We start from the raw sequence: 71,243 nt of genomic DNA on the forward strand, positions 1-71,243 counted from the left end.
CAGCCCAGGATGGGACCCATGACCTTTTTAGTGTACAGGACAATGCTCCCACCAGTTGAGCCACCTGGCCAGGGCAGATGTTCGTGTTAATAAATGCCATCACAGCTGACATGACACAGGCTGGGCAAAAAGTAGGTTTATAGTTGTTCGTAGAGAAAATAATACAGTACTGAATAAATACTAGTGTAAGAATAAGCTCTGTATTTTGCATACTCAACTGTAAACCTACTTTTGCCGCAGGCTGTGTATGTGATATTCTGATTTTTCACCGTGAAATGTGTGCCCTTATCACTATACCTCCCTGTCCCTTCTAGAATGTGAAGCCCAGACTAGAGAGGAGATTCAGGAGCTGGTCACCAGGTACCCACTTTATAAAGGCTGATACCTGAGCCTACCTTCCAGACTCAGCCAGAAGCCTCAGCCAGCTGCTTAGTTTTCCAACACCTGTCACCCCGGGATCTTGGTGTGGGCCACGGAAAGACCTTGGACAGCTGGGGCCATCTCTCCCTCCCACAGGTACAGGAGGACGAGCTGGCCCCCTGCTCTTTCCTCCCACCTCCTCACCTGAGCCCCTGGAACCAGGTTCCCAGACCTGCCCCGAGGCCTCTCCTGAGCCCCAGCGTCTACGTTTTCTCCCCTCCAGTCCTGGCTCCTACCCAAGGCCCTTTCCTTACTGTGGCTCTTCCCCAGATGGGGGTTGTAGTGCGTGCCATCCTGCTCCCCTCCTGCCCAGAGGCACAAGCTGTACCCATCTCCCGTGGCCATAGAAGGAGGGGAAGGTAATGGATTTGAGGCCAAATTAGGCTCCTTTGTACTAAGCCCCAAGTTAGGTTGACATTTCCCCTGAAGGAGAACCGTGAAAGGGCATGAGATACAGGGAAAAGTCAAATCAAAAGAGAAACTGCCCCCCAAAAGGGTCCTGCACTCAGAGGTCGCTTCTTCAACCTCTTCTGCCAGCCTCAAACTTGAGTCCTGGCCCTGCTCAGCAGGGAGGGGGCCTGAGGGGCGTCGCCAGGCCCAGGCAAGACTTACTTTATCCCGGGGGCTGTGAGAGCCCATCCAGGCAGGAGAAAGGAGGCGTGTCAGTCACGTTTCCCCTCCCTGACAGTTTCTTCCCCAGGGCGGCTGGCCGGCCTCACTCCCACCCCTGCAGGAGAGACAGGTCTGGCTAACAAGTGCTACTGCCACTTTGACCTGCCTCAGTCCCAAGCTCCCTCTAGCAGCCTGGATGAACCCCCAAAACATTGCTCAGTATGCCTGGCTCTCACCCCAGAGACCCCGACCCACCCCCTCCTCCTCCATATCCAACCCGACTCAGCCTCCTGACTTAGCCCTGTTTGCCCCCCTTTAACCGTGCTCCAGACTGTCCAGCCTTGCACAGCCTGGAAGGCAGTGTTTTACTAAATGTGTCAAATGGAAGTCGGGCATAGAAGCAGCATAGCCCAACGTCTATAGGAAACACAATTGGATTGAAATGTCCCACCATGCAAAGCTGTAGGGAGACTCTAATCGTGTCTCCCTGGGGATCGGGTCCGGGGAGAGAAGCATGGGAGGCGCATTTGGGGTCAGATACGAGCTCTGAGTCACCATTTGCATTAGTTCCCGCCCTGCCGCCTGCCTGGCTTAGGAGCTCAGCCCATTGGACATGGCCGAAAGGGCACCCACTGTGGGAGGCCAGGACTAACAATAACGAGCTTCTTCACGGGCTGCCTCCCAGAGGCGTCTCCAGCACCCGGTCTCCAAAAGCTTTTCCTAGACTGAGTCCCCGTCTGTGAGCGCAGAGGGCTTTGCCTCGAGCCATTGCCCGCCGCCCCGGGCCATCACGCGGGCCCCGCCTTCCAGTCCGTAGCTCCAGTGTGAGCCCACTGCACTGCGGAGTGATGCGTACACGGTGGGAGGCTCCTGCAAGTCACCCCCAAACAGCAGTTCTCGACCAATACCCATGACTGCAGTCACAGCGGGTGCTTGTCCCATGCACTTCCCATCACAGCCTGCTGGGACGGAGGCCCGTCACACTGGAGAAGAGGCCCTGGAGGGTGTACTGCTCCCCAGATGTAGCTTCTGCCTGTTCCCACCCACCCAAGAAAGTGTATGAACAACGCCCGAGAGGTGTTACGTTGACTCTAAGTGTACACACCTTTGCTTTACAAGCGCAGTGGGAAGGTTGCAGGCTGGCACCACCAGTCATGATTTCCCCGGCCAAGACTGAACTAGGGGGGCGTCCACCAGGGCCACCCAATTAGAAAGCTGTGCGATGGGGCTGAGTTCAGAACATGAAACGCTTTGCTTTTCTACTTTCGCATGTGCTCAGACCTCCTAGCCAGTGTAGGTGTCAGAGACTTCAGCCGCCAGGAGCCACTCTCTGAGAAGGTCACGTGTCCTGAGGACAGTGGCCTGGGGCGCGCTGCTGAGGTGCTGGCATGGGATAAGGAAGAGCTTTGCAGTGCGGGGGCCAGTAGGAGTGTTGTGATAAAGGTTAAAGGTTAACCGCCACCAGGGCTAGATTTGGCTTGTGGGTAGGAGTGGGCAGGAAGACTGAGAACAGTGTCTTCCAAGATGACCTTTGCAGATGGGGGTTCGGGTTCAGAACAGACCAGTTTCCCACAGAGGAGTGGGCAGCACGTAAATGAAGTGAGCTCCGGCCCAGCGAGAGAGGGTTAGCTCTCCAAACCAGCGTCACCAAAGACGGGCGCAATACTCACAGCTAGTCTATGTCCCTAAAACCAACTCGACAAAAGTGTCATGGGGACGTTCTCCTTATAGCTCTTGCTCCACCTCCAGGCCTCCCTTCTCTTTGGGATCTTGTGGAAATCTCTGAGCGCCTTTCCAGATGCCAAACACTTAGGCACAAGTAGCTATCTTCTGGGAGAAGGCATAACGGGGCTGATTCCGAATTTTTAGAGAAGACTACTCCCAGACCAGGCCTGAGTGCTGGGTCAGTTCTGTCGCCCACCCCATCCCCCAGCCCAGCACCTGCCACCTTGCGCCTTTGCTTTCCCCAACGCCTGACCCTGAGTTCTCACACATCTTCCTATCTCGGGGAGAACAAAAACTCAGCTCTTCAACTCTTTCCGCAGTGAATGACTGGAAGACAGCATCCAAGTCAGAGGACGACCACATACAAAGGGTATAATCTGAAGTGCAGCAATTGGGGCATTTGTAATGGTGCCCAGGGCACCGGGCACCCCTCCCGGGCCTCACCTGGTGATGCAACCTCTGTGTTGTCCCCCTGCCTCTAGTTTCTTGACCTTTCCTTTCTGACAGAACCTTTTCTCTCAGATTAATGATATGCCTCTTCCCCACTGAAACCGAGGTGTAGCGAGCGTAGGTTAATGATAGCGTCTTCTCCTCTGCCTCCCTGGCAGCCAAAGGAAGACTCACCTGGCAATGATGCAGAGGACGGACTGGGCCAGGGGAGCTATAATGGACGGCAGAACAAGAATAAAGCATGATACTGTACAATATCTATAATGCAGTGAGTTACTATTACTTGGCAGACACTGTGCTAACATGGGTTTTTTCATTGAGTTCTCACAATGGCCATGTGAATAAAGTCAGATTGTCATCCCCATTTTAAGACTGAGAAAGCACAATCGAAGAGAGGCCACATAACTCTCCCCAGTCACAAAACTAGGGAATGGAGGAGTGAGAATTTGAGCCTAAATAATATGACCCTAGAGCTTACACTCTTACCTACTTAATGCCATGTCCTCCCGTATTACGAAATGTGTTACTGAAATAATCCAAGAATAAAGTAATTAGGGATGAACCAGTGATTAGTAGTAAAAGGAAATGGGAGATGAGACTGTATAAGGAAGCGAATTACAGAATTTAATGATTATGAGATACTGCATATAGGGATGAGGAAGGGTAAAAAATGATCATTTCTTAAGTATTGGAGAAATGATCCATTGATCAGAATACAGAAATCTCAAGGGTGAATCCAGAGGGAAAAGATGATTAATATTTCAGGTATGTTGCATTTGGGAAGATGAAAAGATATAGCCATGTAGAAATTCTAGTATGCAGCTAAGATGGATTTAAAAACTCAGAAGAAAGGATTTGAAATGAAGATTTTTGAAATTATCTCACTTGAAATGCTTATTGGAAACAACAAAACTATTAACCTCTCCAAGGGGAAGAATGAAAAGGACAAATCATGCCCTGGCAGGTATGGCTCAGTGGATTGAGTGCTGGCCTGTGAACCAAAAGGCCACTGGTTCGATTCTCAGTCAGGGCACATGCCTGGGTTGTGGGCCAGGTCCCCAGTTGGGGGCACATGAGAGGCAACTACACATTGATGTTTCTCTCCCTCTCTTTCTCCCTCCCTTACCCTCTTTCTAAATAAATGAAATCTTAGGAAAAAAAAAAAAAAAAAAGGACCAGTCCTTGGGCAGTGGAGTGGCAGAAGAGAAGAGGTGGGATGGGAACCAGGACAAGGTAGTCTCATAGAGCTCAACAGATGAGAGTTTCAAGAAGATAGTAAGCTGCCTTCTTTTTTGATTCTACGCTCCAGAAACACTGCATTCTCACCCATTACTTACACCACCATCCATCCATATTCCATACCTTTAATCTAACCTCTACTCTCAGATTTCCAACTGCCTAATTTAATCTCTACCTGGACTTCTCAAGGGCACCTCAAATTCACTATGCCCAAAAGTCTGACTCTGCCTCTCAAAACATGGTCTTCTTCTAGGATTCCTTATCCCAGAAAACAGTATCCATCTACACAAACCGGAAACCTACGAATAATCCATGACCTGTCTGTCTCTTACACATCAACCCCAGTCAATCCACATTCAACTCACTGTGGGTTTTACCCACTAAATGTCTCCATCTGCCTCCTTCTTGCTGATTCTTGCTGCTTAGAGGTCTAGCCCAAGCCACCACCGTCTTCCACCTGGAATGCTGCAGCTGCCTCCCATTTGGACTTCACGTATAACCTTGTCCTCCTCAAATCCATTCTGCTCAGTGCCGCCAAAATGAAATTTTAAATGCAAATCTGAGTGCGTCACATAACACAACCCAATTCTCCCTTCAACTTTCAGTTCTTAGGATAAAGATTCTACAGGATTTTGCCCTTGCCTACCTCTCCGGTCTCACCTGTACCCTCCGTCTCTTTGTTGGTCTTCTTTCAATTTCTTGACTCTTCAAGCTTCCGCCCCCATAGGCCTTTGCATATGCTTTTCCTTCTGCTTAGCAAACCTTCACCCCTATCTCTCCCCTCCATGTCCTTTCCCTACTTATCTTTTAGTTCTTGTTTCTGTGACACTATGTCAAATCTCCCTATTTTTAGGTGTTTTCATTGGACCATTGGCCTCTCCTTACAATAAACACAATTATAATTTTACAGTAATTTGTGATTGTCCAACCAATGTCAACTTCTCCTACCAGACTGGAAGCTTCAGAGGGCAGAGGTTTTGTCTTTATACTGATTATCAAATCACCAAGGCACAGTACCTAACATAGGTGTTCAATAAATATTTGCTGAATAAGTGATCAAATACCCTCAAAAAAGTAAAAGAGAACGAGACTGAGCAAAACAACTCAAGTTGACCACTAAGATCAGGGACACCTGAAGAGTACAGTTTGAATATGCTGTTAAAGGCAGAATCCAGAACTCAGGGACTTAAGGAACTGAGCAAGGGCAGAGAGAGACGGAAGAAAAAGGCTGACAGGAGGGGGCAGCAGTGTCAAGGAAGAGTTGTCTGTTTTCATTTTTGCTTTTCTTTAGGCCTTTGTTTTAACCCTGTTCGGAGAAGACATAAAGAAGGAAAAACTGAAAATGTTAGAGATAGGATTAGTTAGCTACAGTTGAAGAGGTTTGAAAATGTCAACAAAGAGGTGAGGTCAGCACAGATATCATAAAGGAGTGATTAACTTAAGCGTGACACAGCCAGTGGGAAGCAATATTTGAATGCGTAGATGCAGATGCCAATGGGTCAGTAAGCCAGCTAAACATAATTAGGGTGAACATCTGGAGGAGAGCTGTGTTATAAAAAGAAAGGTGAGGAAACAATGCTAAACTACATCACTTAGATATAATAAGAAAAATCCAAATCATGGGAAACTCCATAGGACCAGCAATATGATTCCCTTCAACAAGTAAATTGCAAGGGAAAAGATGGAGGAAGAACTTACATAATAAAAGAAACTTAAAAGACATGTCAAACAGTCACAACACATGGACTTGATTGGATCCTGATTCAAAGAAGCAAAGAAAAAAATTACAAGCAGAAAACTGAACACTGGATGATGTTAAAATATAGTAAATATTCTAGGTGTGGTAATTGTACTGTGGTTATGTTTTAAAGGGCCCATTTTAAAGAAATCGTGCTGAAATATCTATAGATTTCAGATGCCTGATATTTGCTTCAAAACAATACAAGAAGTACATAGATAGTGATATAGAAGCAACAAGACTGTTCGTGAGTTAATAATTATTGGAGCCTGGCATAAGTTCATGGGGCTTCATGGGCTTCATTATATACAATTTTTTATATGTTTGAAATTTTCCTTAATGATTTTTTAAAAAGCAATTTGGTATATAAGTATAGGATTTTCTTCCATATACGGTATTTTAGATGGCTTTCATTAAGGTTTCTTGACCTGGGTCAGAGGATTTCAGGGAACCATGAGGATTATTAAATCAGTTCTAGGTAAAGTCAGAGGAAGTAATCTACCAGAAACAATGATTCAGTAGAACACAAGACACCTCTTGAAATATGACAAGTGGTGATGATTAAAGGTTTTCAAAGGTCAAAACTTAACGTGAAACCTAACAGGACACTCCTGGGGCAAGTGGTAAGGATATGTGAACGATTAAAGCAGTAGGTAAGAAAATGGGCTGTTTCCTCTAGTTCCTAAGACAGACTGGGGATTCAATGCCAAAGAAAAATCATGCAGGTATAAGATGACCAAACCTGAACACGGGATATTTGTTCACGAGGAAAGAAAGGACTGTGTGCACTAGTGTTAGGATTTTGGTGATTTAGGGGCAGGGTCATTCCAATCTTCACAATCTGCTGCTGTCATTTTCTCGTTCCTTTTCCTTTCCCCCAAAACATCCAAAGTGCCCTAGAGGTAATGCAAAGGCCCTGGGACAAAGCGGGGGACTAAGGGGTAATGTGAAGTATTTGGGGGAAAGGATTAAACATTTCCTCTCTCATAATTCTGGGTTTAAGAAACAGTATAAGTCAGTCAACCAGCACCTGCCTATCTGCGCGAGGACTTGGAGGACTAGTTGTTCAGGGCAGCGACTAGGTTATTGAGTTAGGGGGTGGGAGGTTCTACTCCCCACGCCCCCACTCCCACGTCTCCTCTTCTCAGCAATCCCAAAGCACTAGACATTTGTTTTCTCGGGTTCATACGAAAAAGAATGTTTTAAGGTAAGACTAAGTGAAGAAGTAGAGGGGAGCATTCCTCAGGAACACCGCAGGTGAGTGGGCGTTTGAGCAAGGAGCTCAGTTAGGGGAACGCGGGTGGGACTGGGGACAGAGCACGCGGTCCGATCAGAGCCTGTGAGCCTCGGAAAGGCCTCCACGCGCGTCCGGGCCTTCCTACAGAGCCCGCCTGTCAGACTTGGGTGGGCGGGCTGCGGCGCAGAGGCGGGATCGGGGTCACGGCTCCGATCGCAGCCGCGCAGAGTGGGGAAAGGTGAAGACCCCTGAGGTGGGCGGAGCGCTAGAGCCGTCTCTCCGAAGACCCAGCTACTTCGCCCTTGACGGAGGCTTAGGAGTCCCCCTACTCAGCGTCGGGCCTACGGGGTAACAAGGCAACGGCTCCGCGTTCCCGCCCAGACGCCGCGGGGCTTGCACATTTCCCAATCCCCGCCTCAAATCCCTAACTTCTTCCTGCCTGAGGGGCGGGTCAAGAAAAACATACACCAATCAGACTGTAGAACTGGAAGAGCTTTACCCTCAGGACCTATAGAAGGGCTGCAGGGAGGGGCCGAGGGCGCCGGTTGGTTCTTGTGGTTTAAACCTCCGCGGCCTCTGCGCGTAGATGGGCAGTGCGCCTGCGCAAGATGCGGGACGACAACGGACACCTGCGGATCGGCAGGACCCGGCGGCGAGCCTACGTCGGCGGGGCGGGTAAGCAAGGCTGGGCGGGAGAAGGGCTCCGAGGGCTGCCCGGCTGATGGGCACAGGTCGGGGCTGAGTGCAACCTGCCGGGGTACCGATCCCGGGCGCGTAGACCGGAGCTGGGACGTACCTACCGCCGGGTGGGCGTTGCGGAGACGCGCCGGCCCTGGGCGGCCGAGCCCCCGAAGTCACCTTGGCCAGGTCTTAGCGAGGTGGAGGGGCCAGGGGTCGGGGTCGCATTCAGCGAGGGAGCTGGCCTTCCCTGGGGCCGCGAGTGCCGCAGACAGGCGACACCCGCCGTGGGCCGGGCGGTGCCGACTGCGGTCTTTCTGTAAAGAGCCCACCGGCTTCTCACCCTCTAGTCACGCCTTTAGTGAACTAATGGGTGTGACCTTGCGAGAAACACTTGCCTTGCTGTATTAGGATCGAGTGTGAAATTCAATCCCACGCTTCTACCGCAGTGAAACTAAATTTTTTCCCGATTATAAAAGTTACACAAGCTTATTGTTTTTATAAGTAAATTAAGTAATATTAGGTATGTATAATGAATGGAGGAAAGCACTAGAAATTCCATCAGCCAAAAAAATGCTCACATTTAGATTTACTGCAGCTCTAGTCAATGTGAGTATATATTTACATTATACTTATGAAATGTATTTTTAAGTAATTGCATATTTTGAATATAATAAAGCACATTCATTTAAAAAGCAGATGATGGATGCCTAAGAATATTTTAGGATCACGTCTGTCAAGTCCAGATATGCATTATCACTTTTAACCCATGCGTGGCCTTTCTTGCTCTGGCTGTACCGCACCATGTATTAGTATCTGACCAATTCCCTGATGACAGGCATTTGCTCTTCCAGTTTCGTCGTCATCAGAGAATAGCGGGTAGTGGTTATTAGTCCGTACACTCATCTGCCTTCTTATCCAGTTTGTCTCCTTAGAATAATTCCTGAAGTGAATGATGGCTTGAAATTATGGTACTATTTAAACTGATTCATAATGTCCAACTGCCCTCTAGAAAAATTGATATCCCCTCTCCACCCCGCCCAGCCCAGACAGAGTGCGAGGCTGCTTCCTTCTCCACGGGCTGACCAGCCCTGGGTATTGAAAATTTTTACCAGTCTAGAAGGATGCCTTAATGTTTTTATTTGTGTTAATGAGACTAAACATCTCTTTCTTCGTTTATTATTATTTCTTTGGTAAATCATCTGTCTTTTCCTTATTCCGTGGGTGTGTGTATGTTTTATTAGCTTTCTAAGAGGAATTTGAATTAGTATTTTGAACCTGGTACAAATACCTTCCCCACTTTATTGTCCCTTTTGATTAGGGTTCCTTTTCACGGTATTTTTTCCTGTTGTTTTGTTCTAATATTGTGGTTCTTTAAGCGGCATGTTTACCTCCCCAGAGGTAGAGGAACTTGTTTTACTGGGCAGTAGCCTCCCTGGAATGGTTGGATCTATAAGTACTGACCCCTCCTACCTCTTCCACACTCGAAATCCCTTCACTTGAAACTGAACATGGGACACCAAATTGCTTAGGATTTTGAAGAGAAGGTACTGTAGGGCTTTTAGTTAATACTGTCTATAATTATTTACAAAATAAAAGGTGTTCTAGTCTCTAGATGACAGTTTCTTCCTCAGTAAAGAGAAAGGATTATCAGGTCTTTATATTAGAAAGTGTTTCTTTTTAATATAAAGAACTGACAGTTGCCTATGGACTTTACTAAAGTTTAGATTTTATTGGCAAACACCTACTCCTGTATGTTCAAAAAAGAATGGGAGTGTGCTATAATTTAAATGTAAATAAATACTTTGATCACTGTATAGCAGTGATTTTCAACTCACGTGCCGCAGCACAATTTTTAAAAGATTGCCATACCTGACTGGTTTGGGGCACTGACCTCTTTTCCCTTAAGTGGTCAAATCCAAAAATGACAACAGCCAACACAATAGCCGTCTGGTGTGAACTAATCAGAATTATACTCTTTTTGGTCAGATCAGCACAAACTATATTTTTTGGTGTGCTGCCGAACTTTAGTAATTTTTTGTATGTGCCATGAGATGGAAAAGGTTGAAAATTGCTGCTCTGTATTATGGTACACAAAAGAGTCTCTTTGGCTTCAGTGTTGGAATTTCTCCTTGTCCACAGACCTATTTCATTTCTGCTCCTCTTTGTTCTCTGCTCATCTTTTTAGTAGGTAGGTTTATTCTGCATGAACATTGAAAAGCTCAGTTTTGTTTATATATATTTATTGATACATAAAATGTCATTTGAAGTTCAAAACCTATTGAATTCCTTCCATTCTACACTGAAGAAAGTAAGATCCAAGCCCTGCTTAACTTCTAACATGTATTTAGTGCCCACCATGGCTCAGAAACTGGAATTCATACAGATATTACCTCAGATAACTGAAGTAATTCTGAAAAGTTAAACTTTGGGGCTTCTCACTAGCTTCTTCTATGTTAACCACCAGAAGTAATGTCACTAAAAGCTTATTCTAAATTTGATAGTATAACCTAAACTTGAAAGGATTTACTTAAGACCTGAGACCCTGATCCTCTCTTCTTTGCTTCTACAGACTCTCCCAAGCATGACTTTTTAGTTAGTGCTTTTTGTTCCATGTACCATTTCTTTAAAGTTGATTTTTAAAAATCAGGAGTGATTTATTATGTTTCAATTACAGCTGACATTCAGTATTTTATATTTGTTCAGTTGTACAGGATAGTGGTGAGACAGTTGCGTTAACTTACAAAGCGACCCCCCTGATCATTCTAGTGCCCACCTGGTACCATACACAGTATTACACTTTTATTGTCTGCATTCCCTCTACATGCTTGTGACTGGTTTGTGGCTTCTTAATCCTTTGACCTTTTTCCCCAGCCCCACACCGTTCCATCTGGCAACCCTTAGTTTGTTCTCTGCATCTGTGAGTCTGATTTTGTTTGATTTTGTTCTTTAGATTCTGTGTATAAGTGAGATCACACAGCACTTCTTTATCTCTTTGGCTTACTGCACTTAGCAGAGTATTCCCCAGGTCCATGCATGCTGTCCTGTTCCAGACGTGCTTCAGATCTGAAACCTGGGAGTTCTTCTGAAAGCCTCCGTCCTTTTGAACCTCGCGTTCATTCACCCAGAGTCCTGTTGAGCCTTTCTTAATCTCAAATCCATGTGTTTGTCTCTATTCCCCTACTACAAACCTAGTCTAGGCCATCATTTCCCCAATGAATGCAGCAGCCTCCCCATTGGTCCCACTGTCTTGCCCTCTTCCGGTCCACAGCATACACACAGCAAGGCTGGCTTTTCGTTTGTTTTTGCAGAGGTGCCTCAAGATAAAAACCTAAGCCTTTTCAGGAAGGCCTAAAAGGCTCTACAGACATGACCCCTGCTTATCTTTCTAAACTATGCCATTGTCCCTCTCAAACCACACTCCTGTAATTAGTTACCTGAATGCAAATGTGGTCGCCTTGAACTCTATACAGACTGCATCTCTGCTCCCTCGTCTGCGCAGCAGCTGGCTCCCATCTGCTCTGCCAGACTGAGCTTGGATAGCTCTGGGAGGGCTGTCCTTAAACCACTGGGCCTGGGGCTGGTGAACTACATGGCTTGGGGGCTAACAATGAATGTGTTTTACATGTGTCAAAGGTTGGAGAAAAACGCAGCAGAGACGGGCAAGCTTTGTGAGGGCTGTTGTGCCCCAGGTCACTGTTGCGTAGTATTGCGCCTGGCACCACACCAAATGATCAAATAGTTAACCGACTAACTTTCATTTTTTTTAGTTTGTCTTAGAAAATAAGACCCTCACACAGCAATCTTCATGCAAACTCACCTGGGCAGTGAACATCTCATTTGCTTTGAAGGAGGACAGCGCAACAAATGACAGACACTGCAGGCGGGCTCGAATAATGCGGACACAGGCACAGGTTCCGGGGGGTGTGAACACATTCCGTTCCACATCTGCGTTTGCTTCTTCCCTCTTAATCCGTTTGGACAGGAACTAGAGAATGATCTGCTTTTCAAGCCAGAACTTCCTCAAATAGGGCCTGTGATCTTGGTTTTCTGTTTTATTAAGAGCTGATCATCTGAATCCTAGGACTTATTGCAGTAAATATTGATCTTCCTTTTTGTCCACCTGTTGTGAGCTGTTGCCTCCGAGATCCTGGTGAGTTTACTGTGGTTAAAGGATGCTTTTAATTTCTGCATCAACACAGACTCTCTTTGTCGGTTTCTCTAGAATGGTACTTTCTTCCTCTACTGGGTCATTACATTCCCTTTTGGCTTTTGTTTCTGTCTCATTGAATAAACATGGGTCCTCGATGCGTCCCCTGCTTACACAGTGCTGAATCCGGGATTCTAGTTGTTGGCACTTAGGACAATCGATTAGGGGCTTATATGTGCGCATTTTCACTCCTTCTACAAAGGCGCTGGTGTGCTTTATGGCAGGGGGCTTGACATCTCTCCATTCTATCACCCCTTCCATCTCTGTTCCTGTAACACATACAGCCAGGCATTACATGGATACTTCACCAGCACAGAGTCACCTCCAGACCTTATATACATCCACCTCCCCATAACCCTGTATAACTTTGGTTCTGGTAAGTAACTTTATCGGTGGATTTCCCTGTCATACCTGTCCCACAGGGTACTGGAACAGCGTCGAGTCCTTGCAGCATGCTATACAACATGTGGGTCTTAACAGCCTGGTTAGCCCGTTGTTGTTGCCGGTGGGTAATGTTGAACTCCTGAACCTCCCGATCATAGATCCACTTGACATTTTCAAACTTGTAGTCATATAAGACTAGAGGAAATTCTACAGCCATACTAGAGAGAAAGAGACAAAACAGTATGAATACACAGCAGCCATCCAACAGTTCTTGAAAAACAGGGTTAAAAGGAAGGGGGAAACTTTGTCAATATTAAGTATCTAATAGGTAAGAAAATACAACACTAACGCTAACCTTGCACAACATTATAATTAATAGAAAAAGGAGACAAACCATAGGTCTCCTGGTTAGGTTTGATCTGTATTAGGGTAAATATCAGTGGTAACAGGTCACTTAGAAGTGAGATGACTTGGCTTCACCAAACGGCTATAAAATTAAAGACAGCTGATGATGTTTTTCCAAGCTTTTGTGTAGTATGAAGTGGAAACGTACTTAATAGATTTCACTGCTTAGAAATGAATTATTGGTCTTTCTGACCTCAGCCTGCACCTAAAAAGAAAGGTGACTATTTTTCCTACCTTTCCTGCCATTTCAGAAACTGAAAATTAGGAAAAATTCCGAAGTATAGTAGCATGACTACTCCATAATACAGAGGAAGCAAGATTTTATATGAATAGTGTGAATGATCACTGTTTAACTTCAGCAGGTCCTAACTATACCTCTTAACATAAATTCAAGGGGGAAAAAAATGTAGGAACGAATGTGCTTTTCTTTAAGGGGCTGGTCCAAACACCTGTTTCTTACTACTGGGATAGAAGTGTGCCAGAAGAACATTCAAAGATACTGCTACCTCCTACGTGTTTATCACATTCTACAAGTTATACTAAAAGCTTCATGAAGAAAGATTCAGTGGCTTAAGTTATTTAGACAACTGTGGGGAGAGAAAGATGTGCTAGAATATATTTAAAGTAACCTAAAGCAATAACTGTTTTGTTATTATTTTTTTAATTTACCTGTATTGAGGTTTCTGGGGATTTTTCTCTACGTTGAGCAGCTCATCGATAATCTCTGGCTTCTCCATTCCTTGGCCAATTAGAAAAAGGATCGCCATCATGCAGCGAACTTAATGATAAAGGAACACCTGGCCGGTCACCTCAAACTGACATAACTGGAAAGGGTCTTGCCATCTCTCCTCAGCCAGGCTGTGGCCCACTAGCTTTACTTGAACAGACAGAATAGTCCTTTGAAAATTAATCACTCTGTTAGCTACATCCATTTTACATACGTTCCTAAAATCATGTGTGCCAACATACTTCTGAGCCGCACAGTTCATGGTTACAATGTCTAAATCAGCACGAGGGAAAAAATAGCAGTATGTCCACTCAAGACAGCTGAACCTAGCACTGAAGCTAGGCTCTGCGGGGGCCCAGGCCAGCACACGGATGTCTGGGGGGAGCACCGATTGAGAATGTAAGTATAACGGATCTCTTCAGCAGCACTATTGACTCCATCTTTTAAATTAAAATCCTCTGAATTCCTGTCTTTTGGAAAGTGAGACCGAAGGTCAAGAGAAATCACCTGTGGAATTAGAGCAAGATACTGTGTTAAATACACAGAATCCGAATCCCCAGTATGTACACCTAGAATATATTGGTGTTTGCTTTGAGAAACAGTCTCGTGGCCCTTACCTGTCCAAAGGCACTAACTCCTTTGTCGGTTCACCCACACCAGTGATAGTTGGATGTCTGTCTGCTTTCTACTAGTCGAGTCTTGGTTAGAGCCTCAAACAGTTTCTCTTCAATGGTGTTGTTTGTGTTTTCCTGACTGGCAAAGCTCTGGTACCCCCAGCCCAGATGGGCTATCTTCAGGGCGACGTGCCTCTGGCCATGAGCACTGAAATCAAATGCGTGCTTAGCCTTGCCAGCTCCAGAAGAACGTTCTCTAATATTTGAGTCCTTGGTGTTGGCCTGTTCTCTTTTAAGTCTCTGAACCTCCTGCTCCAGTTCTTGTACTCTTCTTAGGAGTCTGTCAGTCTGGACTCTGTGTCGTTTTCAGCCATCACAAGCCAATCCCAGGGATAAATCAGTCATATGGGTCCACGCCGCCTGAGAAGAGAGTGAAAGGATTCAGCGCTGGTTCCCTTGGTCATGTCAGTAGCTTTGCATTATATTCGAATAGTATCTAAGGTTTAATTTAATGCCTTAAGCAGACTTTTGCTTCTGCCCAGGTACGGGTTGGCCATCCACAGATACTGTTCTTTTCCATCCTGTGTGGCCAGTTCACAGGGGAAAAGGAAAGCAGTATCAAAAATATTCAGTTAGCATTGTTAAGGTTTAAATAGAATTTAGGAAAACTGTAGATTTCATATCTCTAATATTTATTCACTGAGTAAGGACTGATGTTATTGATATTTTCCCCCTACATTTCCTTTTGACTTCTCATTACATTTGTTCAATCTTTCCAATCATTTTCTGTTGACATGGAATATAGACATCTACTGTGAGTGTCTATAACTTTCTAGTATCTCAGATAAAATTAGTGGCTTGTATGTTCTATCATCTAATACTCAGGTTTGTCTTAAAGGTGGTATAATAGAAGCTAGCCTGATTGAAGAAATTTGTCAGTGATAGTACTATACATTGGAAGTGGAACCTGGAGTCAAGATTTTGCCATTTGAAGCAATTTTGATGGCAGAAAAGAGGTAATTCAACAGCATGATCCGTTTTTAAGTCAAATTTAATGCATGTTCTGAAAAAAGATCTCTGTACTTCTAGCAGTTAGAAAAGTTAGTTTAGATGATGTAATTTAGATATCAGTGTTGAAATTCCTGGTATATTTCAATAATCTGAGGACAACCTTAAAAATGGTACTAGACAACCTATGACTGATGGTTACTTCAGTAATAGGTCATTTCCACATCTGTTTTAAGGCTGATTATGTCTAGGTAACTCATTTAGTTATTTGCCCTTCGAATTTCTGTATCTATAATAGATTAAAATTTCAACGTAAAACACTATTAAAGTACTAGAAGAAAACATGAAACAATTTTCTTAAAATCTTGGAATGGGAAAGGCATTTCTAAGTAAAACACCACAGAAACCGTAGAAAACCAAAAATGTGACTACCTAAAAATGAAAGTTTATGCCAGCAAAAAAATAAAGTCAGAAGAAAAAAGTTAATGATGGTAAAAGGCTAACTTCAACTCCCTTAATATGTAAGTATTTCATGAATATATAAATCACTTTTAATGTAAAAATCTAAGAAAAAGTCCAACAACCTGACAGGTAAGTGGGACAAGAACAGCATTTAATACAAAGAGGAGGGAGTAAAAGCTTATAAATGAAAAGATGCCCAGTTTTATTAAGTTTAAGTAAATGCCAAATTTATAGAATTTTTTTTTTTAACCAAACTAGCTGCAAAGACTAGGAAGTTTGATAGTATACCATGTTGGAAGAGGAATGGAGAAACAAACTCTGTAACACAGTATTAGTACAACTTTTGTTTGTTAAGATTTTATTTATTTACTTTTAGAGAGAGGGGAAGGGAGGGAGACAGAGACAGAGAGAAACATCAGTGTGCAAGAGATGCATTGATCAGGTACCTCTTGTACACTCCCAACTGGCCTGCAACCCAGGCATGTGCCCTGACTAGGAATCAAACCAGCAACCTTTCGGTTCGCAGGTCAGTGCTCAATCCACTGAGCCACACCAGACAGGGCTATTGGTACAATATTTTTAGAGGGCATTTGATAACAGCTATCAAAATTGAGCACACACATACCTTTTGACCCATCTATTCTACTTTTAGAATTTTAACGTGCATATATGTTAGCATAAGTATGTAAAAATTCATAAGATACTCACTGTAATACCTTCTTTTAACAGCAAAAGACTGCAGGCCTAAAATAAATCAATCATGGACTAGCTGAAAAATAATGGCACTTTCATACATTGGAATTCTGTGCAACTTACTAGCTGTGTAACCTTGGGCTAAGTTACTTCATCTTTATGCCTCGTGTTCCTCATCTGTGAAAAAGAGATAGAGTGCCTATCCCATGGTTGTGAGGATTACATGAATTAATGTAAAGCACAAAGAACAATGCTGGATACACGAAGTGCCCCTCTAAGCACAAACTACGTAATGTACATTAAGCGTTATGCCCCATGTCATGGAGTCTCAAGCTTTCCTTATGCCAGAACTTACCTGTCCCGTCTTAGGAGTTACTAAAGGTGGTGAGAACTACCAGGCAGTAGAAAGTGGGAGGGAATGACAGAGTTGAAATGAAAACAGGTAAGAGCTTCTCCAGAACTGAGTTAATGCCCCCCATCCCTGCAAAGAAACCTGTTCCTATCCTATCTATATTTTATTATATAACTATTGTAGTTATAATTGCCTCAGCCACTCTTCATTTCACTGCTATAAAATAATAGATGAGAGGGGAATGAACAGTTTATGAGCTGGGAACTTATTAGAGAACTGATGAGCGTTTTCTCTTGCAGAAGATCCTACAGTGTAGGGGAAGCAATGGAGGAACTCATGGGACCCAGTGGACAAAAATGGGCCAATATGGACCCAGAAGAATGAATGTTAGCGGCCGCTGCAGCTTTCACCGTATCTGTGCAGGGCAGGGTGAGGGGGCAGTCAGGAGAGAATCCCAGTCTATCCAATATGATCCCTACAGCAAAGCTTCAGTGACCCCAGGAAGGCGACCTGCTCTTCCTATGCAACTGCAGTACCCACATGCGCAGAGTAACGTCACCCCAGAACCAGCCCCAGAGGCCTCCCAAAGGCCGCAAGGGCCGGCGATGAAGAGAAAGGCGCTGCGTGGGAAGCCGGATGGGGACGTGTTAGTGACAGATGAGTCGGCTGTCAGTGAGTCCGAGTCTGGTACAGAAAGGGACATGGATCCCTGGGACTTAAGACAAAGGCTGATGAACCTGCAGTTCCAGAAAGACAGGGAATCCCCTGTTGATATTTCAGAAAAATTTAATCTACCACATGAATACCAAGGAATTCTCAGGATCAGCTCACTTGCTATCTACAAAGGGAAGGAATGAGCCCTCCAGCTTATGAACAAGACCTGATTGTTGCCAGCCGACCCAAGTCCTTTATTCTCCCAAGGCTGGACCAGTTAAGCCGAAACCGGGGCAAGATAGACCGGGTAGCCCGCTATTTTGAGTACAAATGGGACTGGGACTCAATGCGGTTACCTGGTGAAGATCACAGGAAAGAATTACGCTGGGGTGTCTGAGAACAGATGCTTTGTCAAAGAGCAGAACCCCAATCCAAGCCTCAGCACATATATGTTCCAAACAATTATCTAGTACCAACTGAGAAAAAAAGATCTGCCCTTCGTTGGGGTATTTGCTGTCATGCCCAGGAAGCTTCCCTTTCCTCTTTCTCCTTCTTAAGGCTTTTTAAAAACCCTGTCTCCTTTCGCATGATTGGGATAGCCTGGTCTTCCATATCTTTCCTTTTATTTAAACAGAAACAACTTATGTGAAAGTCCAAGAGAAGTCATGCCGGAGGAAGAAAAACAGACCTGGCCTTTCTACTTGTCGGATTACCAAGCACCGTCAGCTAGCGCTGTTACTGTTCTGTGCTCTACCTTCAGCCGGTGTGAGTTGCTGTTTCTGTTAGTGTGTTTTTCAGGTTGCTGGGCATTAAGCTTATCCATTAAAGAATTTTGGGAGTTTGTGGATTTGCCCTTATGGTTTTGCTTCCAATTGTACTCCCCATCATATTCTCACCACCTAACTGATGAGAGCCAAAGGGAAGGAGCAAACCTCTTTCCACACCCAAACCTAAAGGAAAGAAGTAGCAGCACAGCTCTCCTTCATTAGTAACTCCAGCTAACTGCTTTTTAATAGATGCTCAACAATAGCACTGTAGGACATACAGGATTCTAGCCCGTTTTGTTTCAAAATTCCTTAAATATATTGCCCTCCAGTTGTTACTTCTAGAATACTACGTTTTTAATAATTTGTCACTAGGTTGTCTTAGAAATTATGCCTGTCACTGGAAGGCTATTGCCGTTCCGAAACAGAACTTCAAACTGCTTACATCTGGAACCAGATGCAGCTGTGTGAACTAAAAAAGAATAACCTTGACCTATCTGCTAAAAATCGTTTTCTCGACTATATTTAAGCTACATCATTCATTCACCCAGTTCCACCGTAGGCATTTATCACTGAAATAAAATAATCAGGGACTCGATGTCATGTGTAGGACATATTAACGGTAAATAAGTAAAAACTGCAAATTATATGATAGGTGATTAGAACATTAGTCATTGGGAATCATGGGGAGCTAATAGAAAAATGCAAATTAAGTGAAACAAATAGGTTCCAAACTGCAGTATGATCTCAGTCTTTAATCCATACACACAAAACACAAGGAAAGAGCAAAATGTAACAGTGGGCAGTGGGATTAAAGGTAGTTTTTATTTTCTATTTTTTTAAAAGATAAAAGCCACATGGCATTTTTGCATGCAAATTACAGCACATCTCTCCAGTGATTTACTTTATATGTACTTCGAAGCCCAGTATTACCAAATCAGTTTCCAAAGTGATTATCTAGTTCAAGCCCTTACTTAACCAAAGACCGGTCGACAGGGTTTAAGGGCGGGTTAGTAAGGTGTGTGGCAAAAAGAGGACTCGCGCCCAAGCCTCCTGGTCAGTGCAGTGCTTTCTCCGGCACAGCACACCCTTCTCAGGGTGGAGGACGGGTTCCCACACAGGCCTCGAACGCCGGAAGGAGGCCGCCCCAGCACCGCAAAGAGGGTACTCCTGCGTGCGCCGAGCATCGCGCGTCACGCAAAGAGTCCTCGCTAAAGTTCAAACGGTTTTAACCTCGAAAATATTAGTAACTAGTGGAGTAGCAGAAAGAGCATTCCCACCATAAATTTTATTTTACACAAACGAGGGAAGGAGGGCTAACAGACCCACAGGATCAGAAAACACGAACACTGGAAAGCAATCCCCCAAACGAAAAACGTCGCCACGCCTTCCCCCACCCCACCTACTGGGATCCCGACCTCTGACAGAATTTAGTTTTAGGGGCAAACAATTCTCACCGAGGCAGCAGAGGCCCTCCAAGAACCTCCTGCCGCGAGTTTCCGCCAGGAGCTCCAAGAAGCCCTTAACACAAACACACGTTCTTAAGCGAGATCCCACTCCCACATGATGGCACTCACCTGAAAAGGTCAAGGAATGAAAAGGAGGCTGCGAAGAGCGAAACGTCCGACTACTTGTCCACTTGTCCGTTCCTCTGTGCAGAAGCCAGAAAACAACCCCTTAAAGTCCACACTTATCTTCCGGCCGGCCGCCAGGCGGCTTTTCCCGAGACAGGAAACTGTCGGCTTGCATCCCCCGAGCGCTCTCGAGGTCTCATGGGAGTTGTAGTCCAACTTTGTGGGAAATGTAGTTCCAAGAGCGCGGGGGTGCAGGCTTGGCGTGGAACTCAGCCAAGTGTTTTCCAGTCTGGCCGCTGTTTCTCCACCTAAGGCCTGGCGCACGTAAAAAATAAACAGGTAAATTCTAGTGTGCTAAGATAATAACTTTTCAAAGCTCCGCCACTCCCATACGAAAACTAAGATTAAAGAACCTGGCTCGCTTTTATGCCTATTTAAATCCATAGAAAGTTACCATTGCGAGACAAAAAAAAATTCTTTTTACTACGTGAACCCACATATAAGAGCTGAAAGGGATTGTGGGAGCCTCAAAACAAAACGACCGAGGAGCCTACGAGTGACAGCTGGGAGTCTGAGAGCATGTCTAGATAGATTTTTTTTTTTTTGGTAGGTTTTTCTAGAGACTGGTCCAAATCTCAAGATGCCAGTTAGAAAAACTGGGGGGGGGGGGGGGGGGTCGGGTACTTTTGTCCAAGTTCAGCAGTCAGTAGTAGAAGGAATCGATCCCAGTGATGCAGTCAGTGCAGAGAGGAGGTGGAGGTTGTAGCACAAGGGACAGTCTTCTAAGGACTGCTTTAGCAAGGGGCACGCATCAGAATTAGAATTAAAACGAGCCCGCCTGCGGGAGCATCGCAGGCATTTCAGAACAGGGACGAAAGTTAGAGCCGAAACGACTTGCCTTCCTCTCCACATCTTTCGCGTTCGAATTCATTGTCAGACGAAACGTACCTGCTTTGACCCTGCATTTTCCTAGCCATTGGCAGCCGTTCTGACTTCTTGTCATGTAGACGCGGAAATCGGGGGAAAAGCGTTGGCTTGGGTGCCTGAAGCGGGGCGAGGGTCCAGCCTGACCACTCAGAGAGTGACCGGGGACTGAGTGGTGGGGTAAGGGAGGTACGGAGATCGTGGCTGCTCGGAGTCCCGATCAGAGGTCAGCAGCAGGCAACAGTCCGCTGCGACAGTGCCCCTCCCCGGCTTCCGTCACCTGGCGCGGTGCGGGGCCAGCCGAGGGGCGGCCAGGCTGACGCCCGACTTCTCCCGCAGCCCCTCCTCCCTCCCCGGACCTCCCCACTCCGCCCTCCCACGCACCCTGCCCCCGTCTCCCCTCCCGGGAGCCAGGGCCTGCGCCGCCGCCGGGGTGGTCGCGGCACGTGCGCCGGCCCCTGGAGGGCGCTCATTGGCCGCTGAGTGGCACGCGGACCTGCCGCGCAGAGCTGGACGCACGGGCTGCGTTTGAACCGGCGATCGCAGCCACGGCGTCGTTACCGTGGGCGGGCGATCCGGGGGCGGCGGAGAGCGAGCATCTGAGCAGCCGTGTAACTGCTCCGACCCAGAGGGCAGAGGGGCGGGCGCCGGGACCGCACTTCCACGGGAAACCTACGGGATGCGGGGGTGGGGGAGAGTGGGGTGTCCAGTGGTGGAGGGGAAACGTGGAGTGGCTAAGACTTGGAAGAAGGCCCCGGAAAGGGAGGCCCGGAGACACCCCAAGACCCTCGGTTTGAAAAGGCAAAATGAAGACACCTGGAAGTCCTCGAAGGGAAAGCAGCTGGGTGTCCCAAGCAGGCCCTGAGTGTTCTCTCCCCGTTTGAACATGAAGCCTAGGCTAGCTTCCAAGGCGCTTTCTTAGCCACTTCCCTAGTCACATCGTGTGTTACACCCACCCGTCCCAAGGACGGCCAAATTTCGACTAGAGGAACTAAACGTGCAGGGGCAGCAAAACGTCTCCTGCAGTTTTAGAATAATTCATACAGGAGAACTATTTCTGAAAGGAATCCATTTATACCTAACGTTGCAAAGGGAACAATATTTGGGTTGTCGTCCCTGCATGCTTTCCAGCCCCGTGAGGGGTAGCACTGTGCTTCTTGAAGTCTTGCTTCCTAATATTGGTTGAAATTTGTCTGTTTCAATAGTTTTTAAACCCCATGCCCCACCAGAAGAACCTTCAGGACATTGAGAATACTACAGTCTCAAACCTAGGTAAGAGCATTGCTTTCCTCATGTTCCTGGCAACTGAATATGTTTGGCTTCCTTAATTTCACATTCAAGGCCCTCCACTACTTTCCCAATCTTTTTACTCACCCTTCCACTAGATGACCCTTCCTGTCAGTGCACACTGTAGAATCGGAAAGAGAAACTGGGGTAATACACTTCACGTTTCTCCTCGGCACTTACCTTGACATTTATTGTTTCTCTTCCATCCTTTTAGATGATTCCATTAATATTGCAGAAGATGATGAAGATGTAGCCCTGGCTGGTTTAGCTCAGTGGATTGAGCGTCGGCCTGCGAGCTAAGTGTCGCTGGTTCGATCTTCCAGTCAGGGTACATCAGAGAAGGAAAACTCTGACTCCAAAAAACCTCCGCTGCCTTGCGGCATACCTCTTCAGGGGAAAGGCTAAGGGAGTAAACCCCAACAGAAAATCCGGAGCCGGAGTCCCTAAGGCGGTTTGACGTTGTAGTCAACACCGGCAACTCCTGCGGCGCACCTGAACCCAAGCTGTATCGACTCCGTCTTTCCCTTGGACCCTTCAGCTGCGAAGAGAGGGGGGGTCTGCTGCATGGGCAACAGCAGACCCTCCATATTACCCTGCCCAGGCTCTGTAGCTTCAGCGTCATCACAAGATGTCGATTCAACACGGGAGGAGACAGATACCATGTCACTCCCGAGTCGAACTGCACAGCCATTCTCGGCGGTGCAGAGACTCTTAAGAAGCTACACCATCGTCTCTCGAGACGAATGGCTGCCGACGACGATGAAGATGTAGGTAGGACAAAAATTCATTTGCATATATCTACTAGCATTCTGTTTCCTTTAATTGTGACCTTCATGATGTGAGTAATGTGATCTCAAGTGGAGAACTGGCTTTGCCTCTATTTTCTTTATAAATAGTGAATAGCAGGAGAAATACTAAATTAGGAATGGAGCGTATTTCTTTAGAGGACATTGAAATGAAGCTTGTAGGAGTGGATTAAGAATGTTCAGATGGCAAGGAAAAGATTAGGTCTGGTGCTGATGGATGTAGACTTGCTTGAAGTTAGAGGTTTGCATAGCAACAGAGCATAAGAAACTGGGTCCTCCTGAGAAAAAGGAATTCTCAGTGCTATGTCATTCTTTCTGGAAACTTATTTTTTAATATGTTTGAAAATATTTTCTTTATTTTTAGAGAGAGGGGAAGGAAGGAGAAAGAGAGGGAGAGAAACATCAGTGGGTGGTTGCCTCTCGCATGCACCCCAGCTGGGGACAGGCCTACAACCTGGGCATGTTCCCTGACGGGGAATCAGAGCCATCAGCCATTCCTTTTGTGGGACAATGCTCAACCGATGGAGCCACGCCCATCAGGGCTCTGGAAACTTACTGAGAAGCGGTTATTGATACTCACCACTCCATGGGACAGAGCAACTTATTAGGTGTCATTTAGGAAGCCCGAATTCCCCCTGCAGTACCCCCTTTTTATTCTTGCTTTTCTAGTGGATTTGGTGGCTAATTCGCTCTTAAACAAGTTAATCCGACGGTCCTTAGTAGAATCCAGTCACCGAGTTGAGGTCTTACAAAAGGATCCCAGCTCTCCACTCTATTCAGTGAGAACATTTGAAGAGCTGTGGCTATGAGTGTTTTTACTCTTCCAGTGGGGTACATGCTGCAAATCAGAGCGCAGAACAAACTCATCTGCTGATAATAAAACCACCAGGACCTCTCCTTTGCATTCTGATATTTAATATTATAATGAGATATATACCTTTTGCATGTAATTAAAATATAGCTCAAAGAGGAACACTCGGATACCTGCCTTGTTCAGCAGATTGAGGACATTTTTTATGATAAAATATTACTAATCTTGCTGTGCTAAGGGAAATAGCTATACCAGACACAGCCGTATTACTACTCTCCATACCAGAATACAGATCCGGGCATTAAAATGAATACCTTTCTTAAGTGGGTTTGCATTTCCTAGAGGTTTATCAGCTGGCATTAAGGAAATATATTTTACTGGTACGGACTTTTATAAAGGGGAAAGATCCAAAATCGCAATGCCCAGACATTTTCTAAATGGAGGAGATTAATAGTTGGTTGCTGGTAATCTACCAATCAGTTTGCCAATTAAGCACATCAAAAACGTGCGTATTATTGAAAGTGGAAATGTTCCAGCCCACTTCATTTTACCCTTCTTTTAACGTCTATCATGAGAGCCCAGGAAAGAAGCACTTAAAGACCGGATCAGAAGGATGAGGCGATAGTGCCTTCTGCTCCTGAGCAGACTTGATAAATAAATACGTTTCTGCCTTCTCTGAAAACAGCTGTTAAAACATCCAAGTTTGTCATTCATTAAAAAGAATTAAATAATAAATCTCATGTAGTTTTCTATTTGTGTGGGAAAGAAAGGCTTCCTGGCAAATTGATGCACTTCTGTCAGATGAGTTTTTCCTTTCTTGCTTGATTGAACAGAAAATTCAATGTTAGGTTCTATTACTGTCCTTATCCCAGGCTTATAGCATAGAGTATTATTTTAGGGGTCCAAGTGCACAGAGATGATTGTATATGTTTTGGAGGTGAGGCATAAATTACATCTAGTTTTGAAGCTCACAAAGTGACTTAATTTAGAAATGAACCTGTCAAGTTTGTATTTCTGAGGCTACTGACCAATCATGGGCTTTAAGTGTTTGATTTTTTTTCTTTTTTTGACAGAAAGGAAGAGTTACTAAAAGGGATCTATGCAATGGGATTTAATAGACCATCCAAAATCCAAGAGATGGCTCTCCCCATGATGCTGGTGCATCCGTGAGTTTCCAGGGTGATGGTATTTCAGCTTGGTTACTTTTATTTTATTTTTTAAAAGGTTTTATTTTGTTTTAGAGAGAGGGTAAAGGAGGGAGAGAAACATCAATGTATGGTTGCCTCTTACATTCCCTGAACTGGGGACCTGGCCTGCAACCCAGGCGTGTGCCCTGACTGGGAATTGAACCAGCAACCCCTTGGTTTGCAGGCTAGTGCTCAGTCACCAGGGCCAACTTGGTTACTTTTAATCTCTAATATGGTCTTCTCTTATCTATAGGCCGCAGAACCTCATAGCCCAGAGCCAGTCTGGAACAGGAAAAACAGCTGCTTTTGTCTTGGCAATGCTGAGCAGAGTGAACGCCTCGGAACTGTTCCCACAGGTAAGGGAAGGCTGAGAGAGACATGGGATTGCTTTCAACACCAAAGATATTTTAGTAACAGGTGATATTGCTGCAATGATATGACATTTACACCAGATCTTCTTTCATAAAATCGTCCAGTATTGGACAGAAGTACAGGACAGTGGTCGAGAGCACAGGCTTTTAGTTGGACTGGTTCCAGGCCCAGCCTCGCCTCTTACTCGCTGAATGTCTTAGGAGAGGCAGAAAATCTTTCTGAGTCTGTTACCCTGTCTGTAAAGGCGTGGGTTGTAGTTATCTGTTCACCCTGGATCCAAACACCAAGCACAGGGCCTGGCTTGTAGGAACCGCTCATTAAACACTGAACGAGTGAGTGAAGGAATGCGTGATGAGTCAACACTTGCCTCCTAGGACTGTCGTGCAGCTGAAATGAGTGTGCGTTGTTAGCACTGTGCTTGGTGTGAAGAACTAGACGGTCCTCTGGCCCACCTCCCTCCCTCAGCAGAGGAGGAAACTGAGGCTCAGAGAGGGAAACACCTCATGTAGGTCACCGAAGTCAGAGAGTGACTGAGCCGGGATGGCACTGCGCTTGCCCTGCTCCTAGCCTAGCGTCCGTTCGTAGAAACTATCTGGTAATCACCCCCTTTCTCCAAACTGTTCCCATCCACTCGTTTGGCAAGCTGAGGGCCTAAGTACTGAGCGCACTCAGTGCGGTGGGGAAGCGAGGATTCTCTCCAGAAGCTTACACTCTGTGCAACAGGATAGGCTGGGGAAGTGGACAGCTGAAGCCAGACAGACAAAATCATCTGTTTGTCTAATTTTTATCCTCACCTGAGGGATACGATTATTGATTTTAGAGAGAGGGGAAGTGAGAGAGAGAGAGAGAGAGAGAGAGACAGAGACAGAGAGAGAGAAATACTGATGTGAGAGAGAAGCATCAATCAGTTGCCTCCTGTAAGCGCCCTGACAGGGAATCAAACCTGCAACCTTTTGGTGTCCAGGCAACGCTCCAATCACCTGAGCCACCCAGTCAGGGCAGAAATCATGTGCGGTTTTTTTGTTTTTATTTTTTAAGACAAGTTCAGTGAAATTTATATTTGGGGTTTGAGACTGTGAATAATAATTTTTCAGGAAAAACTGTTTTTGAGAAATGGAAATGATTTTTACCACTTTAAGTATGCTTCCCCTCATCACCCACCTTTAACTGAAGCATTAAATAGTACCTGTTTCTTCCATCAACCTCGTCACTCATCAGCAACCACTGTTCACGGGCAGGGCGGTGGGGAGGTAACCAGTGTGAGAGGTGGAGGGAGTGTTCTGCCAGAGATGCACAGGCTGGGTCAGGTCAAGCGGGGAGTGTTCTGGAAGTGGGCAGACTTTTCACGGCCGGCAGGAGGTGATGAGGATCCCATTCGAGCTGTAATTTGTCGCATTCCCCCTCTTTTTTATTCCATTTCATTCTTCCCCCACCCCAAAGAAGTGTGACCAGTAACCTGTGTGTCTTCATAACCCTTAGGGAGGGCGTGTAAGAGGCAGCTATTTCTCCATCCTTCAGCTCCTGTCCTCTCATGCTCAGCAGTCATCTCCCATCTCTCAGCTACTGAAATTGTATTCAGCTGAACCTGTTTTATTCAACGGCGCTGTCCCATGTCACTTCTGTGTCTCTCCCTCTGCCAAGTTTCATTGTATTTCAGACTTGCATGATGGCTTACAGGAGCCTCTCTCCTCCGCTCTTCGCTCAGTTTCAGTGTCTCTGCCTGGCTCCTACCTATGAGCTGGCTCTGCAGACGGGCTGTGGGGTTGAACAGATGGGGAAGTTCCGTGCGGATGTCCAAGTGATGGACGCCGTCTGCGGGAACCCAGGTGCATGCCAGGAAGCCGGGCTTGGCCGGTGTTTTACCTCCTGACCCCGCCACTAACAAGCCTGTTATATGGCTTCTCTGCTTTCTTGTCTCTAAAATGGAGCTGGAACAGCATCTGTCTCACAGAGCTGGTGTCAGAATGAAATGAGATGACACAGATAAAGCACCGCCCAGCGCCTGGGGCCTAGCAAGGACCCTTACTCCCCTCGTTTCCACATCCTGCAAGAGGATGCTGTCGTGTGTGCATTTCTTTGAAACTCAGTTGTTTGGTACAGGACAGCTTTTATGCTTAACTTATTTATTAAACTATTACCTGTGCATAGCAGAAACAAAAAATCTTTAAAACACAGATCAGAAGGTTAATTGATTAATTAATTAAAAAAAGAAAGACAATGTCTTATTGCTCTAGGAAAAGGAACATGGATTCTGTCCTGGATGGATTTTCCTGGGCCAGGTTGCTCACATGGCTCAGGTCTCAGGATTCACCCAGACAGAGGCTTTGTTGTTACCTGAAGCCGCAGGACTAGAGAAGTGACAGCTGCCCGATGGGAAGGACTGTCCCACCTCACCCAGAGCAGAGGGAAGCTGGGGGCCCAAGAGCTGTGCCTGCCCACCGCCCCCTCCCCCACACTAGGACTCTCTTCCTCCTTCCAGAGCCTTCGGGCTTCAGCAGAAGGGAGCAGGGCCTTTGCCTTCGGATGGAGAGCCTGAGACTGTAATCAGCCCTGACGATTTCTCAGCATGTAAAGGTGAGAGAGCATGTCCTCTAGACTGTCGGCAGCCTAAGGGTGGGGGGTGGTCCCGCTTCCTGAGGAAAGAAGGAAGGAAGAGCCCTGGCTGGGGGTCTCGGTCGGTTGGAACCAAAAGGCCGGGGGTTCGGTTGCTGGTCAGGGCACATACCTAGGTTTCCGTGCAAATGGGAGGCGACCGTTCAGTGTTTTTCTCTCACATTGATGTTTCTCTCTCTCTCTCTTAAATCAATTTTTCTTTTTTTAATTTTTAAAGAAGGAAGGAAGAAAGGGAGGAAGAAAAGGGTGGGAAGGAGATCCTCACAAGTCCTGGGAAAATCCCATGGAAACTAACAACGCCACTTCATCACTGCAGGGGGGGGGCCGAGAGGCGGGGTTCTGCTCCAGCAGCAGAGCAGGACCAACGCAGGCCCCTCCGAGTCCTCGCTCTCTGGCAAAGATGGTGAAGGTGTTAAAAGCGTGGTTGAAGTCTGGACAGTAATGATGAAGGGGAAAGGTAAGCTTCGTACTACGAATATAGGTAAATATATCCTTAAATCAAGTTGATTAAAAATACAACTAGTTTGACGTGCTGGTTATTAAAGCACAAACACCAGTAAGACAAACAGCGTCATCCACGTATCAGTTACATGCACCCAAAGTGCTGCTGTCACCAACGGTGTCACAGCGAGGACCCCCCATTGGCAACAGCTGTCTCAGCTGAGAAGGTCTTGGAATGTGAACTCTGGGGTCCTGCCACAGGCCTCCTGAATCCGAAACTCTGGGAACGGGGCTCAGCAAGCTCTTTTCTCACCCTCCCCCCCGGGAATTCTGATACCTGCTAATGTTTGGGCATCAGTGCCCCAGAGTGTTGGACCTTTCCACAGTGTCCTGGTTGTGTGTCACCTTTGCCCATCATGGACACTCAGGGTCCTCACGGACCCAGAGCATATGAAAGCCGCAGGTGCAGCACCCCATTGATTTGAAGCAGACCCAGCATTCACAGTTTAGTTAAGAAAGACAAGGAGTGTGGTGTGAATCCGTCGGCAGCCATCCGTCTCGAGAGACGATGGTGTAGCTTCTTAAGAGTCTATCTGCACCGCCGAGAATGGTTGTGCAGTCCGACTCGGGAGTGACACGGTATCTGTCTCCTCCCGTGTTCAATCGACATCTTGCGATGACGCTGGAGTGTCCTCTCCAGTGAAGCTGAAGCTACAGAGCCTGGGCAGGGTGATATGGAGGGTCTGCTGTTGCCCATGCAGCAGACCCCCCCTCTCTTCGCAGCTGAAGGGCCCAAGGGAAAGATGGAGTCAATACAGCTTGGCTTCAGGTGCGCCTCAGGAGTTGCCGGTGTTGACTACAACGTCAAACCGCCTTAGGGACTCCGGCTCCGGATTTTCTGTCGGGGTTTACTCCCTTAGCCTTTCCCCTGAAGAGGTATTCCGCAAGGCAGCGGAGGTTTTTTGGAGTCAGAGTTTTCCTTCTCTGATGTGCCCCGACTGGAAGATCGAACCAGCGACACTTAGCTCGCAGGCCGACGCTCAGTCCACTGAGCCAAACCAGCCAGGGTTGATGTGAATGGACATCAAGGAAAACACCGTGAAACTTACACGTATGTATGCAGGTAGGAGCTCACCCTTAACCAGGTCTGAATTCAGGTCTGAATTCAGAAGTGCTGGGACGACCTAGTGAAGCAGCCAGTTCCCCATGGCTTAGAGCAGAACTGTCCAACAGAACTTTCTGGAGCGATGGAAAAGTTCACCAACTGCATTGGGTTGGGAGACAGTTCTCCACGGGTCTCTTATATTTGTGCACGTTTTTGAAGCAGAGGCACTGAATGCCTGTGCTCTGGACACTTCTAAGGACGTTTGTCTAGCCAACAGCCTTGGAAGGTGAAGGCTAGCGCATTTAACAGCATGCCTCCTGCCCAGTATAAAGGAGTCAGATTGCCTGAACTCGTGGTTCCTCTCCGGTGTTGCAACCCACCGCATGGGCGGGTATTATCTGCCTCTCTTCATATCGCCCTGTGGGAACTGGGGCTCAGGAGCCTGGGGCAATAAAACACTGCTCCTCTGGCTACTGATATTGCTGCAGATAGTAGTGCCCTTTGTCTCAGACCTGGGAGTTTCGGGTCTTCGGTCAGTATCCATGAAGCTGGCAGATTAATTGTTAGCTTACAACTGGGGTAAAATATGAGATCCTTTGCATGTCTTACACATTGTCCAACACATGTGGCTATTGAGCATTTGATGTGTGGCTAGTATGACTAAGAATTGAATTTTAGTTTTAGATAATTTTTTCTCCAATCTTCACTGAGGTGTAATTGACAAATAAAATTATATTTATTTAAAGTGCACAATGCAATGATTTGATATACGTTCACACAGTCAAGTTCATTAACATGTTCACTTTACTAACCTTCCTTTTGGTGAAAACTTTTAATAGCTATTTTCAGCAAATTTCAAGTATACAATACAGTATTATTACCTATAGTCACCACGCTGTACATTAGAGTCTCGGAATTTATTCATCTTATAACTGAAAGTTTTTACACTTTGATCAACAGCTCCCCATTTCCTTTTCCCCACTCAGCTCCCAGAAACCACCATTCTATTCTCTATTTCTGTGTCTGATTTTTTTTTTCTTTTAAAAAACATTTCACTTATAGGTGATACCACACAGTATTAGTATTTGTCTGGCTTATTTCACGTAGCATAGTGCCCTTCAGGTTCATCTCTGTTGTCGCAGACGGCCTGGTAATATTCCATTATGCGTCTGGGCCACATCCCCTTTATCCGTTCACCCACTGACTGACAGGTTGTCTCCACATCTTGGCTGTTGTGGATGACGCTCCAGTGAACGCACACACGAGTGCAGCTATATCTTCAAGATACTAATTTCGTTTCTTTTGGATATGCAATTGACCCTTAAACAACAGAGGTTTGAACTGCACGGGTCCACTTATATGGGGATTTTTTTCAATTAGCCCTCAACAGTTCAAACCTGCATTGCTCAACCGTCAATTGGCTGGTGGGCATCTGGGCGCGCAGAGGGCCAACAAGTTGTATGTGCATTTTCAACTGTGCAGGCAGTCAGCACCCCTAACCCATGTGCTGTCCAAGGGCCAACTGTGTACCCAGATGTGGGATTCATTTTCAAATAGCCATGTGTGCTGGCGGCTACCGTATTAGGCTACGCAGCTTAGAACGTTAAAGCATCAGCCGCGTGACCGTAGGTCGGGGCGCTGCTGAGGGAGGTTCTGGGCTGAGAAGGAGCTGAGACGTAAGGGGCCCCCAGGCTGTGTTCGGTGTTTAATGTTTGGTAACTCTGTGGCTCCAGGAAGAGTGGGGTTAGGAAGGGATGTTTTTGTAAAATTGTTGTGTCCAGAGGGATTTCCTGACAGCTGAGAGATTAAGGAAAGAGAAATTGAGGCCGAGTTTGGAGGGTGTTCCCACCGAGGGAAGAGCCTTGGAGACTGGAGAGAGAACATGCGGCCTGAGAGGACGGGCAGACCAGTGGCCCTTAAAGGGTTTGCTCGGCCCTGCCCTTCCCTCCTCCCCTCAGCTTGAGAATAACCCCCAGCTCCCCAGGCCAGCTAAAGGCTCCTCTGGGCCCTACTTTGCTCCCCCAGTTCCCGCCCCTCTCACTTCTCAGCTCAGAACAGTCTCTTCTTTAATATGTTGATTGATTTTAGAGAGAAGGGAAGGCGCAGAGAGAGAAGGAGGGAGAGAAACCTCTTTGTGAGAGAAAAACATCAATGAGTTACTTCTCAAATGCACCCCGACCAGAGACCAACTGGGAGTCAAACCAGGGACCTTTCAGTTTACAGTGCGACGCTCCAGCCAACTGGGCCACACTGGCTGGGGCCACAACTCTCTCTTCTTTGATTTCCGGTTCAGGTCCTGCAGACAGGTCAGGTCACATGTACCTAATCAGGAGGAGCTGGGGTCTGGGGGATGATAAACGGGGCTTCTCACTTCAATAAAGTTTGTGCCAAGTATTGGAAGCAGCTGTGGGGCCTGGTGTTTGGTGGAGGGGCCGAGATGGGGGAACGGCGGGGCAGGAGCCTGAAGGGGACTTGCCACCCAAAGGCTGAGAAAGCCAAAGAGCTTAGTTCAGTGCTGGCTCCCACCTAAAACCCTCGGCCCTGAGGCGGTAGGGGGCGCTCTGGAGTCGGGGCACTCGGGCCCGGCCCAGACAGGCCTGGACTGCCCAAGAGGCAATTTATTTACAGGTATTGTCCTTATCCCACAGATACCACACGGATTTCTCCACAAGCTGCATTCTCACTTGACGTTGCAACAAGCCCTCTAATTTATTCTTTGTCTTAAGTTGTGGTAAAATATACATGACGTAAAATTTACCATCTTAACCACTGCTAAGTGTACAGAGCACTTTTCATCTTTCAAAACTGGCACCCTGTCCCCATGAAACGACTCCCGTTTTCCCGTCTGCCCCAGCCCCTGGCCACCAGTATTCTTTCTCTTTCTAAGAGTTCGACTACTTTACAAGTATCCCAAGTGGAATCATAGAGCACTTGTCATTTTGTAATTTATTCTTTTTTACACGTGCATATTACCGTATATATGGCCCTGGCTGGTTTAGCTCAGTGGATTGAGCGTCGGCCTGCGAGCTAAGTGTCGCTGGTTCGATCTTCCAGTCAGGGTACATCAGAGAAGGAAAACTCTGACTCCAAAAAACCTCCGCTGCCTTGCGGCATACCTCTTCAGGGGAAAGGCTAAGGGAGTAAACCCCGACAGAAAATCCGGAGCCGGAGTCCCTAAGGCGGTTTGACGTTGTAGTCAACACCGGCAACTCCTGCGGCGCACCTGAAGCCAAGCTGTATCGACTCCGTCTTTCCCTTGGACCCTTCAGCTGCGAAGAGAGGGGGGGTCTGCTGCATGGGCAACAGCAGATCCTCCATATTACCCTGCCCAGGCTCTGTAGCTTCAGCGTCATCGCAAGATGTCGATTCAACATGGGAGGAGATAGATACCATGTCACTCCCGAGTCGGACTGCACAGCCATTCTCGGCGGTGCAGATAGACTCTTAAGAAGCTACACCATCGTCTCTCGAGACGGACGGCTGCCGACGACGATTACCGTATATAGGTATATGTTTATCAGGCAACCATTACTAGTATTTTTGCCACCACAAAAAAAAAAAAAAGCTATACAATTTTGTTTGTATATTTTTGCATCCTGGAGTTCACTGCCATTTTTGTTTGTTTGTTTTTTCTGTAGGATAAATAGCCAGGGATGACATAGGTGGGTCAAAGAGAGGCATATTCTTAGTCCGTATATATGTTTTTAGATCCCTTCCTCAAAAAGCGACGGTAACTTATTTCTCCACCAGTTGTGATAAAAAGTGGTTTTCCCCCTAACTTCCCCAGCCCCAGCTATTTATTGCTCTTTTGAAGTTTTGCTATTCTGAGCAATGAAAAGTGGCATCCCAGTTTTAAAATCCGCATTTCCTTGACAATTAGTGAGGTGGAGTTTTTCCGTCAGAGCACCGGCTATTCGGGTTTTCTCTGGCACCTGTCACCTGCTCGCAGGTGTCGCCCATTTCCAACGAGACGATTTCTGTCTCTTACTGCGCGTAGCGGCTCTTCATGGATGACAGAGGCTTACTCTTCATCGGGGGTGTATATTGAAACATTTTTTCCCATCTACAGTTTGTCTTTTGACTTTGTACATGTTATCTTTTATCTTTCTAAAATTTAAACACTTCACGTCTAGCTTTTCCTTCATAGCTTCTGGGTTGTCTGTTTTGTTTAGAAAAATCCCCTCAACCCTACGTTATATAAATAGTCTCCTAATTTTTTAATTAAATTATTTTACATATTTAAATTGTTTGAAATATTGTTTAAAATATTTTCTTATGAAATTGCTTAAATATAAAAACAATATTTAAATGGTTTTAAATATTTTAGTTTAAATACATTTAAATCTTTCATTTATTTGAAATGTAGTTTTAATAACTTGTGAGGTAGAGAGCTTAACCTTGTTTTTTCAGAGATATCCAGGCATGCCTATACAATCTGTTAAATAAACTATCCTTTTCCCCACCGGCTTGAAATACCACTTTAGCATATACTGTACTACAATCCAATGTACTGGGGTGTGTTTCTGGACTGGGTTCTAATTCTGTCCCGTAGATCTATGTATGTTGTCCTTTACTCTCACTGTATGATTTGATCACGGTGACTTAGAGCTCATTCTCCTAAGGCCACGTCTTCACTCGGTTGTTTTCATCATCACCATGATATGAATTCCTTCCAGCTGTCACATCCTGGGCATGTCAGGAGTTCTACAAGAAAAGCCAGAATAAGTTCAGAAGGCCTGCCCATGTGTCCTTTCAGGAACTAAACAAGGCAGGGGCCAGACCAGGGTATTAGATGAGTACCTACTATGCGCTTGGCCCTGCTCTATCCACTGGAGCCGGCCTAGGAGACGGTGACTAGTACTTTAAGGTTCTTGCTCCTCGGCTCCAGACCTGTTCTCTCCACACTGCCTAGTAGTGCAGTGACCCCTCCCCCAGTTCTGCTCTGCCGTCTGTTTCCTATTAGAGTTTCCCACTAGGGGCCGCTGGAGGGAGGCTTCAGGCTGGAGGAGGAAGGGTGGACGTGCTTCTTCCTGCTTGCGTCCTTGTGCTCCCTGGAAGCGACTGTCCCCCAGCGGCAGCAGGCCCGTCCTCAAGCTGAATCCAGTTGGCAGCTTTTTCAGCACATACAGCCTCATCATCCAGCACCCACCCCCACACCCCTGCCCCAGAGACCCCAGCTCTAGCTGGCAGATGCCCTGTCCTCAGAGGTCTGGGTGCCAGGCTCTGGATCCCCTCCTCAAAATGCCCACAGTGGAGTCTGTCCACCCTCTCCCGCTGGTTTCCCCAGCCCTGGGAGCAGTGCCTAAGCATGCTTTTGAGACCCTGCCATCACCTAATTAGCAACTTTCTACCTAATTATCAATTCTTTATTGCAGATTCTTCCCTTTCAAATAGCTGGTGTGGTTTCTGTCTCCCGGATCAGCCCAGAGCAACACAGGTGATGAGGAGTCGTGGGGCCGAAAGCTGCTTCTTTTGGCCGCCCTGCCAGGAGCCCCCCTGCCCTCCCCCGTCCCCAGAATTATTTAGCTGCTAGTCGCCAAGGAGACGGCTGACAATTTCCAGGTGCCAAGCCTCCCGCTGGAGCTCTACAGACATTCCGGAAACTCCCTCCTCCTTCCCGCTCCCCAGCCAGGGAAGTTGGAGGATCTAGCCAGGTTAGGGGGTGGGCACAACATTGAGAGTGGGGAGAGGGAAGCAGACCAGAGGGGAGGACGGGGAGAAAGACGAGAGGTGTCCTTGGTTCTGGCTTCCTCCACAGATCTCAAGTCTCTGGCCTGGTCCTGTCAGCCCTGTGGGGACAGACACCCACTGGGCCCAGCCAAGCCTCAGTTCTCCAACCAGACCCTCCACCATGGAAAACTGTCCCAGCTCTGTCTCCGTGCAGATACTAGGAGCCCCACTGCCAGAGGGAGCAGGAGGAGCCTGGGCCCTGCGCAGGGGCAGGATCCAAGCCCACCCAGCGGTCCGCTCACTGAAGCAGCATCCGCACACAGGGACTTCCGCAGTGGCTGAGGCTCCAGCCCGCTTCCTGAGCGTAGTAACAGCAACACTAACGGTAATACTAGCAGGGAGGTAGGCGTGACTCTTACTCCACAAATGTAGCCATGTGTCCCTGTTCCTTTGTTCTCATTAAAATCAAAGTTGATGCCATGATGGGAGCCCCTGCTCTTCCCAGGGTCCCGCTAGAACCCAGGAGGCCTATGAGGCACCAGACACAGGGAGGAGCTTCTGATCACGGGGCCATCATGGATGGGTGCTGCTGACCTTCTCAAGGTGCTGGCCTTTGGGGGGTCTTTCCACTTCTCTGCCCCATGGGCTGTTGGCCTGGCTTTTGGAGGTTCCTCCTCTCCCAGGGACCCAGTGACTTCTGACCTGTCCCCACACTGAGGGAAATCTCTTCATCTCCACCCTAACTGCCTCCAAAGGTGCACTCCTGTCTCATTCTGGCTACTTCCACCCAGAACAGCTAACACAACTTTTTAGTGAGTTCAGGCTTGTACAAAAATAGGGGAATGTGAACTTTGGTTTTGCTTCTGCCCTGTACGATCCTGAGGCAAGGTAGATCTGAAGACCTGGATAAAGCTCCATCTACTTTACGTTTGTGGATTTTAAAGCCAACTCAAGACACTATCACATCTCATCCCTGAATATGTTAGTATACATTTAAAAAAAAAAAAAAACATTGTCTCATATAATCACAAAACTATTATCACACAGAAAATGAACAGTTTTCTAATACGATCTACTAAACAATTTGCCCCGATTTAGAGGGAACACTGAGACTCGAGTGGGTAAGTCTCTTGTTCGGTGTCACCCAGCTACTGGGCAACAGAGCCAGGATCTGAGCCCTGATCTGACCCCAGGGTGGAGTCCCCAGGGTGGAGTCCCCCGCGCCCCTCTTTTGTGCACTGTCCTCTCCCTCCTGTCCACGCCCCACTCTCACAGCAGCATGGACAAGCGGCGGGGCAGGCATCATTACAATCGCATTTTTTACTGAGCAGGAAATGGAGGCCCAGTGGAGTGTCTTGCCCATGGTGGCCCAGGAAGGACTGGCTGTGAAGGGCTCTCAGAACCACAAAGCAGATGCAAGGAGGGCAGTTCCCAGGCAGAGCTGGTGCAGAACCCTGGCCTCTTGCCCTCGGGGCCCTGGGGGGCCCTAGCCTCCCCCTTGGCCTCAGCCTCCCCAGCCTCCCCTCCCCTTCCTTCCTCTCCTCATCTTCGGCCTCCCTTTCTCCCCCTCTCATTCTAGGGCCTCATCATTCCCTCACTTCCTCCAAGGAACAGGTTACAAAGTGACTGAGCAGTGACCCCTGCCGGGCCCTCTGGCCCTCTGGCCCTCCTCCCTCCCCCTCTCTGCCACAAACGCAGCAGGAGCCATGTCGTCCCAGCTGTGGAGCCTCTGGCCTGTTTCCTCTCCAGCCCTCAGCTCCTCTCTGGCTGGGCTCCTGAGGGACCACAGCTGGCCTCCAACAAGGCCCGCGTGGGCACACATGGAAAAGCCATCAGGAGCATCTGCTTTCCCCACTGCAGCCCAGCGACCCCCGCCTTCCACACTCTGCTCCTCCTGGGGTTTCGGAACCAGGACTTCGCATGGTTGCAGCAGGCCAGAGCCCTGGGGTAAGCCCCACAGCACGAATGCAGGGCCTGCAGGGGCCCTCAGAGGGGTGCAGAGGTGAGTGCAAGGCCAGAGGAAGCCGGGGACGGGTCACCCGGTCCCAGCGCGCTGCTGCCCAGGCCCAAGGTTCTCAGAAACCTGGGCACCCGGTGCAGCCGCTCCGCCGCCTCTGGGCGCTCTGCCCTGAAATCTCCTGTCCCTGCTAAGCCCTGGGGAACCTGACACTGGGCATCAGATCGCCAGTGTCACTGGAGTCTAGGGTTCTCACCCTCCCCAGCTGTCAGCAGAGGATGGAAAACTCTGACCTCGTCTCAAGCTGTCATGTCACAGCTATAGGGCAGTAGGGCATTGAGAGACTGGGGGAGAAGGAGAGAGACAGAGGGCGCACGGGGATTCAGGGGGCCCTGGTCAGCAGGATCCAGCTCCAGGGTCCAGACTTTGTGGGTCAGACCCAGAGAGGAGTAGGCGTGGTGGTGCGCCAACCGCGTGCCGGCGCTGGCGCATGCGTGTGTGTATTTCATCAAGCACACACACACGTGTATAAAAATGAGTGTGCAGCTCGATGGACTGTAAGCTCTGCTCAAGTCAAGATATAGGGCATTACTAGCAGCCAAGAAGCACCCCCATACATTAATAATATACGTTAATAATATGTGTTACTATCACAATCCCCTTCACAGGAGAGAAGGCGCTGCTGTCTCCATCGCTCTGAGAGAAAACGGAAGCTCGAAGAGGCTCAGGAACTCCCTAAAGTTCCACAGCGCACCGTGCAAACCCAAACCGGAGCGTCCTGGTTCCAGAGCCCCTTCCACAGCTCCTCCTGCGTGTCCTCACAGACCCGGGGGGAGGGCCGCCGAGGCAAGAAGGCCGTTTGCAGGCGTGTCTGGGCCTCGGGGTCCCTGTGGACTGCAGGGCTGCGTGTCCGGGTCCTGCATTGGGGGTCGGTTGGACTTGATGAGATCGGGCCTTTTTCAGCTCTGTCTCAGCGACACTCGGTGACATCATAAAATAAAAATGCAGGGAACTCGGGGTCCTCCCGCAGGTGCACCCCAGCCAGGTCCTGCCTTCCCCAACTCTGCACTATGGACGGAGTGAATCATCTGGTAAATAATTCACCCGCAATCAGGGCAGTAAGGGTAACAGGAGAGCAGGGGCGAAGGTGTGGGAAGGGCTGAGGTGGGCAACCTGAGCCAGAATCCCGTCCGTCCAGGGCTGGGCTTTGCCCTGGGGAGACGGAGCCCGAGAGCCAGGCCGGCTCCATCTCGGACGGGCAGCCACCCCGGGGCATGAGGCCATGGTGAGCCTGCGTCGACCGCCCAGCCTCCTGCTGCTGATGCCGCTCTGCCTTCTGTCTCTGGGTGCCTCAGGTGAGTGATACTCAACCCCCTCCCCCAACGTAGCCCATTCCTGCTCACACCCCATTATTTCTTCCTGCCTTTCTTGGGGTCCTTCTTTCACCCTCGCATAGCATTCCGTGAAGGCCATTAACTTCCACGACCCGCTGGATGGTAGCCAGCGTGCACTGAGCAACCGCGACGTGTCGGCGGGGTGGGGGGAGCAGGCAGGGCCAGAACACAGCACTGCGTTACCTTAAACCTGGGGGCTCCTCTGAGGACCCCCGTTGGGTTGCAAGCAGGGACCTGACAGGGTCAGGTCTGGTTTCGTAAGGTTTCCTCCACGCCAGGGGGTCTTCGTGCACCCGCAGCCATTGGTGTGGGAAAGTGTCCGCTTCTGGATCCTTTCCCTCTGGGTTTGCCGAACATCAGAATTTTGCCTCTGATCCCCTCCCTCTGCCTGCCTTCTCCTCTCTCTCTGGGGAAACCGGGAGCAGTGGGCAGTCTCGGGTTGGGAGTTAGGGCTCCACCGCCTGCTGTGTGGTTTTGGAGGACGTGAGTTCATGTTTCCGAGTCTCAGGGGATGTTCTTGGTATAACACGGTCAGCAGGCAGTGATGAAGAGGCCAGGACAGGGCCTCGCCCTCAGCAAATGTGACCTGCTGCGACTTAGGCTGGTGCCTTGGTCTCCTCCGAGGCTCTTGTTTTCACTGCCAGGTGCTGCGGCTGCCAGCACTTGACAGGAGGCTGGCCATGGGGGACAGGGGCACACGGTGCTTGGGCAGGTGCTGGGGTCCTGTGCTTGCCCTCGGCAGCTCCCCCTCCCCCCATAATGATCATCTATCTAATGACTGACTCTAATCCCATGGGTGGCCCATTTGTCGTTGTAACCCTGGTGCCTGGTATGAGGCAGCGCTTGATATTTTAAACAGTTGACAAATGAATAAGTGCTGGGTGGGCTGATGGCAGGCAGGTGCTATCTTCCCTTTGCTGATGGGTCTGGAGTCCCCTGGAGTCCTTACGCTGAGGTCTCTAGAGCCTGAATTGCCAGGGGCCACCCAGATCTCCTGAGCCTCGAGGTGCCGTCTGGCTGATCATCAGATGGGCTTCTGGAGGCCTGTTAGGAATACAGACTGCTCGGCGCTGACACCCTGGAGAATCTGACTCTGTCGTCCGGAATGAGGCCCAGGGATCAGTATTCCTGTCAAGCCTTCCAGACGGTCTGATGACCAAGAGGATGGGAACCTCTCCTCCTATCCACTCCCTGATCTCAGTCAGGTATTCCCCAGCCAGGCTGGTCCTACAGCGTACCTGAGCGGGAGGCTCCGCAGGCTCCCTCAAAACCACCTCTGCCCCCCAACTCCAAAAAGGCTCGTGCTGCCTTATCAAACCCTGCCCAGTCGGCTCTGACTGCAGAACAGGGCCAGAGGCTCCGGGAAATTGTGGGGGGGGCGGGCAGGAGAACCCAGGACAGCTCGGATGTCCTGCGTTGTCATTGTCCCCAGGGCAGCCCAACGAGGAGGTGGTGTCCATCCAGGGAGTGAGGGGTGGCTCCATGGAGCTGGCCTGTGGCTCCCCACCTGCCCCCCTGGTGGTCTTCTGGAGCTTCACCCCCCTGGGGTCGCTGATCCCCCGGCCCGTGGCTGTCACCAATGGAGCAGAGACCAAGGTGGAGGCCGAGGCCTCGGCTCTGGGGACCGTGAGCCTATGGGACGGCAGCCTGGTGCTGGCAGAGCTGCGGGATGGTGCCCGCAGCCACGGGCTGTGCCAGGCCCTTCTCGCGTCCGGAGGCTGGCTACATACCGCCTACTGCCACTACAGCTTGGCCGTGCTCGGTGAGCGGCCGGGCCTGTGGCCTTGGTTCGGGCTGCTGTGCCTGCTGGTCTGCCCCCCTTTGCATGCGCTCCCAGCTGTGTTCTGCAGGGCCCAGGTTCTACGAGGACTGCCCCTGGGGATGAGGAGGCCTGGGGCATTCAGGAGCCTACTGGGCAGGCCAGCCCCCAGCTAGCGAGGCCTGGGCCACCGGACGCAGCCAGACGTGACCTGGGTCTGCAGTAACAAACACAGAGCCTCTCCTTTTCCTGGCCAGTGCCTGCATCGAAGCCCCAGGTGCGGCTAAGTGAGCCGTCCCCAGCGGAGGGGACGACCGTGGTGGCCACGTGCTCAGTGAGGGAGGGCACGGAGCCCTTGAGCTTTGCCTGGAAGCAGCAGGCACCCCGAGCGCTGGGGAGGCCCTGGTGGGGGTCACGGAGGGACTGCTCCAGCTGGACCCAGTCAATCGGACACACTTGGGCTGGCACGTTTGCAGTGCCCGCAACGCCGCCAACAAGCTGAGCAGGGGTGGGGCCTTCCTGGAGACCATCTGTGAGTCAGGCTGGGGGGAAGGGAGGTGCTCAGGGCTGGTACCCACTCCCCCACCCACACTCAGCCCCTGGCACACCTCAGGGCACTGCACCCACCGGGACCACGTGTGGCTCCAGTACCAGGGGTTTTATCCCGGGCAAGGTCGTGGGCCCCTCTTCCCAGGAGACTGTGCACAGACTCGTCGTCACAATTTTACCATAGTTCTTTGGGTGTAGCCTGAAGGACTCTCAGGGGTCAGCTGGACCTGGGGGAACAGGGCGGGGGCTCTGTGGGAAGAGAGGGCAGCCAGTTGGTCCCAAGAAGGACTTCTGAGAGCAGAGGGTTCCTTTCAGAGCAGACACAAGTGGGTAAAAGGCCAGCATAGTTGTTTCCACAAAGGGAGAACAGGGAATGCCAGTGAACTTGTGGATGTGATCAGAAGTTTGTGTGAAGGGTGACAGCCGGCACGGTCTAGCGTGGTGCTGGGCAGGACGGCAGCCTCTCGGGGGGCTTCCTGGACCCGCAGTGGGGCCAAGCCCAGAGGAGGTGTGCTCTGAGGGAGACATTCACACTGGACTTGGAGGACCTAATCTAAAGAAAGAACATGAAATAGCTTATCAATAAATCAATATTTTTATATTGATTATACACTGAAAGATAATATTCATGTATGTAGTTAAATAAAAAATAGTAAAATTATTAAGACCCATTGATGGTTTCTGCTTGGTTGAGTTCAGGTATTTTTCTTTTGAAGACTGGCTACTGGAAATTATAAACGTCTGTGGCTCGCCTGTAGCTACTGGACAGAGCTGGCCAAGAGGATCTAAGGAGCAGGGACAGACGGAGTCCTGTCTGTCTTGGACGTGGCTTGTGGGAACTGAGGACAGTGAAGGAGACGATGAACAGTTTTGGCAAAGATGCGGAAGCAGAATGGAAGCAGGCAAAATAGTTCCCTGCTCTCCAGGAGTCAAGGAGGAAGCGGACATGGAGCAGGCGGAGGCAGTGACCCCAAGAAGTAAAAAGGGCTAGCTGCTGGGGTCGTCCTCAGGGCTTCCCCCCACCCCACCCCCGTTCTCTCCCCTCGCCACCTGAGAGGGACCAACCAAACCAAGAAACGCCTCAACGCCAGGCCACGAGAGACAACTGGGCGCCCTACCTCCCTTCTCCTGGCCAACTCTGCTGGGTCCCCCACCTCAGCCCCTCCCAACAGCCCCTCTGGGAAGCCTCGCAGGTGCCCTTCTGGGCTCCCACAACCTGAGGGCTCACCTCCACAGACCTTGATCGGCTACCCGGGACTGGGCCAGGGGCCCCTGGACTCTGGGCTCCTTAGGGGCCTCGCACAGCAGTTCACGCGGTTGGTGTTTAATTCGTGGTTGTTGGACGGGGAGTAAATTCAGCGATGCTTACTGGAAGGAATGAGGACCGACCGGGTCTTCCCCACCCTCCAGATGGTCCAGATGATCCCATGATCACCATGGAGCCACCAGGCTTCACTGATTGGGGGGGGGGGGGGCGTCTGGGCCAGTGAGAAAGAGGAAGTGACTCTGAGCTGCCTGGCTGCATCCAATCCCCCCAGTGAGCCCGTGTGGCTGCGAGACCACACCCAGGTCCACATGGGGCCTGCCTACAGCATCCTCAGCGCCCGCTGGGCCCACACAGGCCTGCACACCTGCCTGGCCCACAACAGCTGCTTGGACACCTGCACACAGACCACCGTCCAGTTCCCCATCTCCTGTGAGTGTGGGGAGGGGCCTCCGCTGGGGCCTGCGCTCTGGTGAACTGCAGCCGTCCTGTGGAAAATGGGGAGAGGTTAGGGGGAGGAAGGGCTGGGGGGCCAGATGGAGTTGCAGAGCAGGGGCAGAGGCTAAAAACACCATGGGAAAGGGTAGGGAGGGGGACAGCCCCTGACCCTACGCAGACAGCCCCCTTCGAGTGATTATTCCCACGGTCCCCGGGACTGAACTGAGGCACAGAGAAGGGTAGACTGAGGACAGCGAGACAAGGAACCCAGGGCAAGGACGAGAATGGGCACGGGGACGCTTCCCTGCTGGGGCTTCCATGGGAGCCTCTGGGGTTGCCCAGTGATTCCGCCCTCCTGCCCATGCCCCAAGCCGCTGCCCCTGACCCGAGAGCTCAGCCTTTTGCTCACTGGCCCCACAGATGGAGCAGTCTCTCCCTGCCCACCCTCCTTCCCCGACTTCCCCGACACAGGCACCTCTGGGTCACTGGCAAGGGGCAGCCCTCCTGTGCAGTGCTCCTCACCCCTGGGGCTGTGACTTTGGTCTGCACCTGGCCCGGGGGGCTTCCGACTGCCCAGCTGCAGTGGGAATGGCGCCAGGGAACTGGCCCTGCCGCCCTCAGCAATGTCACCTGGAGTCACGCAGCCACCCAGCTGCCCAACAGCAGCATCTTCGACTGCACTGGCCAGCACCCAGCCCTGGCACTGCCCAGCCTCTGCAGGGTCACATTGTGTGAGTGGGCACGGGAGACAGCAGGGCTGGGACAGTCCAGGCCGAGGAGTGGGGAGGGGTCTGGGGAGAGAAGGGAGGGGCCCTGGGCTGGGAGGCAGGGAGCTCCAGGTCACAGACTGGGACCTGCCATGTAACAAGGAGGCGGGCAGCGTTCCGCTCAGACGTGCCTCCCAGCTACTGTCCACCCAGTCCTGGTTTTCTATCTACACTGTGGCCTGTCTTCCTCGGTTCAGGCTTGAAGCCTGGGGACACCCTCCTAACTGTCCCCCAGCCTGCAGGGGCGGCAGGCCCTCACCACCGCCTACCCCAACTCCATTTCTCCTGCTCAATTACATGTTGGTCTTGGACGGTGCCCGTACCTTTCTGTCTACCTTGAGAACTCCTGTCCATGTACAAGACCAAACGTCATCCTGTTTCAAAGTCCTTCTCCCTGAAGGCCCAGAGAGCTGTAAGCCAGCATTCAGCTCACTGTATTGTGATGGTTAGCTTAGTGTTAGTTCCCACTGTTTCTCCGGCACACGGTCAGCCTTCAGTACACGACGATTGGAACAATAAATGAGCTGGCTGAGGAAGTGGAGGACTGGGTGAGAGAAGCAATTAGTGAAGGACGCAGGGGCTGCTGAGTCCCTCCTCCTCCGCCCTGCAGGGCCATGCTGAGCCGATCATTCCCTACTCAGGGGAGCCCCTCCGGAGCCCTACTTGCTGGACCACGGCCACAACTGGAGGCCAGTTCATCACGCTGAGCTGCGAGTGGGCTGGAGGCGAGCCCCCAGCCCTGCTGAGCTGGCTGGACCCACAGCCGCGGCCTCTGGGCCTCAGCAGCTCCCCGCGGGCAGTGCACCTCCTGCGGGCCAGGGAAGATCTGGCTGGCACAGAGTTCACCTGCCAGGGCGCTCACCCGCTCAGGGCCTCCGGGCCCCACTGTCGGCTTCAGCTGGGTGAGCAGGGGCTAGTGACTGCATATCGTGGGGCTGGCGTGGGAGGAGCGGCCCTTTGCAATCGGGATGAGGGGCTCTGGGGGGCGGCTGGAACGCAGAATGAGTCCAGAGACTGAGTCACCTCCCCCCCCCAGGGACTCAAGTGTTTTGATCCATAAAACCAGGGGGTGTAGTCTAGGTCTGTGTTGCCCAATGAAAATATAATGTGAGCCATATGTATAATTTTAAGTTTTCTAGTAGCCACATTTTCAAAAGCAAAAAGAAATAAGCAAAACATTTTATTAAACTCAACAGATCCAATATATGATCATTTCAATGTGTAAAAGAAAATTATTAATGAGATGTATTGCATTGTGTGGGGTTTTATTCTACTGCCTTCAAAATCTGGTGTATTTATAAGTTACAGCACATCTCAGGGTGGACTGGCCACGTTTCAAGTGCTTAGTGGTCACCTGCGGCTGGGCAGCACCATCTAGCCAATGAGGGGCTCTGACTGTCAGCCTCACCTGCATCAGTTCGCATGAGAGGGACCTGATTATCTTCCTGACCTGAACTAACAGCTCAGGTGTCAGAGGCCTTTACCTCTCTCACTCCCTCTAGTCATCTTTGGTCAGGTTTCCTTCCCAACCTTCTTCTGGCCCTGCCAGTCCCATTTATTATTGACTCAAGAAAAAAAGTTAAACGTTGAAGTAAAAAAGGTGAGAAAAGCTAGCAGAGGAGCCGTTATATAGAATACTTCTCAAGGCCTGGGGACCAGGCTGTGTTCAGGGGCTCTAAGAAATTGCTCCACCCGAATTATTTCCCTCCCTGACGATGCAGTCTCAGGGCTGGAGATTCCACCAGAGGTTCATTGACACCTGCAGCGGGTCATTAGGAGTCAGCCTGTGAACACTGAGCACCCACTACGGGCCCAGCCCTGAGCCGGGGCGGGAGGTGCTGGCCACGGGGGGCAAGGAGGCGCCGTGCCAGGTGCTGAGAGGGAGGAGGCTAATGCCGAGGCGAGTAAGGCGGGTGCCCCACCTGCAGGAGCCGCGCCTGGGCTCGGGGGGAGGCGCACTGCTGTCATCACTACACTGCGGCAGATGGTGATAGGAGTCTGGCTAGAATGGAAGCCTGAAGAGGAGGCAACCTGGCCCGAAACAAGCTTCACTGCTAACCCCACAGGCCGGTCTCCTCTCTCCCCTTCCCTGCCCCGCTGGCCAGCACCTTACCTGCCCCCCCCGCCCCCTCCCCTCTTCATGCTAGCCAGATGTGGAGGTATTTCCCCGCCTCCCTCTCTCTGTCCCTGCAGAAGCCCCACAGCTGGCAGTGGCTAAGCCCTGGGGTCAGTCCTGGAGGGGGAAGAGGCCTGGCTGGGGTGCACCCTCCAGGGGGGCACACCACCTGCTTGCCTCCTCTGGCTGGGACCCCAGGGACAGCCATTGGAACCAGGCATGTCTGGATTCATGCTGCACCCAGAGGGCACCCAGCTCCACCTTCGAATCTGAGGTGCAGACCCCGCTCACCACAGGGGCGCCTACCAGTGTGTGGCTCTCAACGCTTTGGGCAACCGCAGTCGCAGCGTCCTGCTGGAGGTCCTGAGTGAGTTGAGGGGAGGGAGCGTGGGTATGGAAACCCTCCAGCCCCAGTGCCTGCAGGTGGAAGGCAATGGAATTCCTACTCCAGGTTGGACAGATTAGCTCCCTCAGGGCCATGAACCTGGGTGGGCTGTGTGAAGGTGAATCACATGCGCTCTGGAACACAGGCCAACAGAGCTCCATGTGGTCAGGATAATCCCCTTGCCCTCCATGTATAGATGAGGAAACTGAGGCCTAGAAATAGAAGTCAAGGGCAACAGAGACCAAACCACACAGAACCGATCAGGTCTACACACCCCAGGCTAGGGCCTCCTCCAGCTCTCAGCTGAGCACACTCAGGCGCCTAGGCACCCCTGCCCCCGCACCTGGCTGTGGGCGTGCACATGCCTGCAGGCCCCCTCACCCCCAGGGCATCCAGCGCCTCCCAACGTCACCATCCGTCGTGCAGCTGCAGTGGGCCATCCAGGGCTCCGGGAACCTCACGGGCTCCCTGGTCCAGCAGAGGCCCAGTGTCCCCGGCCCCAGCGCTGCAGCTTGGGAGACAGCAGCCAGGGACATCGGCCCGAGAGCAGAACCCAGGGCTGGGGGACTTGGACCCAGGGGTGCTTTACGCCTTCCGCATGCTGGCCGTGAATCACTGCACAGCGGGACACCCCACCGGGGTGAAGATACCAGGTGCTGGGCTAGCGCCACGGCGAGGCTCCCCTTTGTCCCTCTGCACGTCCATCCCTGGCTCTCCTCTTCTCCCCCTTCTCTCCAGGGACCCTCTCCACTGCTGTCTTTCCCATCCCCCCTCCGCCCCCTCCCCAGGAGGCCCGGAGGCCTCAGGCCCAGGGGTAGGAGCCCTAGTTCAGTTTGAACCAGAAGGGGGAGGGGGGCGATTGGAGAAGGACAGGACCCCCTCTGTGCCTCAGTCTCACCCCCTCGGCCCACAGGCGAGCTCTCAGCTTACTGCTGCTCTCCTTCCATCCTGGGAACTCCCATGTTAGGGCCCCTTCCCTTCGGCCCCGCTGCCTTCTGTGCCCAAACGGGACTTGGCTGGGACTCAAACCCCGAGCAGCAGGCATGCAGGGCACCTCTCCCTTGGGAGAGGCCTGGTCTCCAGGTGCTCGGGGCCCAGCTTTGCTCCCGACCTCCCGTCTCAGGTGGAGGGGGAGCAGGACAGCTCGGTGCTGCCCACGGGCAGCCTGTAAGCCACTGCTGCCAGGTTCCGCCGTGGCTCCACACCTGTCCTGTGCGAACAGCGCTCTCCCCTCCTAGCGGACCCCGCCCTCAGCACCTTCCCCGCAGTGCTGGGTGCTGCAGGCACAGGGATGGTGGTGGCCACTGTGGCCTCTTTTCTGGGGTTCCAGTATGCCGCCCAGCACCCGGAGACTTGCCGTCGTGAGGGAGAAGCTGCAGGGGGTGGTTGCTTGGCCCCAGGAGGTGGCCAGGTCTGCTCCTGTCCCAGGGAGAGGCAGGACCCGTGGGCAGGAAATCTGGCCTCCAACGCTGACCTCAGGGCTCTGGCCTGCCCTGCACCCGGCAGGGAGGGTTACTCTCCTGTGGTCTAGGCTGAGTGGCCCAAGTAACGCACCTTTTCCTTTCCTTCCTGCAGGCCTGGGTCAGCTGCTGGTTCCCATGTGAGTGTGGAACCCGCCATCCCGGGGGGCAGGGTTTTCCTCACTGGAAAGGAAGGTGGGGAAAGTGTGCTTGTCACAAACTTCACTCTCGCATGTCACCCTCAGGGAGCGAAGTCACCACCACCGGGGTCCAATGGAAAGCTCAGAGGCACAGGCAGGTAAGCACCCTTTGTCCCCAAGATTGCTCATGTGTACAGAGAGCACACTTGGTCTGAAAAGCAAGGTAGCTAAAGGCATGAGCTCCCTCTTTCCCACCTACATCCAGCCTTCACCACCGGCTCAAGGTCCCACCGCATGGCTGCTGGTTACAGAGAAGTCCTGGCCCGGCCCATGAAAGACAGGCGGGAGGAGAAGAAGACACACAGCTGGAGAGCAGACCCGCCGGGTGCCCACGGGCCCGTGAGAACTTCGGTGCTGGACACTGCCTGGTGCTGCGTGAGCGGCGGGTGGCTCCCAGGGCAATTCCTCAATAAACCACGGCTGATGCTGTCACAAGTGGAGGGTCATTTTAGTTGCAACTCCCACAGGGCGAAGCTAGTCCCGGGTTCAGGCGGGTCCCAGGTTTTCCCCCTGGGAGGAGCTAGGAGATGGGAAGCAAGAGAGGCCTGTTCCCTTCATTCAGCCGCAGCAAGAGAAAGGCCCTCTAGTTCCTGCCTTCCCGCGTTGTAAACCCCTTCCCCGGGCCACGAGCTTCCACCACAGGTCCGGCTTATGGCAGCTGGGAGCAGAGCCGGGCGCAATGCTGGGGCCTTTGTCTTCCGTTTCCCTGGGGTGTAGGAGTACCCCCTGGTCTGCAGTGGTCAAAGGGCCACGGAGGCAAGACCCCAGGAGTCTGTGGCAACAAGACAGGGCAGAGGTGCTGCGGATGGGGCTTCCTGCCCCCTGGCCTGGGGAGCTGGCTGAGAGGGGACCCAGCCTGCTCCAAAGTCACACTCCGTCAGCTGCCAGCATGACTCAGGGCTCCGCGCATGGGCACCTGCTATCTGGGTGAAACACAAGCGAGTGCTTGCTCACTGACTGGGAGTCAGGGATCCAGCTGGCTCCGCAGGGGGCTCAGGGGAGAAAGCACGGAGCTGAGAGACGGTCTCGCCAGGAGTAAGTGGCGCCTGAGAGGAGAGGAAGGGACGGAAACTGGAGCTGCTGATTAGGTTCTTGCAGCCTTGAGACTTGATTAGAAAAGAGGCTTCGGGTTCCCTCAGCTCTCTCAGGACCGGGCTAAGGCGTAGGGGGCCGTATGTAAACATGGAAAAGGAGTTATAACGAGACCTCATCCCGTGCAAAAGACCCTGTTGGCTTTCTGGTCACAGCAGCCCAGACACTTTGATTTTTTTTTCAGGGCAGTAAAACAAAGCTGCTTCTTGAGGGGGCTAAATTCTACCCTGGAGCTCGTAGAGATGTTGCTCTAGGTGATGGCGAAAACCACGATGTGGCCCTGGCCGGTGGCTGGGTTGGAGCGCTGTCCCCTGCACCGAAACACTGCGGTTTCAATTCCCAGTCAGGGGTGCACACGGGAGGCACGGGATCCATGTTTCTCTATCACATTGATGTCTCTCTCTCTCTAAAATCAATGAACATATCCTCAGGTGAGGATTTTAAAAACAGAGAGTTGTAAGGAGGGAACACTCTTTCCTGTTTTCCATGCGCTCCTCTCCCACCTTCCTCTTCCTTCCAAAGAAATCCTGAGTTCCCCTAAGGGGGTCTGCTGCTTTGACACAGCTCCAGGGCTCAGGTACTTTCCCAAGCCCCCCCCCCAAATGTTCTAGACCCTGTTGCTGCAGGGCCTGGCTCCCCTCTGCAGCCGGAACAGAGGGGTTAACTCACCGGCTCCCGGGCCTGCACGGGGGGCTGCCAGGGGATGGCAGGGTGCAAAGGCTCCACGCAATTCCCGAGTGAGACATACGCCCACCCCGGTCACAAGCCACAAGCAGCCTTTCTACCAACGGAGCATGTGAGCGCCCCACCTCACTGCTGCTCTCCATGAAAGCAGCATTATCCTTTAATATAAAGTCATATCAACCAAATAGAACCTGTCAAAGCCACATCATTTAAAATATGTACAGTTCCAAACATACTATTACAACTTTCAGGAAAACAAAACATACTTCCCCGTATCATATACAAACATGCATCCCATCGCCACTGCTTTAAAAGGGCAACACAGGCAAACTCCAACCATAAGATGAACTTCCTCGGCAGCGCCGTCGCTGGAACGAGAGCTGTGACGTGACCCCCGAGCACGGACGCACTGGCCCTCAGGCTCATGGGCAGAGGTGAAACCCAGGAAGAACTGTTCTAAAAGACCACCTCCAGGGGTTTAAAACATTGCAATTTAAGGTACACCCTGAGAAGCACCAGACGGTCACCCACCACCAGGCTGCCAGGGCATCAAGGAAAGAAAGGAGACAGCGATATGATGTAACAGAAATGGGAGTTTAGTGCTAAAGCAAAGACTCCCAGAGAGCTCTACGGCAAAAAGGGACACAAGGAGGCCTGTCCCTCTACAGTGCCACTAAGCCAAGTGCCGGTCAGATTCGGGCGGGGGTCAGGGCGTGGGGGCCTCAAAGGGAGACGGGACTCTGGGGAGACGGAGAACAAGCACAGAGCTGCCCACATGCATGGGGCAGCCCCTCGAGCCGGGAAGCTGGAGCATCGGGGGCGTCACGCAGCGCGGCGGACGGAGCACGCAGGCCTGGACCGGGTCCGTGCAGAGAGGGAGCCTCACGCTGCTGGAAGGCAGCACGGAAAAACGCAAGGAGCGCAGGTTACGGGGTTACGGCTGCGCACCAGCTGGGGTCCCATCCGGGCTCCGCTGCTCACTGTGAGGTTCGCAGACCTGAACCCCTACGTGTGGGTGCCGCGTGAGAGTGACTGAGACGGCAGCAACAGGCTCTGAGCCCGGGCCGGGGCCGCAGCAGGGGCCGCACGGACGTTAGTGCCGTCTCCCACCGCGCACGCGGCCCTCGGCTTCCTGGTGAGGGGACATCAGGCAGAGCTAGTTCTGGTGACTCTGCAAGGCATGGCAGTTCGGGATAACTCATAACGCCTAAACACAAAGGCTAGGATATACATAGTTACATTTATATTTATATCTCTCAAATATAAAGGCATTTTTTATAAATAAAATACAATAAAATGGATAACACTTAAAACAGCGTCACTAATAATATAAATAAAGCAGTCCACAATGAGACTGCCCTATAGGGAACGTCATTTTCTCCTCCTGGTGGACAGATCCCATATTCAGACTCAGTCTTTAAAAGCAGTTTAGGACCTAGGCTCCCGCTAACACACCTGTTTCCTGAATCCAAATGACAGCTGACAAACATTGACTCCCTGGTTTCCTAAAACTCGCTTTGTGACAGTGTTGCTGTCACTTGATTGGCCAACACAGGGGATGCGTTCATATTCCGTGTCCTGGGACTTCGTCCTTTGCTAGTCACAGAAGTCAGGGATGCAGCCATCCCCCCTCCAGAGCTACTGCACCTACGCAACATGAAGAAGTCCCACACAGCAGAGGCTGGGACACCCGGATGGCACCTGGCTCCGACAGCGTCCCTCATACTTGATCACGCAACTACACTCACTACATTCTAGTGGGAGGAGTTTTTGCATAGAGACTCAGCCTCAACAGCACATTTCACTAACAGTCTATTAATAAAATATATAAACATATGTAAGGGAATGCTGATGCACTTATATAGAAACTTGATTAACATAGGATTCTAGTCTATTTCACTGTAATTTCTGGGAAACTGTAAATTTTTTTCATTTATGCTGTAACTGCTGGACTCTAAAGAGAATCATTTTCCATTTCTTTCCCCAAAGGGACACACAACTCAAAAAGGAGCACTGATCCATTAAAGCTGGACTCAAGCTATTGAACACAGAGTGTTTTTGTGTTTGGGGCTTTTTTTTTTTTCCTCTTTTTTTTTAGACTTGGAGAAGAAAAGCTTCCCAAAGGCAGCTGCAAATACCCTGTCACTCAGGGGCAGCACACTGTGATGATGCGCTGGGCTTAGCAAAGCCTGAGGTGCCTGCTTCCAACGACAGCTGTCTGCAGAAAAGTCAGGAAACTTCGAACCACACCCTCCTCACCCTCCACACGCAGGCTTCCCTGACATCACATCTTCCGTGTTGGAAGCTGGGCGAGGACGGCTTTGCTTCGGTCCCATGTTAATGATGAGGGAGCGTCGGCCGGGCCCGCTCCCTGGAAACCCTCCCCTGCCTTCTTCAGAGGTAACCGTTCTCTTACAGTCATCGGTGAAAAGGCTTACTTGGTCCCCGCTCTCAGAAACAGTTAAAAAGGGGCACATGGTGAGCATTTTATAAACAAGTGCAGTTTTAAAGCCACGGGATTTGAAGGCACCCTTCTTCTCCCTGGCCTGGGCTCCCCTTTTGGGACCGCAAGGACCCAGCCACACCTCTGCCGGGCCCATGACGCTGGGCCCGACTGAGGCCCAGGGAGCGGCACGCGACCTGTGCCCACGTGCAGACAGACAGTGAGTCAACAGGTCAGCTGTCACTTCTGTGGAAGCCACAAATAAACTTCCTAAGAGACCTGCTACTAGAGAGAGCAGGTTACCACTGTGGTTGCTGCAGAGTGTTCTCAGAGGGTCTGGTAATATAACAGTGAAAGACAGCTCTCCGTCTGGAAGCTTCCAATGGCCCGCACCCCTCCCTCCTGGCTGGCTCGGCCCACAGGCTGGGTCTGTCACTGAGGTTCTTGGAAAACACGGAATGCTCTCAGATGCTTGAAAACCATGCAGAACTAGGTTGTTCCCTACGGAGGGGGGAGGAAGGGAACATTTTAAGGCATAAATAACATAGAAGAGCACACATTTTAAGTTACATTCACATGACATTACTACTACAAAAATAAATAATGACTTTTCTCTGATTTGAATTAACGTCCTTCACACAGTTCGTTCCCAGGCCTGGTCTGTGCAGCGACGGCTTGAAGTGGGAAGTGACTTGTCACCTGCACGTCCTCAGGTCTCCTGGGGCTGCTGAAGGACCCCCGACGGGCTGTCTAACGGAACACCAGGAGGGGACCGTGCTGTCTTCTCATTACAGTCCTTTGAAGCGGGTGGCAAAATAAGCGGATTCCAACTTAAAATTTTGTTCCGTCTCTGAATGGCCACAGCTGTCTCCTGAAAAACACAGAGCTTTGGGAGCACTGTGAAATCATACAGGCTGACTTTCACAAAGCAGTCTAAACACGTTACTTCAAGCAATAAAGAAAGAATACTGAGTAAAAGTAGAGCCCAGTTCTGCTCAGTTGAGTGTGAGGGAGACAACAAGTAAGAAAGGTTTAAAATGAAGCTGCGCCCTCATGAGCCGTTACACACCCCCTCCGAGGGTTAAAGCAAACGCACTAGAAGCCCCCAAATCACTGCCTTAAAGAAACAGACGTCCATGACCACAAAATTCATCCTCCAAGCAAGTCGGCTGCCCAGGTGCAAACCGAACCTGGAGGGCGATGGGATGCACAGCCTGAGATGAAGGAGGTGAATAAAAACAAAACTTCAAAATGTACGTAGTCTCATCCGAGTGAAGAATGCAACACCCCGCCAAGGCTCTGGAGAAATGCGTGGGCTGACCACAGAGAGGGTGCACCCACACCGTCTCCCCTTGTCTGTAGCTAACTGCAGCCTTGTAGGAGCTTGGAGTTTGTCGTGTCCCCCGCAGCTCTGCTGGACTCTGCTGCCTCTTCGGTGGCGTCAGAGTTGACGTCGTTGCTGCTGTCCTGGCAGCAGGTACGGTGGGCCGGTCTTAGCGCGGCTTCCTCCTCGATGCTCTCCGCAGGTGACGGGCCACAGTCGGGGGCTGGTGAGGCCTGGCACACAGGCATCGTCGCGTGACCGAGGGGCTCCATTTCCACACCGTCCTGATGACAAGGTGCGGCCAGGGGGACCACGGAAAGGGGGCTGCTGCTGAAAGTGCCATTAGTTTGGGTGAAACACCTACAAAGTGCAAACCGAAAGAAACAATTTTGTCTGGAGGGATCAGTAATTAAAATGTACTTATTTTGCAATATCAGTTGGTATTTTGTATCAGATTTTTAACAGAGGCAGGTGCTTAAAAATAAATGCTCCACTGTGATTTGATATATCAAGAACTCCAAAATTACAGTTAACATGGGATACAACAGGAGAATAAATCAAAGAGCAAACCACTTGAGAATGCAACCTTCTATGATGCCCTATTCCCTTATATGATGACTCAGTCCACTGTCAGAAGCGGTTTCCTAGTTCACAATTATCTGGCCCCTGAACACAGCACACAGAAAGGAAAGGCCATTAGCCACGGGAAAAAATGGGGGGCGGGGGAGGAGATAAAGCTGAGACACGGATGTCCACATTAAGAGAAATGACCTTATGAAAACCAAGGAAAACAACCTACTTTGAAATCAGACACTAGGTTCCCTCTCACCCTTGGAAGGGACACCACCAGGATTAGATATTCAAAATCAAGGTCTTGTTTCTTTTCCAAGTTTCTTCCTTTCAAGAATTAATTGCTAGTATTAGCACCGAGCATTCGCTTCAATTCTGCCACACGTTTATTTCTTGTCTTCACCTAAGACAAGTGTTTTGTCTTCCCTTCCATTCTTCTGACAGCATAACTTCTACCGATCTTCTAGTTCACTGCGTCTTTCCTCTGCTGTCTCCAGTCCGCGCCTAAACCCATCCAGCATACTCCCCATTCCAGTTACTGTACTTTTCAGCTTTGGTATTTCCATTTGGTCTTTCTTCTTTTTTTACACTTTCTATTTCTCAGCCGAAATTCCCCATATGTGAATTCATTGTGTTTATTTTCCTTTAGATCCTTGAACATACTTTTAATAGCAGCTCTGAAGCCACTGTCTGCTAATTGTGACACCCGAGTGATCGCTGGGTCTGTTTCTATTGAATTTTTTCCCCTTAAGGAAGTATCACAATCCTATTTCTTCAGATGTACAGTAATTTTTTTACTGGATTTTTTTTCCCTTTTAATTTTCTAGTTCTTCTGTTGGCCTTGGACTCTGTCTTCTGACACCTTCTGTTTGAGTCCATGACCCAAGACTGAAAAATGCTTTCAGACAAAATCCGTAAATAAATGTCAGCCACTGTCTTTCAAGATTAGGCTTATTTGGTTTCTGCCCGCTTCTGGTTACTCTCCAGTACTTCCAAATTGCCCATATTTCAGCATTATTGCCTGTGGATAATCAAGTTATTCCACCATTAACAGAAGCTGGAGCTTCAGAAATATATTTCTAAGACTGGGAGTAAGGAAAAGTTCGGAGAATTCATTTCACTTGACTTTGGGCATGTTAGGCAGGAAACACACAGGGTTGACCAGCAGTATGCTGCAGACAGACAGTGGTAGGGAACAAAGATAAGGATTCTTTGGATTCCCATCCTTTTAAACATGGGATGGTATGTTTCTGGGGCATATGAAAATCAGTAAAATTTCAATATAATAAACCAAATTAATTAAAAATTTTCTACTACACCAAATCCTAACTGATAATCATCAGTAACTTACCATGTAGATAACCAAATGTAAATAATTCGGTCACATAACTTTTAATTCAATTCCAGAGGTCTACTTGTGTCGGCATAAAAATGGCTTTAACTTGGGGGTTACGTGTTAAGAAATAAGCAGAGAGGAATAATCTATAAAAAAGGAATACCTGTCCTGCATATAATTAGGTATATAGCATATAAAATAATGATAACTGCTTTACTTAAGATTTCTAAAGCAATCAGATATTGTCTATGTCTGCAAATATGTACTATTCACTAAGATGTTCTTGCGATGCACATTATATATTTATACAATACAAAGAGTTTATAATTTCTCTCTCATAGGCTTTTCAAATAATGTTTCAAGTGCAGCTATTATTGATTTAAGCTGGAGTGAAAGCATTCATTGAGGTGTAGCTTAAGAAACTACTTTTCTTAATTTTAAGTTTAAACAACATTGAGTAAGTAGAACTCTGTGCATCTTGCCACAGACAAAAATCAGACTGTTTTGCAAGAATTCAGGGTGTCTGGGACCTGTCGGTTTACCAAGGTATCTTTTAGTACATCAGAGAGACCTGTCCAACCAACCTGTAAGACAGGAAAATGATGATTATAGTGTCATAAAAATATTAAAATATTCTTTAACCAATGATCTGAATAGTGCAGACTAGGAAATAGATTGGAATAGTAGCATAGGATTAAGCTTGAAAGAATATGTTTAGTATTTGACTAAACATATTTTGGACATTCCAGTGCAATTATATAGCATTTCTGAAATATATTCTGGAGAAGTATTCCATTAACCAGTTGAATATTTGTTAAGCATAATTACAGATGGAATTCCTCTAATTAGATGATTAGATGAATTTTGCATTATTTCCTCTTCTGATGATCCCTGGAGGACAAGGACTAACTATCCATGAATCTCTTGGATGACAGAGGCTTAGCTTCACACATATGTTCTTGAGACTTCTAAAGCAGTCACATGTCGCCAGTGGCTTGCTTTAATATTCAGCTCGCATTTGCTGCTTCCTCTTACCACCGTGTCTGTCATTTGCCTGATGCAGCCCTTTTCTGGGGGAGCTCATCAGTTACTATGCAACTGACCCTGGGGATGTTCCCCAGGGCCACACTGACCACCACTCTGCTTGTACATTCTTTGTTGGGTCCTGCAGTGACCCCCACTTCAGAGTGGGAGTTTCCTATGGGGAGTTGGTTTGTTGGTGACAAGAAATGACTAAGTGCATTACAGAGCATGGCAAGATCACACAACACACACACAAGTCTTACAAACAAAAGGCTACAAGCACTACCCTAACCCCGATTCCCTGACAACACGCCCCCATTCTCCATATTAGAAGCAGGAGACAGAGATGTCCCCAAAGGAAGGTCCTGCTCAATGTAAAGAACTAGGCACAGTGCTTTGAATTTTGTTCCTAAAGAATAAGACAGATGACCATAGATGGAAGAGATACCAACTCTTCAGTTTTGTGTGCCCTGTTCCTTTGTTCTGAAGGAGCTAGGTGACCAGGAGTAGGAGGGGCTGAAGCTTAACAAGTCAGCTTGCCAGAGGAAAGAATTCAGGTGTCCTAGACCAGGAATCGTCTTCACACTCAACAAACCAACTGGGAAGAGCAAACCCAAGGCCTGAAAGAACTCCTACGATCATAAAATGTTTCATACTCATCTCTGCACACTGTTTTTATCTGAGCCTATCTGACATCAGTGGGAGGTTCCGCCGGTGAAAGTGCGTCCCCAAACCCAACGACACAGACCCTGATGTCATCATTATGCAAACACTTGGAGATCATTTGCAATAGCTTGTTTTCTAAAGCACTGCTCCCAACAGTTCATGTCTCCTGACTCTCAGCTGTGTACAGCTTGTACTTTTCTCCCCAGAGGAGTTATATACATTCCTCCAAGCTGATTTTTACTTGGCTATTTCCCGCCCATTTCCCATCTCTCTTGGACCCTTAAAGTGAATTTCTTGTTCCTTCCTGATGGGACCTCTCAGTTCACTTGTCTGTGAATTTCATCAGTGTCCACTCTACTCCACAAATGATCAAGACTTATGGTAAACAGACCAGATTTAATGTCAATCCCTTCCCATTAAACTCGCTGAGCAGCCAACAAGCCCCATTTGATTACGCATCAAGAACTGCACGCCTGCCTTCTGAATCGAGGGGAGGAGAAAAGAAGGGTAGAAAAGGGTTGATTTATTCTATTAAAATCTGTTTAACTCTTGAAATACCCATCTTGCACAAGGATTTCTCAACTACGTCTTCAGTGTAGGGGACTAGATCAATGAAAAGCTTATTAGGTATGCTTCTTTCTAGCTGTTCAGAGTGAGCAATTCTATATTACTCTTAAAATCCAGAAAGGGATCAAATTAACTAAATAGAGTGAGACAGTCATTCATAACGTGCCAGGAAAGCCCTAGAATCTAATTCCACTGATGGCTAGAGTGCATTGCCCTCTTACCTGTTCGGAAAGTTTCACGTCAGTACTCCAATTTAGACGATAAAAGCAAAGTTTTCTCTCCAAATAGCTCATTAAAACAGAGGGATGATAAGGGGGTCTAAGGTCAGCGATGGCTTAATTCTTATAAGTCCACCCCTAGAAATTCATTTAAGTTTAAGCCGAAGAAGGCGGAGGAGGAAGAATGTGGAGGGCTGGTACAGGGCAGGTAAGAGCCCACGTGGGAGAGGCTGCAGCGGGACGTGGCCAGGTCTCAGGCTTCTGTGGACTGGGGAGCTACCCCGGGTAGGGTGAGTGAGACGAGGCACAACAGGGGTCTAAAAGGATGATCCCCAAAGGTACACTAAAGGGTGAGCAGTCTCCCTTCACCTGCTGCAGCTTTTCCTGGCTCAGTGGCTGTGTCATTACCTGGACACCGTCCCTGACACCTCCTTCTCAGCCTGCCTCATCAACCAGTGACTCATGTTTTATTTTTTTATTAATTGCACCTTCTAAATCTCTCAAACCCATCGACCTCTCCCCATACCTACTGCAACCGTCCTAGCGCAGTTTCTCGCCTGGACTACTGCAACCGCGTTCTGACTGGCGCCCTGGGTCCTCTCCCGCCCCGTCTGATTTATGCTCCACACTCTATCCATAGTGTTTTACCACACTGCTGTCCTACTTAAAAGCTTTCCCTGGCTCGCCATGGTTCTGTGTTATCTGATTTCACTTTTATCTCTGGTCCCTTCGCTTACCAGGTTCCTGTCACATCAGCTTTCCTGGAGCTCTGTGAGGATCCCAGCGTTCAGCTCAGAGATGCTGCACAGGCGGTACCTTCCCTTTGCCTGGAAAGCTTTGGACCTGTCTCCTCCTCTTTTACTTAGGTTCAAAATTCTTCAGAGCTTCAGAGCAAAATGTTACTTGCTTAGGAGGCATCCTTTCCTTTCTAAGACATTCTTTACTTTTCCTTTGAAGCATCCAGTTTTTACTATATATTCATTTTATGACTTAGTAATGTCATTTTTTAAAACACATGTCTCTCTAACAAACAAGCTCAGTGAAGCAGGGGCAACATCTGTGGTGCCCGCTGCCTCTCTCCTCTGGACCTTCCCTGGCGTCTGTCCCACTGCAGAGCTTCAATACCCGTTTGCTGAGTGAGTAAACGAAGGAACGAGTCCGTTTTCCTTTTCACGCTCTATTTTATCACACGTCTTTCCTCATCTCTCTGATGTGTCAAGGCAGTAAGCAAAATACTACTACTACTACTACTAATAATAATAATAATAAAAACCAGGATGTATTTTGAAAATGTCTAACCACTTCAAATACTTAAGAAATAAGGCAAATAAATACCTTAACTAATAAAATATGTCAGTATATTCAGCCACATCTACTGCCTCCCTTGGAGATTCCACCCATTTCTAAGCTCTGTCCCTCGGCCACAGATGACCCTGAAACGGACAGCACAGGCCCAGTCTGCCCCCCGAACCCGTGACCAGCATCCCCACTTGTCTCCCCGACCTCAGCTATCCAACTGGCACCTGATCGCTACATGTCCACACCAAACCCATCCCCTTTCCTCAGTACATCTCCATACCAAGTTTCTTGTTTCTGTGATTATCACCACAGCAATTAGCAGGTCGTCCATGTTTGAGACTTTCTGTTCATTCTGAACCTTCTTTTCTAGATCCCTGTCAGTCAGTGGCCGAGACCTAAAGATTTCAGCTCTAGAATCACGTGTCTCCTCCCTTCTCTCTTCACCCCTCGCGTGGGGGTTGAGGCCTTTGTTACGGAAATACCGGTCTCCTCCTCCTGCCCCGCCAGGGTGCTGCTGCCACTCGTCAGGCCTCAACACCTCTCTGAATGGATCACCCCCTTCTGAAAAGCCTTCCAAAGAGTTACGAGGCTACTAGCCCAGCATTTCTCAGCATTTAACCCACATTCCCCACCCCTTTTGATCGGTGTAAAAATCTCAGATCCCTTCTGTACTTTATGTTACAGAAACAACAGGGATTATTCCCATTTAAATATAAAACCATGTAAGATTCAATGAGCATCTTCAAACTCGACTCAGCAGATTTCCAGCTCACTATGAGATCATGGGCTCTCTGGAGCACCTGGCAGGCCCTCAGTAAGTGTTCATTAAATAGAGGCACAGACCCTGACATTCCAGGTCGTCCGTGACATAAACTCAGCGGGTTCAGCAGTTTCATATCCTGCCTCTCTACTTGCGTTTCACCAGCCCGATTATTCCAGGGACTTAGACTAGTTACTGTTGTGTGAACATGGCCCTTCCTACTTCCATGACTTACAGTCCCTTCCTCAGGGAAACACCTCGGAACCTACTGCAGTGCCCAGCAAGTGCTCAATGTTTTTCATGACCCAACAGTCAAACGCTCTTCTTGTGTGCACACTATTGCAGCTGGCATTAGAAAATGCAAATTTATTCTTAGTGATAGTGTTGATACAGCCGTCCCTCTCTGTATCGCGGTTCACGTATCGCGGCCTCACTGTATCGCAGGATTTTAAAAAATATTGTATTTAATTATTTATCGCAGATTTTTTGCTCTATCGCAGGATTTTGCAATACTATACAGTAAATACTAACAATAAATGTAAGGTTCCTACTTCACGGATTTTCACCTATCGCGGGGGGGGTCTAGAATGTAATACCCGCGATAAGTGAGAGATCACTGTATTCTAAAAGTGAAGACTGATTAACAGAGCACATTTTGGGAGTAAATCACATGTCGTTGACCTCTCCATATCTGAAGCTTAGTAAAAATTTTTCCATTTGGGAGCTCCTGAGAGGAAATACCAATCTCAAGTTCAAATTTAAAAGAGTTAGAAGCTTTGAATTTAATGATTTCAATGTCCCAGAGCTGAAGGCAGGTATTTATTAATATTTATCTGGCCAGTTACTTAATGTCCAGTCACCCAGTGGCTTTGGGAGCCAGAGGAGACACCGGCTAACGTGAGAGGCCATGTAGGCGAGCGAAGACGTGCCCTAACCGGGTGCACCCTCACGGAGGAGGCGGATTTAAGCCAGGGAGAAAGAGAAGCTGGCGTGTTCAGGCTGAAGACAATTCATCCTGTTTCCACAAAAAAGCAGAACCCCCAAACACAAAATGCAAGAAGTTATCAATTTGAAAATAGAAATACAATTGACCAATGCTAAAGGGAAAAGCCATGTAACACCCCCAAACACTATACATACATACACACTCACAACCACATGGAAATGGCCATGAATGCAAGATAATAGAAGTCATTTAACTTCTTTTAAGGAAATGGGACGTGGTGTTAGTACTAGGATGACATCTCATCATAAAGACATGATTAGCAGCAAATCACCCAAATCCATACTCAGAGCACATGGCGGGCAACTGCACATTACCTAGGACAATTTTCCATTTTGCAGAGAAGAAATAGCCTCCCATGGGTTATATACCTTCCCCACGATCGCAGATTTAAGCGCTGGCAAAGCCTACATCTATTTGTTCTTAAACTAGAGGTCCTCTCGTCACATCACTCTAACATCGACATTTAGCGTCGAGATCTGCTGACGGCCACCAGAACCACAGAGGAAAACATTACGAGTTTAGGCAACACCACTTGTTGTCATTAACCCTCCTGCTTATCTACCAGGTGCATAGATCTCTTTACCGGCTCTTTAGCATGTTACTAACGAGCTGTGCGGAAGCCTATGTAAAGCTCAGGACGCAACCATGCCTTAAACATTATGGCCATGTTAACATTTAGCTGGGGGCATAGAGAATCTAAAAATGTGACAGGCAAAGCCTAGTACACAAAATAGAAAGATGGCTCTTACTAACATATAAGCCCTAAGATGCATTAAGTAAAAGGTAAAGAAAAATCTCCAGGAAGCTCTACTGCTTTTATCCTCCAACTTTCAAAACACATGCTGAAACAATAAACTGTTCATTCTACGATCACCAGGATCCTCCTTCAAGCTCCAGTTTTGGTAACTCCCAGACACAACACGTAATCTTATAATTCATTTTAAAATTATGGGTCAAATCCCAATGCAATAATGAAATACCCAAACTCCAGTGAGATAATTTTTAAATTATAGCGTTTTAGAGGTTGAAAAACTTCTGAGACCCTGTGAACCAATACTATCATTAAGTAGAAGAAAGAACTAATATTTCTGACAGATGCAACTTTAATACAACCAATAATTTTAAATTCCTTGAATTTAAGAGATAGTACAAAACCTCTGTGAATATTCTGTTAAAATTTAAACACGTTACTTTACCTATTTGTCTTGCTTGAAATATTGTTATACATTTCACTTTTAATATTTTTTTAAACAGAAAAGTAAAATAGAGCAAGATTTTGCTGCTTAATTGCCTTAAGGTTTCAAGAATTTTCAAAAAAGCATTTAATAACCTGGCAAGAGAAAACATTACTATACACACAGGGGTTTTCCCCTAATATTCCAGCCTGTTCTCATTCATAACATAGAGCAGAAAACATCCCATAACATAGAGTGGAAAATAACGGGTGAGGAAAGACAAAGTCTGCACACAGGAAATGACTCTAATTGAAAGGCTTCAGAAACATCAAACCTTTTATATCTTAGAAACACAGGCTTTAATTTTGTCAATATTGCTAAAGAAACCAAAGCACAGAAAGATAAAAATTGTAAAGAGGCGGCCTCCCTTATTCAAAGATTTCTATTTACATCTTCGGAAAAATGTGAAGAGCTCTTTTTGCTAAAGGGAAAACAAAATAATAGGAGTCACATGCTTGTTTACAACAACCTGTGCGAATACATACCAACACACCTACTGTTGTTCCAACAGTTCCGACAGCTGAGGCACTTGGTGGGGTCCGTCTGAGGGACTGCTGTGTACCTCCCACCGCCCTGGTCAGGAGGAAGCACACGGGAAAGGGGGCTGAAGGTGCCAGGACCACTAACCAAACACCCGCAGAACAAAAGCCAGCCAGGAGTAATAAACGCACACACGGTACACTGTCCCCTACTCCCTGAGCAATGTTGTGCTTAACAGTATTCACCGGCTTCACAAAGGAGTTCTGCACAGTACTAAAGCCGTACTCCAAACCCTTCCCTGCCATGTTTCCCATGTAGTTTTGTACTGGAAGGAGACAAACAGATGGAGAAGGTTAGTCATTTCCCCCCAGTGTTTCAAACCTATTGGGCCCAACATACACTCTACATTATAATCTCCTGTTCATTTCTACTTTCCTAGCAGTCATGGAAGAATTTTATGCGATGCCAGTTGGAGAAACAGGGTGGAAATGTCTGAATGATGTCATAAGATAAATGCATCTTCATTTTCCTGTAATTACTTCGGTTAGGGCTGTTTACTTGACTACACTGAGTTTTAAAACATGTTATATTTTTCCAGATGGAGTAGATTCTCAGCCAGCAATGACTTGGAGGGGAGTATTAACGTTTTGATGTTGCTTTTGGCGGAAACTGCCCAGCAATGAAGAAAAATGCCCAGATTAACACATACCTCATGGTAAAATGCTCACTTGACATATACAATGGCAAGAGTCTGAGAAACTGAAGTTAACTGACCCAGCCGTAAGGTCAGGGTTAAAATTCTGCTCTCAGATGACAAGCAACAGAAGTGAATTTGAGAAGGGTGAGGGAGACCATCACACAGCACCCACACTCAGAGCAGGCCTTCAAGGTTAGGAAAAGTTCAGGCAATTGTTTTTTCCAGAATGCTTTCCATTCCCATTCATCTCATACCAACAGCCAGAACCTGAGCAAACCAAAAATACTGAAAATTTCTCTCAACGTTCTTGATTAGCTAGCAGCAGGAATTTTTAAGAAAACATTGAGAGAGAGACTATTCCTAGGCTATATCCAGCCCATGGGGGTAAACTCAAGAGCTTCAGAAAATCAAGTTAACAATCTTCAGGGTAATGTGCTTATTTGAATCACTAACCATATTAAAGTGAATTAATGATTTTTATGATGACCATCATTTTTTAAATTTCCATATTTCCTCCCACCCATAAGAGTAAGAAAACTAATGAGTTAAAATCACAGGTGATAACCTCTAAAATTTTATACCTAATAGGGTAACTATTATTTAAACAGCAAGTCATTGTTCACAAAACAAAATTACTATGCTCAAACACTAAAGCAAGTATCAGACTTATTTTTTCTTCTTATGGAAACAGCATGTGCTATTGAGACTTTAATGTTCCCCTTCAGCTTCTTGGATGATGTTAGTAGTTTGGACTAGGAACGATGACAAAAAGAGGTTTAGGAAGCCTGAATATAAGCCATGTCTTTCTACACAAAATAATGAAATCATTATTCTCTTTCGGTAATGAAATGCACTAGAGCAAATTAAGTATCTTTTATGCAACATACTAAAGCTAGGTCACACTAAAGCCATTAGATTTCTAGCTTTAAGATACAAATATATATATTATCATTTTGTTCTCCAAATACGTAATAAATTTGTTAAAGTCAAAGATAAAAAGAAAACTAAACTTCTTCAATTTTTAGCACACCGTGGGTTATGGCAAATTTATCTGTAATCAGAACAATGACACAAAATAAAACTTGATCAACTAAAATTATCTACTGGGTTGAAAAAGAATGCAGATGCCTATCCAAACCATGTAATGTCAGACTTCCTGGTGCAGAGAACCTCTTAAACCAAAATAAATTTAAAATATGCTTCTTATTCTCTTCCCATTCAGAAACTAAAATGTAGCAGCTAGCGATTCGTGAATTAAAGCGTTTTTAAAGGCTCATCACCTCTCGTGGCTAAGGATGTTAATGCTGTAAAATGCAAAAATCTTACAGGCAACCACACCAACTAACAGAAGCAGCTCACGATGGGTCAGCAGTCGGGCTGGGGGCCTGCAGACGTGGTGTACACGGCCTGCACATGCGGTCTAAATGGCCTGCGCAATGGTTTCAAGAAGCAGAGTGAGTGTCCAAGATGGAAAAAGCCTGGCCATTTCACCCACATTTATGTCCTGCAGAGGGAGGCGGCCCGGCCACACTGGGTCCCGCACGCCCACGGCAGGGGCCAAACCACAGCGCCGCTCTCCGGCGGCGCACCTGCTCTCCCGGGATCTGTCGCCTCCTTCCCGCTTGCCTCCCTCGGTGCCACGATCGGCCCCACTCCTCTAGCGACAGGAGCGTTCAGACTTTGCTCTAGATCAATCGAATTTAAAGTATTTGGTCCAGTCTTCACTCAATGGTACTTTCCTTGCACCTCAAGAATAACTTCTGGTCTACTTGCTACAGGGTCTATTTGCAGTGCTAAATAATTTAAAAATAAAAACCAAATTGAAGAATACATCTCTTACCAGCTAACAGAAATCTTACAAAGATGACTCTGGACCAAGGGGTTGCCAGGGATACATACTAACTCCATCCCCATGGACCAGAGAGGTGCCCACACTGAAAAAAGCCAGCATGCCCGCCCGGCTCCTATGCCTCGGCACAGGGCTGGGCTCACATATAATGGGGTCTCTTACGTTCACTACATGACGAGGACGTTCCAAATCCACACGTGTCCTGGTGAGAGAGCTCGTGTGCCCAGAGTAAAGCCCTCCATCCAAGCTCCCCTTCCCAATGCCACTGACTCCATTAGGGACCTTATGGTAAAGATGGGAGCAGCCGTTGCTGAGGCCTCCGTTGCTTAGGAAGCTTCCATGAACACTTCCATTCCTCCGCTTTGTGGCGGGCGGAGTAGTGTACTGCATCCTCTGCCCACTGATTTCTGACCCTTGGCAGAGATATCCCGGTGGGTCGTACTCTGTGAAGAGAGAACAATACCAAAGAGATACTGAAAAGGACGATGTTCTTGTGTAGGAAGTTTTGTTGATAAAACCACTAAGAAACTACAAATACACCACAATAAAACATTCTAAAAGTGTTCAGTGAAAGCCTACTGGTGAGAACTACTTTAATAAAGTTCCCGCTGTTGTCGCCTTTATCGTGTGGGTGTATCTAGGAACTAGGAGTTAATGATGACCCTGTTGAGGAGAAGAGAAATTTACCAGAGAGCCATCACTCAAAAGAGCATTAATAAATCCTGCAAGCTGAAACGATCACAGCACTGGCAACACTAAGTGTTTACACTGCCACACACGTGGAAGTGCTGACAGAAGTTGTATAAAACGGCCAACAGCTGACTGCAGGCAGGGCGCTGCGAACAGCGGTAAGTAACGCTTCTAAGGAAACGGCCGGCGCTGTACCCGCTCACTGGTCACATAGCTCCTGGTCATTATAGCCCCTTGGGGGGCTGGGAAGCACTAAAGGCAAAAGGCAACTATTCCATTTTCTTATATTAAAACCACTTACACAACTGCCTCAGAATTTTGATTTCCAGAAGTATATTTAGAAAAAGTAAAACATCCCTTAGAAAGCACAGTGTCTAAATGGCACAGAATTTGCTGTCAGAGCTTTGACAAGTTCTTCAGGCGCAGCAGAGCGCACCGAGACGGGACGGGGCGCCCCCAGCCCTACCGCTGAGCTGCCCCCCCGCTGCCAGCCTGCCTGCTCAGCCTCCCCGGGCCGGGGCCGCGTTCACCTTTTGGCCTTTACAGCACCACTGTGGGCCCCTGAGCCAGGCACACTCCTGACAGCCAATGGGTTCCTTTTGGATGAATGACTGAATGAACATTATTATTATAAATTTCCATCTTTAAACATATTCTCAAGTCACACAAAAAAAATGACTTTAAGCAGATTAGTCTTGCTCAGAAAACCAAATCCTTCCTTTCCTTTTAATAATCCAGCACACACTCACCCGACGGAAGTCAATGACATTAAAACCATTTAGAAAAAGACCCAGTGAAGTGACCTCCAGTCCCTGCAGCCTGGCACCACCGCGGCCGCCACCTCTCTCCCTGTGTGTCTCCTCCTGGAAGGCACCGAGTCAGTAAAATCACTCCCTCTCGCCTCACGGTGTACAAACTACAAAGGGACCCGTGGGTGCGGGACCCGGCCCCCAGAAGCTGGAAGTCCCTGTCACTGCTGCTGTCGCCCTTTGCTTTTCCTTCATTCTCTTATTGTGGGCCAACGGGAAAACCTGAAACTTCCGCCCATCAAAGGTGAGAGCCCCTGTGTGATGTGATGACCCCACGTTCTCACAGCTGGGGGAACAGGGCAAGTGGGACGGTGAGAGGAAGGGAGCCGGGCAGAGAGAAGGGAAAGCGCTCTGAGCTGTGTGCTTTAACACAGCGCTGTCACTGGCCTCTGCACCCCTCTTACTAGCTGCGTCGGGGGAGGGAGTGCCCCTGGAGGAGTGTGGGCACATCTGGTCCCGAACCAGGGCCACGTTATCTTCATGTGTGTCATTCGCTGCCTTTTCTATTCCCTGTTGACAGGATCTGTGCAGGATGGAGGTGTTCCTGCGGCAACCACAAAGCTCGAGCTTGAAGGACTCATCCTCTTTGGTGGTCTGATGAAGCCAGAGCTTCCGGCCCAAAGTCAACTGTTTACCTAGAGACGGGCTTAGCTTTGGCTTTGCTGTTTATTTCCACTGGACAATTTAATCTGATGCTCCACTTACTTTGGTTGACAGCTGAAACAGATTTAGAGTCACCTCCTCTGAATGAACAGCAGCTAATGTGTTTTATGCCATGATACTAACACACAGAACAATCAGAAATCAATATTTACTCTGACAACACTTGTCTCCTGGCATTTTGAAGAGAGGAGGAAAGGTTTAGGAGTGCCTTACTCTGTGTGGTGCTCTGCTGGCGGTTCTTGCACAGGCACATGGCAATGAAGACCATGAGGATGAGGACCATCACGCCCAGCACGCAGCCCACTATCAGGTACAGCATGTCACTGCTCCTGGTGGGGCTGGCCGCAGGCCCCACGTTCCCCCCACCTCCAGGGGAACTGGGAGGGGTACTCAAGTCTTGGACAGGATACTCAGAAGCTCCAGGAACACGTTTCACTGGTTGGAATAGAAAGGAAAACATGATGTCAGAGTGAACACGGACTCTATGAAATGGTTTACTCTCCAGAAGAGGTCTGGTTAGGAATGTAACCCAGTCTGTTTATACTTGTTACTGAGATGATTCGACCACCAATGAGTCACAAAGAGGGCTCAAAAGTTTCAAAATCTGAAGTGCCAGAGTTTTAGTCGACAAATTCTGAAGAAAACATAACTTGAGAGAAATAGATGCACTTGGTCTAACCCAAACTGCTGATTATCTGCTCGGCTGTACTTGTCGAAGACTCCCTAAGAGCTGAAACAGAGCATTTCAGCTCATGCATGGGACAGAAACTCCTTTCCATCTGATGTGCTTTGAGCTGAATAAGATTCAGAAAATATATTTTATGCCTCCACCATGTGACTAATATTAGAAGATATGACTTTGGACTATTAGAACTATTATGTACAATCCTCAAAAACCTCACACATAAATATTAAGCATTCCAAAACCAAAAACGTTTGGAGTTCATGTAAATGCACTCCTCTGACCTAGTTCATTGATATAATAGTGATGACGAAAGCTAACAACAGCTTGAACTCAAACCTCCTTTTCCCGTCCCCAAATACCACACTCTTCATGCTTTAGGTGCGATGGGGAGCCAGTGGGGCAGAGTGGTGGCCAGTCTGTCCTCGGAGCAGACTGCCTCGGTCTGTACCCTGCTCCCCCACGGGGCCTCAGCTGTCTGATTTGAACTGCCACAACCCAGCTTCCGCGTGTGGAGAATGGGGATGATAAAGAACTGCTCCATCACAAGGTTGCAATGAAGAGTAAACAAATTAACCCACGTAAAGCACTTAGAACAGAGCCTCGCACACGGCAGCGTTCAGTTTTGTTATGATTACTCCTTATTACACTACATTTCATGTTATGGCACATAACAACCCGTTTGAACAGAGTGGTCTTTTAGAGAATCAACTTCAGCATTATACTGGAGTTCCATTTTCTAGCCACTGGAGCCATACAGAGCAGAGCCGGGAACTGCGAAGGAGAGGCCACCTTTCAATGGAAAGAGCTCTCCGTCACTGAAAGCCAGAGAGAGACTTGGCAGAGACTCTAAAGGAAATCACAGTATTTTGGATTAAACAATTCTCAGGGCCCTGCCCATTCTAAAGAAAACAAACAAGTTTCTGAGGCAAAATGGATGTTACAGATTATACATTAAAGATCATGATTGCTCACAGGGAAGTCCTTCAGGGTGATTCACTTTCTTTACCCTTAATTTATTCACAATTTTACCAAACTTGATGATCTGGTTGCTGATCTCTTGCTAAAGTTAAAAACTTCTGCAGTGAAGAGTGAGCCAGGCAGACCTACAGACATTAAGACACAGCCCAGAACATGAAATAAGAAAGGTGACATTAAAAACAAAGATATTGTAACACAGTCACACACACACGTAAACTCACACACACAAAAACATGAAGAGAATAGAAGAACTAAAGAGAAATCCCGACAGTCTATGATCTTCAGGGTGGGGCAATGACGGGCCTTAAGCACCTCCTGCACCCCCAAAACCTTCCTGAACTACTAAAGATAAGACAATCATAAGAACCTTGAGGCGTTTCTTTAGTGATGTGAGTTTGTACATAATGCTTTTTTGTTTGTTTGTTTGTTTTTTTAGATAGAAAGGAAGAGAGGGAGAGAAACAGCGTGGTTGCCACTCGCACGCCCCCAACTTGGGACCTGGCCTGCAACCCAGGCAGGTGCTCTGACTGGGAATCGAACCAGCAACCCTTTGGTTTGCAAGCCAGCACTCAATCCACTGAGCCAACCAGCCAGGGCTGTATATAATATGTTCTATCTAAACAGGCCAGGAACTGTGTAATACATCAGAAAGTCGTTCCACATGAAGAGTTAACATTTAAAGAAGGTTTTTCATTTTACACTGCTCTGAAAGGACCTTTGATTCCCCAGCAAAGTCAAAGTCAATTAATGAGGTGCACTATTGCAGACACAGCTCTGCTAAAATACCATTTAAACAACACAATTACATTGTTGTTGTCAGTGTTTTATGTTTTGTGTGGCTAGAGTCTTAAATGTCTTGGCAACAGAGATGATAAATTTCATTTTTAATTTTTCTCTGAGTATGACAGCATTCTAGGAGCAACTAAGGAGTGCCCATTAATACAGCAAATTGTGTGATACAAAAAGGCCCTTAAATATGTGCTAAACCAAATAAAATTCCAGGTAAGTCTAAAGGTCTATGTATGTATACGCTTAAATGTTGATGTAATAACGAGGGTCCCCTTGACTCAGTTTCCTCACTTTAAATCAGAACAATGAAAGCACCTGGAGCAGATGCTAAAGGCTGCCCAGCCCATGCAACAGCCTCGTCCTCCCACGCTAGCAGGCCCTCAATTTTGTTTAGGTGCCCACGGGACCCCCCAGAACTCTGGAGTAGATCCTGACCCAATATCCGTCCTGGGAATAGGGTGGGAGGCATGTGACGGAGCTTTGGCCAGTGAGACATGGGGGGAGTCGGGGGACCTACTAGAGGACTCTGGGAGGTTTACCCTGGTTCTTGAAAATAGACACAAGGAAAAATTACTCTTTTTCGGTCAGATTAACGGAGACTGAACACAAGAGCTTTTGATCTGTAAATACCCACATTAGCTATTTCCATTCTATCTTCCTTTTTTAAAGATGGCAATATTTCAGTTAATCTACGTATGCAGGCAGGTTGAGAATTTCGGTTTAGAATTAGCGATAGCTAATTCTGAACTTAACTACTATACTTAATTAAACAAGTAGTGTTATACATATCTGCCATTCCAGAAACCACTTTAAACATATGTTGCACTTAGCCTAAAAATTCTTAGGTATCTCGTTTAGTATTCTAATTCTCATGGCAGCCTCAGAAATTAGTCAGCAAATATTTCTGGTCCCTTGATGGAGAAAAAGAGTAGGGAAGTGACTTACTCAGAATGACAGAGAAATCAATAAATGTGAGTGATGCTTATGTAAACTACTTTTTAGACAAGTGTTCTAGCCAACACACTACACTTTCTGCTCAGACAGTCTAAATGTATGCACCCAGGAAAAGGTCCCAAGCAGCAGGTGCTTAGGGCTCATGCAGAGTCTGGAGTTCTAGCTCCTCCCGGGGCAGAGCACAGATTCCCACCGCTCTGACCTTTTGTTTCACAGACCATCACGTCACTGAAGTCGCTCTCTCCCCCTTCATTGAAGCACTGCATCTTAATATCACAAGAGGTTTCTGGCTGCAGGTGCCCAATCATGTGCCACTGCTTGGAACCTACAAAGGGAAACCAAAGAGAAGGCTCCTGTATCATGCAACCTAAATGATACAGTCAATATAATTATTTAATAATTTCAAAATGAGGTGGGAGCAGCATCCATTACCACAGAGTCAGTTCGTGTAATAAAAACGTTTTAATGCAAGTATTCTAGCGATGCACCACAGAAAAATCACATTTCTATTACCTGGCATGAAAAAAATGATACAGATAAAGTGAATTAAAGCTATACCTGTGTGTTGGTAGTAAAACTTTGTTTCATTACAAATAATTACTTGTGAGTGTTTTGTAAAATACATATTAATTTTTTTTACACAGGTTAAAAAACACAAAACCCTCAAGTACTGCGATCCTGTTTCAGCCCGTCAGCCCACTGCCCGCCCACAGGAAGCCAGGCTGTGTGACATCAGCAAACGGTGCCTTTCCCAGAACATGGGGCCGCTGACAGCACAGGCCTTGGCCAAAGTCTCCACTCCATTGCAATGAATGTGACGCCAATTGACATGTAAACAAATGCCCGAATAAATGATTAAGAATAATCAGAAAGCAAAACCCACCCTGGGAAACTCTCGGCTACTGCTCCCACCACGTCTTTTCTTTTGGGTCAGGGTCTCCAACCACACAAGCATCTCTAATAGAATGATTCTGT

At 48.5% G+C, this 71,243-nt stretch overlaps 2 long non-coding RNA genes and 3 pseudogenes across 6 annotated transcripts; 4 read left to right on the plus strand and 1 right to left on the minus strand.

Moving 5' to 3' along the window:
• Positions 1–10,731: 10,731 nt before the first annotated feature.
• Positions 10,732–21,212, minus strand: LOC149997346 (tRNA pseudouridine(38/39) synthase-like; annotated as a pseudogene). Its single transcript, XR_016514067.1, has 6 exons — positions 20,895–21,212; positions 19,950–20,261; positions 14,443–14,859; positions 13,768–14,332; positions 12,721–12,911; positions 10,732–12,578 (listed from the first exon to the last, which is right to left on the minus strand). The product of XR_016514067.1 is annotated as a tRNA pseudouridine(38/39) synthase-like (transcript).
• On the plus strand, positions 15,244–18,457 carry LOC149997347 (centriolar and ciliogenesis-associated protein HYLS1-like; annotated as a pseudogene). Its single transcript, XR_016514044.1, has 2 exons — positions 15,244–15,455; positions 17,254–18,457. The product of XR_016514044.1 is annotated as a centriolar and ciliogenesis-associated protein HYLS1-like (transcript).
• Positions 20,145–22,410, plus strand: LOC149997348 (uncharacterized). Its single transcript, XR_016514071.1, has 3 exons — positions 20,145–20,285; positions 22,076–22,142; positions 22,372–22,410. It is a non-coding gene; the product is annotated as an uncharacterized LOC149997348 (long non-coding RNA).
• A 2,441-nt stretch (positions 22,411–24,851) lies between these two features.
• LOC149997349 (uncharacterized) lies at positions 24,852–35,162 on the plus strand. Of its 3 annotated transcripts, XR_016514070.1 has the most exons (5): positions 24,852–24,940; positions 25,215–25,317; positions 27,813–27,907; positions 34,868–34,929; positions 35,055–35,159. It is a non-coding gene; the product is annotated as an uncharacterized LOC149997349 (long non-coding RNA). The 3 variants fall into 3 exon arrangements; XR_016514069.1 differs by having other exon boundaries at positions 34,868–35,162; XR_016514068.1 differs by lacking the exons at positions 34,868–34,929; positions 35,055–35,159 and adding an exon at positions 28,164–28,391.
• A 2,958-nt stretch (positions 35,163–38,120) lies between these two features.
• LOC149997350 (V-set and immunoglobulin domain-containing protein 10-like 2) lies at positions 38,121–48,168 on the plus strand (annotated as a pseudogene).
• The last annotated feature ends 23,075 nt before the right edge of the window (positions 48,169–71,243 follow it).

The sequence above is a fragment of the Furipterus horrens genome, unplaced genomic scaffold (genome assembly GCF_987537825.1).
Source record: "Furipterus horrens unplaced genomic scaffold, mFurHor1.1.pri manual_scaffold_11, whole genome shotgun sequence".
Classification (NCBI taxonomy): Eukaryota; Metazoa; Chordata; class Mammalia; order Chiroptera; family Furipteridae; genus Furipterus; species Furipterus horrens.